At 36.7% G+C, this 72,089-nt stretch overlaps 4 protein-coding genes across 6 annotated transcripts in view; 1 reads left to right on the top strand and 3 right to left on the bottom strand.

Moving 5' to 3' along the window:
* Positions 1-28,190: 28,190 nt before the first annotated feature.
* On the bottom strand, positions 28,191-28,715 carry LOC306866586 (achaete-scute homolog 1b-like; the record flags this gene model as incomplete). The annotated part of the gene is made up of 1 exon (XM_079411844.1): positions 28,191-28,715. One exon carries the CDS (start codon positions 28,713-28,715, stop codon positions 28,191-28,193), a length of 525 nt encoding a protein of 174 aa, XP_079267970.1.
* A 6,296-nt stretch (positions 28,716-35,011) lies between these two features.
* On the top strand, positions 35,012-41,098 carry irf7 (interferon regulatory factor 7). Of its 2 annotated transcripts, none has more exons than XM_079411386.1 (9): positions 35,012-35,108; positions 35,587-35,746; positions 35,964-36,132; positions 36,211-36,302; positions 36,468-36,519; positions 37,606-37,740; positions 38,348-38,737; positions 40,097-40,212; positions 40,297-41,098. In XM_079411386.1, the coding sequence occupies exons 1-9, from the start codon at positions 35,092-35,094 to the stop codon at positions 40,438-40,440; spliced, it is 1,275 nt and encodes a 424-aa protein (XP_079267512.1). In that variant the 5' UTR covers positions 35,012-35,091; the 3' UTR covers positions 40,441-41,098. The 2 variants fall into 2 exon arrangements, with proteins under 2 accessions (XP_079267512.1, XP_079267513.1); XM_079411387.1 differs by having other exon boundaries at positions 35,048-35,108; positions 36,471-36,519.
* On the bottom strand, positions 40,950-58,493 carry phrf1 (PHD and ring finger domains 1). Of its 2 annotated transcripts, none has more exons than XR_013783934.1 (18): positions 58,400-58,493; positions 57,624-57,762; positions 57,009-57,131; positions 56,350-56,537; positions 55,497-55,580; positions 54,657-54,787; positions 54,058-54,149; positions 52,754-52,911; positions 50,536-50,668; positions 49,779-49,888; positions 49,381-49,574; positions 49,148-49,270; positions 48,876-49,021; positions 44,977-47,931; positions 44,283-44,353; positions 43,004-43,122; positions 42,781-42,909; positions 40,950-42,558 (listed from the first exon to the last, which is right to left on the bottom strand). XR_013783934.1 is itself a non-coding variant. In XM_079411385.1 (18 exons), exons 2-18 carry the CDS (start codon positions 57,715-57,717, stop codon positions 42,412-42,414), a joined length of 4,986 nt encoding a protein of 1,661 aa, XP_079267511.1. In that variant the 5' UTR covers positions 57,718-57,762; positions 58,400-58,493; the 3' UTR covers positions 40,950-42,411. The 2 variants fall into 2 exon arrangements, 1 of the variants encoding a protein (XP_079267511.1); XM_079411385.1 differs by having other exon boundaries at positions 43,004-43,111.
* Positions 58,494-65,634: 7,141 nt separating this feature from the next.
* rassf7a (Ras association domain family member 7a) overlaps positions 65,635-72,089 on the bottom strand; it is a 25,539-nt gene continuing 19,084 nt past the window's right edge. The window contains exons 4-6 of the mRNA XM_079411884.1: positions 71,005-71,179; positions 69,929-70,015; positions 65,635-65,911 (exon numbers count right to left, since the gene is read on the bottom strand). Of these exons, the coding sequence (XP_079268010.1) occupies positions 65,880-65,911; positions 69,929-70,015; positions 71,005-71,179 (294 nt within the window). The 3' untranslated portion in view covers positions 65,635-65,879. The remainder of the gene's footprint in view (positions 65,912-69,928; positions 70,016-71,004; positions 71,180-72,089) is intronic.

Raw genomic sequence — 72,089 nt, 5'->3', positions numbered from 1 at the left:
AAAATACAGAAAAAAATTGTAATATTGTTAAATATTATTACAATTTTAAAATAACTCTTTCTGTGAATATATTGTAAAATGTAATTTATTCCTGTGATCAAAGCTGAATTTTCAGCATCATCACTTCTTCAGAAATTATTCTAAAATTACTTGCTGCTAAAGAAACATTTCTGATTATTTATTTATTTATTATCAATGTTGAAAGCAGTTTGTGTTAATATGTTTGCTTAATATTTTTTTGGAAATACGCTTAATATTATGCTTAATATTAATTAATTTAACAATAATATAATAATAATAATAATAATTAGATTACAAAAAAATATTTTATTAATATTGTTAATAATTTTAGGATTCTTTGGTAAATATAAAAACATTTATTTGAAACAAAAATCTTTTGTAACGTAAAAAATGTCTTTACTGTCACTTTTGATCAATTCAATGCATTCTTGCTTAATAAAAGCATTAATTTATTCATTTATGTACTTTAAGTATTAAAGGTCTTACTGACCACAGATATTTAAATATGAATGTATACACAAACAAACAATCAAACAAATAAAACACACACATACACACTCATACACACAAATATACATATACATATGCATATACATACAGTATACATATACATGCATATATATATATATAGATAGACGGATGGATGGATAAAAACAAACAAATCCTCAACAACTTATGAGCAGCCCTCTACATATGAAAATAACTGTGACTCAAAGGCACTTTGCATATTTATGAATAATATTTGCAAATTTAACAGATATTTGTCTCCATTTAACAGAACTGCTGACTGATGCAAACAAAAGTCATTGTTCCCCTTTTTTCCTGAACTAACAGAATCACAATACACATGAAGCAGTTGAGATCTCTATGTAAATGGGCTTTACTGTGGATTTGGCACAAACAATAATTGATTTAGCTCTTTTGGGCTGCTATTATGTTGACATTAAAGAGCCAGTGTAGCTGTTTGTTTTGCTCCAGGCCAGGTTGTTACAGTAACACCGCAGGTGTCACTCAGCAGCTCTCTTGTCAGAAAGGATCTCCTGAGCGTTGAGCTTGCTGGTGTTTGACAGTCGGTTTGTGTCGTGCTTCACTCCTTGTCAGTTCTGAATGAGAAGGGCAAATGTGCAGTTGACATTACATGACCTGATTTTTCTGTTATAAGATTTAAGGAATGAAGCCTCAAATCGTGAAGCTTGTTGAGGAGAGAAGTTTTATAATTTTCCTAAATGATCAGACTCACGATTTTCTCCTATAGTGGAAGATAAAATGTTTCAAAAGATCCCGATTCTTAAAAGAATGTAATGTCTACAGTTTTAATGACCTTTATATTTACTGAGAGATGCTTTCCCTTTTACATGCACATTATATATTATATTTTATTATATTATATTAGCATAAATATTTGTTTTATAATAATATTGATGTATAAATTATATTTACATTTATTAATTTGTGGGTTATTATGTTTGCATTTTTTATTATGATAATTAATTTTATTTAATAATTAATTATTTAATTTGTTTTTGTTTATTTGTTAATTTTTTTTTTTTTTTTTTATCAAAATCAATTTTAGCATGGTTCATAATGTAAATATTTTTGTATTATTTTACAAAAATACAAAACTGTTTAAGGGTGAGGTTTTGGTTGTATATAAATATATAAACAAACTATTTAATTAATCCAAATATTTATTACATAAGAAATATTGAGAATTGCATATGCATTTTTATGACCAAATTTTATTGAGAAACTATATATCTAAATCATAAATAAATACATATTACGTTATACAATGCTATACTATATCATATTATATTGTTATATTATATTATATTTGTACATACATATTTGTATTATTAGTATTGATGTATATTTTATTTTTTTCTATTTGTAAACAGGATTTGTAAAGTAATTATTTTTTTAAATATTATTCACAATGCAAACCCTTTTAGTGATGGGCTTTGGATAAAAATATACAAATTAAAACAAAACTAATTCATTATTTTTTTTATTATATAATAATTAACTAATTATTAAAAATTTCATTGAGAGAGACTACATCCTTTGCCTTTTATGTTATATTATAAAATATTTTATATTTAGTTTTTAATTATATTATTACATTTATTTATTTATTAATATTGAATGTTTATAATTTTTCCTTTTATTCATTAAATTATTTATATTTAATTTGTAATTGATTTAAATGATTGTAAACAGGATTGTGAAGTAAACGCATTATTATTTAAAAATGCAAATCCCTTCTTTTAGCAGTAAGGATTCTTTAATGTATAAATATATACAAAAATAATTAATTTATTCATTATATTAATTATTATATAAATTATATGAATTATAAATAAATGAAATAATTTATTTTAGAAGTAAATATAATTTTAGTTTTAAATATAATTTTTAATTATAGATAGTTTATATAAAACAATAGAAGTCTATGGTACGTCCCCATATACAGTGTGTGTGTGTGTGTGTGTGTTACCTGTAGCTGGCTGTGTTTGAGAGATGCCACCACAGAGAGACAGAGTGAAGCCATCCTGAGCAGAGCAGGAGAAATACGGCTGAGCCGCCCACCGCTTCTCTCAGAGAGACTCAGCCATTGTCCCGCAATTTCCCTCACTTCATTACTGTCACAGCAAGCAGATGGTGCCTTTCACACACACACACACACACACACACACACACACACACACACACACACAGCATCTAGCATCAGTGCGATCTCTCTTTCACAAACACACACACACACACACACACACACACACACACACACACACACACACACGCACAATATGGCTTCCTAATGAATTCTGGGCCACGATCCACAATCAATGCAGTCAAGTCATTAGCATAATTTGCTTTGCTCGTGAGCGTCCAAGAATGTGATTTCAATTATGAAAACCTAAATAAACTAAACCCCGGGTAATTGAATACAGCAAGAAACAAACACGCCGTTTGATTTTATCTGCAGGTCTGGAATTAATTTCTCTATTTGTCATTTTACACATGTGTCTAGAGTTTGGATAACCGGGTTTATGTGAACATAAAGCTAGAAACTCCACACAAGAGAGAAAAGTCAGTCAATATTAGCATACAAAAGGATTTGCTGATTGCTGTTATATGCATTTGCATGATCCACATAGGAATATGCCAATATATTTGTTCAATGACCTTTGAGGTGATTGTACTGATAGCAAAAAAATCAATGATGGCAAGTCAATGCTTCTCACTGCCATACATTTAAAGGTAAAGTTCAGTTTTTTGTGTGTTTAAATATATATTTGTCCCTATCCCAGTTTAATGTGCTGAGACAACTATAAGAAAAACATTCATAGTTTGTTTTAGCAGCCTAACTGTCAACTAACATCCAATCGTGTGAGTTTGGGGCGCGGCTACCTGTTTTTCCAACCAATCACAGACTAGATAAAGTCTGTCAGTACACCACAAATGGCACAGTATATATAAAAAGTATGCGATAAAAGTATGCAGTATGCAATAAACAAAATATACAAGTGGAGTAAAATTGATTGAATATCTTTTGTGAAAAAGAAGTAGACTTAAAAGAGTAATTATTACAAAAATAATATACTTAAATATAAAAATGAATATAAGTACAAACTGAATGTAGCACAATTAAATATATTATAGATGCATTATAGATGTATTATAGTTTAAATTTGTATTAAATGCAATTAGTAGAACTTTTCACCCAATTAAATGGACTTAAGTACATCTTTATATGCAATTTCATAATTACTTTGTCTGAAAAAAAGTAAGTTCACATGTACTGCCAATGCTATCTCACGGCAATTCGTACGTATTTTACGAGGTGGCTAATTTGTAAGAATTCGTACGACCTCATTCGTACAATTTTGTATGATTTGTCTACACCCCAGTGACGGGTAGGTTTAGGGGCGGGGTTTGGTATAGGTAATTCGTACAAATTCATACGAATTGGCAACTCGTAAAAATTGTACAAGTGAGGTAGTACGAATTCGTATGAATTAGCCACCTCGTAAAATATGTACGAATTGCCGTGAGAGAGCTTTTTTTTTTTTTGAGACAAAGTAATTATAAAATTGCATATAAAGATGTACTTAAGTCCATTTAAGTGGGTGAAAAGTTCTACTAATTGCATTTAATACTGCTGAATTTGACAAGCATTTATGTAACTAAAATACACTTTTTGTTTTTTTGGTAATGATGAAGCTGCACTTTAGTACATTTAAAATATATTAACTTTAAATGCTGAATAACACAGTTAAAATTATAAGCAGTTAATTGACACAAGCTTTAGTATGTCAGTACGTAAAAATAAGTGTACTTCTTTAAAGCGACAAAACATTTTTAAAACAATGATTTAAAATTTACTTTAAAGTGAAAGTTAATTTTAAATTATACAAAGTGCACTTTATGAAAGTGAACTTAAGTGTTTTAAGAAACAATCATTAAAGCAGGCTACTTTCTTTAAGTGCACTTAACTGGCCTTTAATTTTATTAATATCATATTATCTGCAAGTACAGATAGGGATAGGATTTAGCAGAAATAGCATTTTTCCTCCATTAAAATTGATATGCTTGTTTATTTTAGATTATTAAAATAATAGATGATTATACAAATTAATTTCATAACTGTACTAACAAAGTTTATACACTTATTTTAAAGTGTATAGCCTTATCTGAATTAAATGGGAAAGTGCCCTAGAAACATTGCTCCAAAAAAGTTGCCCGGTGTATCATCAGCTTTAGACTACAGTGAGCAGCTCAGGCCTGTCTCTGATCTGATTGATCACATTAACTTCATTACAGCACAGTGACATTAATAAGAAGAACAAACTCCTGTAATTGAACTGCTGTGACAGCTTTGACTGAGTACAGTCTCCAGATCAGCGCTTCAGTTCTCACGCTGTGAACATATCGGAGATCTGACACTCAGGAATCTGATTGAGGAGCTTCTGGAAGAACAAAGGACAAGCCTAACATTCCTCAGACCTCAAACAGATTACTGAACCAAACTCACCAACACTTACACATGCAGGAAATACCAGACAGAGCACAGGAGACAGTCTCAATATGGGAATTCAAATATTCCTGAATTCCTAAACTGATTATTATATTTAATATATTTATATATATTTTTAAATAATTTTTATTATAAATGCAATATATATATATATATATATATATATATATATATATATACATACTTTTCTTATCAAATGCCAATTATATGACTTCATAAAAAAAAAAAAATCTGTTTTCTGTTTTCTTTAATCTCACCCTGTCTATTTTGTACTTATTTGAACAATGCTTGAAACATGGTATTATGAGCACTTCCTCTTTAAGATGAATCGCTTGATATATTCCCCAATTTTAAGTCGCTTTGGATAAAAGCATCTGCTAAATAGATAAATGTTAATGTAAATGTTCATTTTTAGTTTTTCCTTCATTCATTTTTCATTCTCTAGTTCAAAAATGCAATATGCCTATTTAAAGATATAGTTCCCCCAAAAATGTAAATTGTGTCATCATTTACTCACCCTCATGTCGTTCCAAACCTGTATGAATTTCTTTCTTCTGTGTAACATAAAAGAAGATATTTTAAAGAATGTTGGTAACCAAACAGTTTTGGGACCCACTGACATCCATAGTATTTTTTGTCAGTGGAGTCAATGGAACCTGAAACTGACGTCAGAATGAGAGCCCATCAGTTAATATAATGTGATGAGAAAAGCTGCATGTTTGTAAGAAACAAAATCATCATTAAGACATTTTTAACTTTAAACTGTTGCTTCTGGACAAAATAAGAGTCTTCTATCCATAATATAACATAATATGAAAAGTCATTGAGTCTGAATCAGGAGAAATCTGCACAGATCAAGCATTGTTCACAAGTCAAAGCAGCACTAAACAGATATGTGGGTGGATTTTGATGTGAGAGACAACAGGAGATGGACTTTTTCACCGGAGGAAGTAAAATTATAGATTATGGACATGGATTTTGGTTTAAAGTCTTTTTTAACACACTTTGAATTATCATTGTGTATGAAATGTTCTTTATAAATACCGTTGTCAAGGATGTTCTGGGAAAGGTTCCTGGAATTACAACCGATAATTCACTTTAATTTTGATTGTTAGACAGACAGCAACAACAGACGACAAGTTCCTATAATTCCAGCCACAATGAAAGGGGTGGAATTCGTCCCGAGGCAGAGGATTGGAAGGTGTGGATCTGTGAAAAGTAACGATTATCCAGGAAGAACAGAAAAATGTTAGTTAATGGTTTCTACGCACATCCTACAGGAAACTAAATGGGCAGTAATATCAGCAAAAACACTCATCTACTGCTTAACCAAATAATCATTATACCCATTCAAACAGGTGGTAACATGATGCTCTTTATATCACGATACTGAATGAAGTTGATGGCTAAGATTAGCAAAGATGTCTGAGATTTTGGACTACGGCCAGTAATAACTGAGCAATGGAGAGTGAAACTAGAGGGAAAATGGTTACCTTTTATTACCCATAAACGGGTTTGACACCTGTCTCAGTGTTGACAGAGAAAAACCCACCAATATCTCATTAAACCCTCCAGCCTCCAGGATTGTTTGGCTCATGGTTAAGTGCTCCTAAATACACAGATTCAAATATATATCATCTTGATTAATAACACACTAATCGTAAAATAGGTCTGTTGGGAGCGGAACGAGGCCGGTGGAGTGAATGATAATGAGCTACACCTGCGCCACTCACCGGTCTCGAGTCCCACGGAGGAGCTCCGGAAGGATAAAAGGAGGAGTGATGACAGTGGAAGACGAGAGAGGACCAGGCCTGAATTTTATTTTGTGTTTTGTGTGCGGCAGTCGTCCGTGAGGGGCTGCCGCTTTACTTTTGTACGTTTGTTTATTTTTTATCATTAAATCTTTAAATGTTTGCCGGTTCCCGCCTCCTTCCTCCCGACCTACAAACTTTGTTACATTGGTGCCGAAACCCGGGAGGAAGGAGGGACACGCTGTGAGAGAGCCCTCGCTGCTGAGGGGGATCGCGGTGCTGAGGAGATCGGGCAGCAGGGAGTAGCGGGGGCGGCCGCTGGCTGCCCGAAGCGGCGGTGGTGCTGGAGCAATGGAACAACAGGTGGGACGGAAGGCTCGCTGCCGTGCTCCTGGGTCGAGGATGGGGGCTGCCGTCCGAGAGGGAGCGGAGGAGTCGGCGCCATTCGCCATGTAGCCTTAGCCTGCTGCCATCCGCCATGTTGGGGAGGAGCAGGGAGTGGGGGACTCGCTGCCGGCTGCCCTCGACCGGAGGAGCCATCGCCGTCCGCCAGGAGGCGGAGCGTCGAGCCGTCCACCAAAGAGGTCCAGTACCATCGCATGGCACCGCGAGTGAGAGCCTCTCAGCTGGTTGAGGACCAACCAGCAGTGTGTCCGGGAACCGGACCGAATTTTTATTTTTTTCCTCTCTCCCCTCTCTCGTCTCTGTCAATGGGTTCCTGCTTCAGTGTTTACTAGCTCTTGAAATGCAGCCGCATCTGTATCCCAACGAAAGAGCTAAGATCGCCTTCATTATCTCACTGCTGAAACCATCTGGGCCCAAGCCGGTATGGTTACACAATCACTTGATAATTTCATTAATCACTTCAGAGAAGTTTTTGGAAAACCTGCAGGAGATACCTCAGTCAGTGACAAGTTGTACCATTTGTGCCAAGGCTCATTGTCTATTAATGAGTATGCTCTCCAGTTTCGCACCCTTGCAGCAGCAAATGAAAGATCGCTCTTAACTGCCTACCGGCAAGGGTTGGAGCCCCGACTGCGTTTGCAGCTCGCTGCTTATGACGACTCTTGCAGTTTGGAAAACCTCATCCAGCTCTCCATTAGGTGTTCCACTCGGATGTTGTCTTGTTTTGAGGAACAAAATCAACTCGCCCATTGCTTTCCACTTCTCCGCCACCCAGAAGCTAATAACCCTCCAGAACCAGTTATTGAGCCCATGCAAATGGATAATGATCGACTCTCTGATTATGAGCGACAGAATATTTAATCTCGGCTTATGCATGTATTGTGGAAGGGACATCTACGGGCATCATGCCCCGTTCGACCACCTTGACTCTTAGTGAGTGTTATACAGCCGAATATTGAAAACCTGAAACCCCTGTCAATCGTTGCTGTGCTTACTGCCTCAAAATTCTCTCCAGTCTATACCCTCCTCGATTCCGGGTCAGCCGGGAACTTTATTTCAGGGCACATCTGTCGCCAGCTCAACCTCAAGACCACTGCCACCAAAACCATTTACCAAGTCCAGTCAGTAACCAGCAAACCCCTCAGCCGTAAGAATGTCCGATAAAGCGTTGGCCCTGTTCGGCTTAAGATCGGTCTATTACATGAGGAGGAGCTCCATCTACTGGTTCTGGAGGGATCCACTGCAGATATCATTCTTGGACGACCCTGGTTTGCAAAACATGAACCACTCATTTCCTGGTGAACTGGTGAGGTCCTGAAGTGGGGTAACCAATGTTTTCCTGGCTGTTTCCCTCATGTTCCTCAACCTGTCTCCCTTCATGTCAAGTCATTAGCCCTGAATTCCACGTCCATTGAAAGTCCTTTGGAAAAACAATCAGCACCATCACCAGCCCTCTTGCCAACCTGCTGCGTAACAAGCCCAAGTCCCTTACCAGGATTCCAGTCACCTCTGAAGCCTTTGAAAAACTCAAAGCATTTACCAATGCTCCAGTCCTTGTGCACGCGGATCCCAGTAAACCATTCATCGTCTAAGTCGATGCTTCCACTTCAGGAGTTGGTGCTGTATTGTCTCCGCAGCAGGGGATGCCCGCCAAACTCCATCCATGTGCCTTTTCTCGTAAGCTCAGCCCGGCGGAGAGAAACTATGATATAGGAAACCAGGAACTCCTTGCCATCAAACTGGCCCTTGAAGAGTGGAGGCAGTGGTTGGAGGGTGCCAAACATTAGTTCACGGTTCTCACTAAGCACAAGAACTTGCAATACTTACGAGATGCCAAAAGACTCAACCCCCGCCAGGCTCGTTGGGCTCTATTCTTCACTCGCTTTAACTTTACCATTTCCTATCGTCCAGGTCCCAAGAATGTTAAGGCAGATGCCTTGTCTCGTCTCCATGACTCTGAAGAGGAGATCAACGAAGAGCCTGATTCTATCATCCCAGAGAAGCTCATCGTAAATCCCATCCAGTGGGATTCCAGTCCGTTCTCCTCCCCCAATGCTTCCACGGCCACTCCTTCGGGCTGTCCACCCGGCTTCCAATATGTACCCACGACTCAACGTACACCCATCATTCGTTCCGCTCATTCATCTCTGGGCACTGGCCACCCAGGGGCCAACAACACCCTCTTGCTGCTAAAAGACCGCTTCTGGTGGCCTAATATGGCTAGAGATGTAAGAAGGTTCGTCCAGGGTTGTGCCGAATGCGCCATGTCCAAGAGTCCATGCCATTTACCATCTGGCAAACGTCTCCCGCTGCCCGATCCTAATCGTCCCTGGTCACACCTAGGAGTGGACCTCATCACTGACCTACCTGCCTCAGATGGTAACACATGTATTCTTGTGGTCATAGATCGATTTTACAAGTCATAACGCCTTCTCCCCCTCAAGGGTTTTTCTACGGCTATGGAGACTGCAGAATTGATGTTTAACCACATCTTCCGGTACTATGGCATTCCTGAAGATATCGTTTCAGATTAAGGACCACAATTTGTATCAAGGGTATGGAAATCCTTTTTCAATCTCCTAGGTGTGACCATCAGCCTGTTATCAAGTACGCACAGAATTCTCTGCGCCAGCCCTCCACCGGAATAACTCTGTTCCAGTGTGTCCTCGGCTACCAGCCACCCCTGTTCCCCTGGTCAGGGGAACTGTCGGATGTACCATCAGTGGATTACTGGTTCCGAGAGAGCGAGAGGGTCTTGGACGCCACTCCCCACCACCTTCAGCGTGCAGTGCGTAGGTGCATGATGACAACCGACCTTTGTAGATCTGAAGCTCCCAGTATCAACCCGGACAGAAGGTCTGGCTGTCAGACCAGGGACATCAGGATGCGCCTACCCTGTAAAAAGCTCAGTCCCAGATTTGTTGGCCCCTTCACCATCTCCAAACAAGTCAACCCGGTTACCTACCAGCTTCAGCTCCCTCCACAGTATAAGATTCACTCCACATTCTATGTCTCCCTGCTTAAACCTTACCACTCACCTCTTTCTCCTTCCACAGAGCCTGGCCCGTCGGAGGAACCCCCTCTCCCACTGATTCTGGAAGATAAGGAGATCTTGGACTCCCGGCACCGTGGTGGTCAGCTGGAGTACCTCGTGGACTGGGAGGTGTACGGTCCAGAAGAGAGATCCTGGGTCCCCAGAGATGACATCCTAGATCCCACACTGCTCCAGGACTTCCATTCAAGTCACCTGTATCGTCCAGCACCCAGAGGAATGGGCAGACCACCACAACGTCAGGGTCCTTGGCCCTCTGGAGCGGGCCATGGAGAGGGGGGAAAATGTTACAGATCGGCCAGGCTCTATCACCAGCCAATCACAGCGCACTCCCTCACCCGAATTCTGATCACATGCACCTGCACATCGTTTGGCCACTAATCACCTCTGCCATATCAACACACCTCACAACACCTCATTGTCTGGTCTCGTTCATACGAAGCGGACTGCTTATGATACCACAGCGAAATACCTGCTACTTACCTCCTTGTATACTTACCTCCAGTGTTTTCTCCAGTGTTCCCCAGTTTGTCTGCTCCTGAGTCCAGTCAAGGAAACTACCTGTGTGAGGTGTGTTCTGCTCCTTGCTCCTGGAATTCCTGTAAAGACAAAGACCCCAAGTTATTTTCTCATCGCACCCAAACTGGTTTATCGAATCACTCGCTTACCTTGTTCAGATTCACAGACTCTGCTGTCATTCAATAAATACCTGTTATTTCACTAACATCTGTTTGACACCTGCTTCCGTAACAATCTTTTATTTTTTAATATTTAAAAAATATATTTCAGGTTATGAAATGATGTGTGGAGTAACTCACCAAAAATGTTATGAAAAATCGTATGCATGGTATTTATGAATTAATATTTCATGCAAATAAGTAACTGCTTGTTAAATAAAAATACTTTTTACCTATAAAACCCTTTTGCAGAATAATAATGCACATCATGTGATAATGATGTTCAATGTATTCAATGTGAAAGGAAATCTGTTTTTAATATCATGTAAAATTAGGTTAGTAAGTCTCTTAAAATATCAGGTTAGTTACTTCAGGTTATGAAATGCTGGGTGAAACGACTACCCAAAAATCTTATATGAATAAATAATTCATGACATTTGAAAAAAAATCAAGTGCTGAGTGCACATTTTCTTCAATGCTTGTGGTACTAATAGGCGTAATTCTGTCTTTGTAGACTCTCACTGTCATATTTAATGAACACTTTTCACAGATTAACAATTATGTGGCCTGACCGTAGTCTGAAAGAAGGCTTAGCCACACTTCAGACCCAAATGAGGCACAATCAATCCGAATGGCCAGCATTATTCTGAGAGCTACTGTGCCATAGTTCAATGCACTGATTGGCCGACTGGCTACTTCAACCAGCGGCAGCTCACGGGTGAAAGGATGTCCATTTGGAAATGTCTTTAAAACTCAAAACACCTGCTTTTTAAATGATGGCCGTCTCCTGTGTTGAAGCACTTTTTCAGTGAGGTGGTCTGGGCTGGATGGGGCGAGAGGTGGAGGGCGCTGAGTGGGTATGTTTGAAGACTTTGGCTCTCAGCCACAGTTGGAACAAAAAGCCGACTCTCTTTACATGCATAGCCAGACAGACTAGACTATTCTGGATTCCAGGAAAAATACAAACAAAAAAAGTCTAAAAACGGACCATTTTAGTATTTCCACCCAAACCATTTTAAGAGATTTTCACTCCTCTTTCCATACAGAATGTTTATTGGCCACAATGGAGGTCACAATATGCAAACGGACTGGATTTGATTGCATTTGTTTTCAATATTGCATATGAAGCAGAGAGCAAACTCAAGTCGTCTCTCTGCAAATATCAACAGAGTGAACAAATAAGAGAAGATTTGTATAGCTAAGTATTGAAGAGACAGGTGCAGAAGAGAAAGAGAAATGGAGAAAGAGAGAAACCATCAGGTGAGACGCTCTAGACCAGCCTTCATTCAGTGCTGAGTCTTGGCTGTGACAAATTATGACACCTTTGAGTTGAGTTTATTTGACAAAAAAAGTAGTAATTCACTGTTACAACCTTCATTGTCAAGGATAGCACAATAAAGTTACAGTAACTTTTTTCCATTGTGGTCCTTGCTTTAAAAAGAGAGAAGAAAATCATAGTTCACTCCCATAAAATAACAAATAGATCAACAATTCCTTGAAATACATTTTAAGATATCCTATCTAAAAACAATCTCTTCACCCTTATTCTGAAACCCTCACAATTTGTTAATACCTTAATATCTAACGGCAGCATATTCCATTCCTTTGCACCTGAATATTTAAATGATCTTTGACCATACAGTGTCCTGTATCTACATAAATTAATATCCATAGTTTTGAGTTGTACGTCAGACAGAAAGTAAAAAAATTACAGTCAGGTTTTAGTACACTGAGAAAAAAAAAAATGGAGTAGGATGTACTACAAAACTATTTGCTGCAAAAACGGCAAAACTATTGAAATTACTTGAACATTTTTTAACCAATAATTACAAACAGCAATTGATGTGACATTTCAGCCTGAAATAGTAATTTATTGTAAAGCATACTCCAGTAAACTTTATTAACGTTTTCAGTTTTTGTTTGTGTGTGTAGTTAGGTTTTAGATACTATACATTTAGCTACATGTAAATAGATTGTTTCTCAACTGACTACAACATTTATAAGAAAATTTTTTTTGCGTTGCTTTGTCTGCAGATGGAAAACTAAAAGTAACACTAAAGCTAAGGTAAAGCTAAAGCTAAAACTAAAGCTAAAGCTAACCCAAAGCTAAAGCTAAGGTAAAGCTAAAACTCAAGCTAAAGCTAACCCAAAGCTAAAGCTAAGGTAAAGCTAAACCTAACACTAAAGCTAAAATTAAAGCTAACCTAAAACTACAGCTATGGTAAAGCTAAAACTAACACTAATACTAACCACCTTAATAGTGTAAAGACCATCGACTATACCGCGCGACTCCACTGGATAGGGACACCGGCAAAGGATATAAGTATCGCTTTTTATTTTTCCTCTTTCCTACAACTTGTTTCACTTCTGTTTCAGTTTTTATGACCATTTCTTACTATGTGTAAGTAAGTTGTTGTTGTTGTTGTTGTTGTTTTAAAACGTGTGCTTGGCTCAGTGTTGATGTCTGTATAGGTTGTTTATTCAGTTTTAGTTTTATTTAATTTTAGTTATTTTAGTACTTCATACTATATGGAAATGAAATAATATATATTGAATTTATTTTTATATGTATGTGTATGTATATGTATATGTGTGTGGCTGTACATACAGATGTAGTTGTTTTTGGTGTTTGGCTTAGTGTTATGTTAGAAGCATTGTTATACTCATACCTTTTGTTGTTTTAATATTTTGAATTGTTTTTAGCTTATTTTTTGGTTTTCATTTAAATGTGTAGTATTGAAATGTTGTTGTATGCATTTGCCATTTTTATTTACTTTCTTTATTTTCTTAAATGTGTGTATTATAGTATTTACAGAGTTTTGACTTTTAGTTTTAGTTACTTTTTCTTATTTGTAAGTTGCTTTGGATAAAAGCATCTGCTAAATGACTAAAAGTAAAAAGTAAAGTAAAGCTAACCTAAAGCTAAAACTATAGCATAAGCTAAAACTAACACTAAAGCTAACTTAAAGCTAAATCTAAAGCTAAAACTAACATTAAAGCTAACCTAACGCTAAAGATAAGTTAAAGATAAAACTAACACTAAAGGTAACCTAAAGCTAAAGCTAAAGCTTACCTTAAGCTAAATCTAAGCTTTTTTAACACTAACACAACATAAATGCTAAGGATACACAATTAGCTTGTAATTGGTCTGAATATACCTACTTCTGCAGTAGCACTTAAATATATTAAATGATATTATATAGCATACTGTATATGCAAAAGCAGCTCATCAAATGAGTATGTCTGAATAAGCAGTATTTGTATAGCAGGAGAAAAACACCCAGATGAGCCACTGCATCTGCTGAGATCCTGAAGGCTTTAGTGGACTTGGGAACTAGGAACTGAGGAGCCATAAAAATACAAAATGGCAGAAAACTTGTATTTGTAAATTGCACTTGTTTAACAGAATCTAGGTACCTTTATTTTCTTAACTGTTGTTAGTCCAATGCTAAGAAAAGATAACACTGCCTCAGAGAAAATCATTTGTTTTTGTTGCGCATACCTGTATGTTCATAAACTGAGTCAAGTGTCCCGCTAATTACAACATTGCGTTTTTTGTTAATATCATAAATTCTATTATTACGGCACTTTTAGGCAGAAAAATTGTAAACTAAAACTACAGCTAAATCTAAAACTTAGACTACAGATAGATCTAAAACTTAAGCTAAAAGAAACTACAAAACTTAGGTTAAAGCTAAAACTAAAGGTAAACTGAAGTTAATTACAACTAAACCCAAAAGTTTAAACTAAAGCTAACTCTAAAACTAAAGTTAAAAAAGGTAAAGCTTAAGCTGAAGCTACAGTTAGATAAATCTGAAAGCTGAAACTAAGCTTAAACTAGCTAATTCTAAAACCAAAGCTAAAATAAAGGCTAAAATGTAAGCTAAAGCTGAAAATATACTTTAACTAAAAATAAATCTAAATCTAATCTTTAACTGAAGCTAATTCTAAAACCAAATCTACAATAAAAGCTAAAATAATGGCTAAAAATTAGACTGAAGCTAAAGTTAAAAATACACCTACAATTAAAGCTAAAACTATGCTTACACTAAAGCTAACTCTAAAACTAAAGCTAAAACAAGTGATTAAAACTTAGGTTAAACATAAAGCTAACATTAAAGATACAATTAAAAAAATTAAATAAAAATAATTAAAACTAAATCTAAGGATAAAGCAAAAAAAGATAGATAAAAACTTGAGTTGTTGCTAAAACTAAGGCTAAACTGAAGGTAAATCTAAAACTAAATTTAAAATAAAAGGTAAAGCCTAGGCTTAAGCTTAAACTACACTTAAATAAAAGATAAATCTGATACTACAGCTAAAGCTGAAGCTAAAACTAAAGGTAATTCTAAAACCAAAGCTAATAGAGTCAAACTAAAGATACATCTAAAACAGCTTAAACTAAAGGTAATTCTAAAGCCAAAGCTAAGGCTAATACGTAAGATAAAAATATAGTTTAAAGATCAATCTAAGCTTTATCTAAAGCTAATTCTAAAACTAAAGCTACAACAAAAAGCTAAAATAATGGCTAAAAATAAGGCTAAAGCTTAAGTTAAAAATACATCTACAATTAAAGCTAAAACTAAGCTTTAAATAAAGCTAACTCTAAAATCAAAGCTAAAACAAATGCTAAGATGTAGGCTAAATTTAAACTAAAATTAATCTAAAGACACATTTAAAATGAAATCTAAAACTAAGCATAAATTAAACCTAAGACTAAAACAAAAAGGTAGATTAAAACTTAAAGCTAAAACTAAAGCCACAACAAAAACATCTATGATGGGTCCACCATAAAATCGCAGACAGTTTTGTGAAAATGATTTAACCAGAACAATTGTGAAAGTCCTAAAAGGGCTACCTATATTCAGGTATGACATGTGCTATTTTCTACCTTTTTAAGGGAGGTACCATTAATTCCTTTCTCTTTCTTTTCAACAAAATCAGCTTAATGCCATTTTGCCTTGTCAATAAGAGCACTCCATCAATCTGCAACAATCACATATTTCAACAAAAGGCTTATTAAGGCATTTCACTTCCTTCCAAAAAAAGATTCCCCATCAATTCAACCTGGTTCTTATAGCGATCAGCGGCACACTCAATCTCTCTCTCTCTCATTCTCTGCCTTTTCATTCATTCACCCTCGGTGTGTTAACTATTGTGTGTGTTTCTGGCCAGTGTGTCACTCAGGGCAGTTAAAGTAAGCCCACTCTTTGGCCAGATCAAGATAATTAACTGGAGGGGTCACAAACTAATGAAATGAAAAGAGTCCCACAAAATGGTGCTCACTAATCCTATTTGCTGAGACATTATTCAAAAAGCCAAGAATGGAAAAGGGAAAAGAGCAATGTGGGGTATTATCAGTAAGAAGGAATGGTATTTTAAGAATATAACCTAATTTATCATGTGAAATATAAATTTATTTTATTTTAATATAAAATCATGTTAAAGAAGATGTGCTTTCCAGATCTAGAAACGCTCTTCATTAACTGCAAGCTGTTCTATTCGCTGCGGGAGTTCTGCTCGTTAATTCTCGTGAGTGTCTACATTTCACCGCAAGCGCACGTGAGCACAGCTCTACAGAAACTCGCTGATCTGATCACAGAGAGTGAGCAACAACACCCAGACTCTGTTTTAATCATTCTCGGGGACTTTAATAAAGCAAATCTCTCCCGCGAACTGCCAAAATACAGACAGCACATCACATGTCCCACCAGAGACAGTAATATACTGGATCACTGTTACACAACGATAAAGGAGGCATATCACTCGGTTCCACAAGCAGCTTTAGGACTCTCTGATCACTGTTTGGTTCATCTTATACCATCCTACAGGCAGAAACTTAAGTCTGCAAAGCCTGTATTAAGAACTGTTAAAAGATGGACTAATGAAACAGAGCGGGATCTACAAGCCTGTTTCGACCTCACTGATTGGTCTGTTTTTGAAGCTGCTGCCACGATCTGGACGAGCTCACAGAGACTGTAACATCTTATATCAGTTTCTGTGAGGACATGTGCATTCCTAACAGGACTCATCTAATCTACAACAATGACAAACCATGGTTCACTGCAAAACTCAGACAGCTCCGCCAGGCCAAAGAAGATGCTTACAGAAAAGGGGATAAAGTCTTGTACAAACAGGCCAAATACACACTGGAAAAATGAGATCAGATGTGTGCCAGGTCTTCATGAAAAACAAAAGAAGGAAAGCTCCAGGCCCAGACGGTGTGTCACCAGCCTGCCTAAAAACCTGTGCTGATCAGCTGGCCCCCATCTTCACAGAGATCTTCAACAGATCACTGGAGCTGTGTGAAGTCCCCTCATGCTTCAAATGCTCCACAATCATTCCCGTCCCAAAGAAACCCAAAATTACTGGACTTAATGACTACAGACCTGTGGCCCTAACGTCTGTAGCCATGAAATCATTTGAAAGACTGGTTTTGGCTTATCTGAAGGACATCACCGGACCCTTACTGGACCCCCTGCAGTTTGCCTACAGAGCAAACAGGTCTGTGGATGATGCAGTCAACATGGGACTGCACTTCATCCTGCAGCATCTGGACAGACCAGGGACTTATGTGAGGATCCTGTTTGTGGACTTCAGCTCCGCTTTTAACACCATCATCACGGAAACCCTTCAGAATAAACTAACCCAGCTCTCCGTCCCCACCTCCATCTGTCAGTGGATCAACAGCTTCCTGACAGACAGACAGCAGTTAATAAAGCTTGGTAAATTCACATCCAGCACTCGAACCATCAGCACTGGAGCTCCTCAGGGCTGCTTACTCTCCCCACTGCTCTTCTCCCTCTACACCAACGACTGCACATCTAAAGACCCCTCTGTCAAGCTCCTGGAGTTCGCAGACGACACCACACTGATCGGCCTCATCCAGGACGGTGACGAGTCTGCTTACAGACAGGAGGTTAAGGAGCTGGCTGTCTGGTGCAGTCTTAACAACCTGGAGCTTAACACGCTCAAAACTGTGGAGATGATCGTGGACTTCAAGAGAAACCCCCCTGCTCTCCCCCCACTCACCATCATTAACAGCACTGTGACTGCAGTGGAGTCATTCAGATTCCTGGGCAGCACCATCTCCCAGGACCTGAAGTGGGATATTCACATAGACTTCATTGTCAGGAAGGCCCAGCAGAGGTTGTACTTCCTTCGCCAGCTGAGGAAGTTCAACCTGCCACAGGAGCTGCTGAAACAGTTCTACTCTGCCATCATCGAATCCATCCTCTGCACCTCAATAACTGTCTGGTTCAGCTCAGCTACCAAATCTGACCTCAGAAGACTACGGAGGGTTGTCCGGACTGCTGAGCGAATCATTGGTACAACCCTCCCCCACTCTCCAAGAACTGTACTTATCCAGAGTGAGCAAAAGGGCTGGTAAAATCACTCTGGACCCCTCACACCCAGCACACTCCCTCTTTGAACTGTTACCGTCTGGTCGACGCTACAGAGCTCTGTGCACCAGAACGACCAGGCACAGGAACAGTTTCTTCCCTCAGGCAATCCATCTCATGAACACTCAACAATAAACGTGGAGCACACAACTAAAATACACTATCCATTCACCACACTCACTAATTTTATCTTTATTTTCTCATTTCTAATTTGCACATACTTGACCTGTACATACATAGTTGTCTATATTATATATTGTGTTTTTGCTGCTTTGTACATTGCCTTTTGGTTAATTGTTGTTATTCTTTTATTATCTGTGTCCTGCACTGTTGCTGTCTTTCTGTTGCACTGTAGAGCTTCTGTCACTACAACAAATTCCTTGTATGTGTAAACATACTTGGCCAATAAAGCTCATTCTGATTCTGATTCTGAAATTATCTCAAAAATTGGTTTGTAATTCATACAGATAAACTATACATATTAAAAGTATCATGTGTATATGCATCTGTGCATAAGCACAATGGAGAATACAAATTTATTTTAGTGGCTATACACATATACACACTTTACTGATACATTTATGTCATGCTCAATGTAAATGGTGAACAGTATTTTGTAAAGAAGCCACGCTAATAAGCAGGTTGACTTTTGAATTATTTTGGGCATGTTTGGACACGTGAGGAGATTTATTTGGAAATGTATTATGTGGCGCTTCAGCAGAGAGAGGCAAAATAAAGATGATTTATGGTGGAATAATAATCACGATGTGAAATACTTTGACATTTACAGTTTGACATTACACAACAAATCATATGTTGCAAAAACAGATTTTATTGCTGTATATAGAATGCAGTGCAGATCATTAACCTTAAGTCATGCATTGGTAGCATAAAAAGTCACAATTATGACAAGAGATATGAATTCAGTCGTAAGATAAAAAAAAAAGTTAAAAATGTGAGATTATAATTCTAAGATTTAAAAATTCAGTTAAAAGTAAAAACAATTCTGTTAAAAGTAAAAAAAAATCAGATACTAAATCATAATTATAAGACAAAAATTAAAAAGACATTAAATGTTGAAAGGGTCATACTTATGAGATGAAAACTCAACTAATTGTTACATAACGTCTAAATTATGAGTCAAAATTATAACATAAAATTAGAAATTCTTTAAGTTCTAGAAATTCTTTTTAGACATAATTTGAGATAAAATGTCAAAATAATGAGATATTAAGCCATAATTATGAGATTAAAAAGCTATAGTTATGACAAAGTCAACATTTTGAGATACTAAGTCACAATCATAAGATAAATAAACATTTTGTCATGACTTTTTGTCATGATTTAGAATTTTATCTCACAATTTCATCTTTTTGTGCCATAATTATTACTAAGGATCTCACAAATTTGAATTTGTGTCATAATTGGAACTTTTTATGTTATGTCACTTTTTATGACAAAAGCATGTTTTTTCTTCCTTATATTGGGCGAATGGGCTACCATAATATACAAGAGTGTATAGAAAAAGAAACATCTTTTCAAATTTTATTGTGAAACACATTTACAGAAATTTACTTTTGAGAACAATTTAAAACTTATAATTTTTTAATACATTTTAAATGAAAGTTTAAATGTATATGTCATGTGGTATAACCATCAAGTAAAATGTAATACAATATTGTCCTTACAGCTTGAATACATCAGCTTGATACATGTCTGTGTAATTGAACATTTAATATATATAATAAACATGTTATATATTATAATGTAATATAATGTAATATAATATAATATATAATTACTATCTATAATTTATAATTCAATTTATAATTGAACGATTGTATAATTTATTTATCTTTTAAATTAAAAATAATAATATTGATTAAAAATATATATTTTGTTATACAGTTGAAGTCAAAAGTTTACATAAAAGTTTACAAAAGTTTTAATGCATGGCTCTTTATGCATGGTTTTTCCTTCTGGAGCATCAGTGAGTGTTTGAACCTTCTGTAATAGTTGCATATGAGTCCCTCAGTTGTCCTCGGTGTGGAAAGATGGATCTCAAAATCATACAGTCATTGTTGGAAAGGGTTCAAATACACAAAAATGCTGGAAAACCAGAGAATTTGTGGGACCTGAAGGATTTTTCTGAAGAACAGCAGGTAGTTTAACTGTTCAGGACAAACAAGGGACTCATGAACAACTATCAATAAACAAAAACATCACAGCTGTAGATCATTCAGGTAACAACACAGTATTAAGAATCAAGGGTATGTAAACTTTTGAAAGGGGGCATTTTTATAAATTCAACTATTATTTTCTCTTGTGGACTATGTGTAAACATCTTTTATGTGAAATATCTTATTCAGGTCAGTACGAAATAAACAATAGCATGCATTTTGTATGATCCCTTTTATTTTGGTAAAATAATCAACATTTTGCAGATTCTGGAAGGTGTATGTAAACTTTTGACTTCAACTGTATATTATTTGAATGAATTATTAACTGATAAGTATCAATATGCTTTAGGAGAGTCAAACCACATGACATTTCACAATCCCAATGAACATTATCATGTCATACAGAGACATCAATAGAAACAATAATAATACTTTTTCAATAAAACATCATGCCAAATGAGTTTTCAATCATTTGTCTAAATTACCTTTTTTTATGGTATCAAGATAGCTGTACCACCCTGACATTTTTGACCTCAAGTTTTTAATTCAGAACTTAAACATGTATCATGGAAGAAGTGTATTCACAGTATGTATAATGTGCGTTTTAAATTGGGCCACCATGGTATCATTTCCTGAAAACTAGTAGTACTACTTTAGTGATAGCACTAGATTAGTGTACAGCAATTATACTTTTTGTGTGAAGGCCATCTTAAAACTCAGTTTGGAGTCTGTGGCATAAAAATTCCACTCGAAAACAACACACAGTGCAAAAACTGACAAACAGACCCCCTGGTTTGTCCTTTATCCAGCGAACAACAAACCCAACGAGGGTCCAGTTCCAGCAGTCATTAGACAGATATAAGCTCACTATCAGAAGTCTAACATCCCCCTGCTTTAATTAACCTTAATTAGCGGTTCTGTCTGTGTGGAATTACCCCGAAAATCAGGAATGCTGGACAGAAAAAACTGGATAGAAAGCTGAAAGGAGTGAGAGAGGGGGAAAAGGGGTGAATAAAGTGTGGGGGGATTAAAATAGTTTGAATTGAGTCCACGCTCGACACATTCATCCGTTATTCGGCTCAAATCTGGGTTTTGTTCAAGCCAGAGTAAAGTAACGTCAATCATCTCAACCGTTTTTTTTTGTGCGACTTAAGAAATTGTTATGAAATTGCTCTGGCACATAATAAGGGGCTCCCCTACCCGAACCTCCCATCTATATTAGCTTGAAAGGTCGAGAGAGAGCGGGCGAGAGAGTGAGATTCACCACTACCAAACTGCTGGACACACATCAAAGTGACAGGAGCGTCCAATCAGATTTGTCTAACAGGCATTACATGATGAATATGGTGTGGCTGTGGCACAAAGGCTTCTTTGTGTGGGCCTGGAGTGAAGGCCATTCACCGCTCCAAACAGCCAGCCAGGGTGGAAGTAAATGACCAAAAGGCTCTCATCAGAAAAAAAGAGAGAAGCCAAACTTGCGCGGTACAATAGCCCATACAAATGACAGCAAACCCCCTGTCCACAGCTCTGTGAGACACAGTTAGGTCGTCTGAAGTTTAGACGGCTTAGCGCTGTCAAAGTGTTAGGCTTGGCGTTTTCAAACTTTTTTCTGAGTGAAAAGCAAGTTTTATCTCCTCCCTGCTTAAAGACAGAAGTCTTGTGAGTTTTTGTTGGGATTTATAGGCATCCTGAGGCTTTTGCAGAAAGCAGAGGAGCTTTATCCGTGGATGGAATGGCGGTACGCTGCTGTGAGCCCCTGATGTTAACATGCAAGAAAAGAGAAGAAAACAAAAGCTTCTGACAGAAAAATGTGCTATTTGTGGAGCTATTGTAAGAAATACTAAGTGAAAATTGTGAAACTTAATCTAGTCAAGACTATAATTGAGTCATATTAATTTTATATTATTTATTTACTTATTTATTTTAAAAGAGGTGCCTTTCGAAAACTATTTTATTATTATTATTATTATTTTTGTTAATTTTCTATAATTTTCAACCCTGTTACTAAACTTTGGGACACATCTGAATAAAGTTTCAAATCCTGATTTGTGTGTCTAATTGAGTAGGACACATTAAATAAACATCCAAATTAAACAGACCAAATATATCATATGAAAAAATTATATATATTTATACATACACACATACAATACAGAAGCATTGGCAACAGGGTTGCAAATTTAGCCTAAAGTAAGATCTCACTTAGCAAGAGTTAGCTTGTTTGCGATCAAATACTAGTTTGCAGATATTGATGAGCTAATACTTATCCAAATTTAAGATTTTTTTTTACTTTAATACCAGGGTTGAAAGCAGAAAAAAAGAAAATGGAATGAAATGTTTTAGTTTCTTCCTGCCATGTAGTAGAAAGGGTTCAATGATGTCACTTCCTTCGTATCACATTTTTAAGAAGTATTAGATCATTGAAAGCATACAGTAACAGGGTTGTGTATAATGTGAGACACAGATAAATATTTTAATTAAATAGTTCTATACCACAACAAATTTGCCATTTTTTGCCAATTTGGAATCATGTTATCAATAAAATAATAACTGTAGTCTGATTACAAGTATTTAAAATGTAATTTAATCTAATTACAAGTACTTAAATTCGGAATCCGATTTCGTAATCCAGATTACATGTAAAAATATCGGCACCCTTGGTAAATTTTATCAAAGAAGGCTGTGAAAATTAATCTGCATTGTTAAAAAAAATCACAAAAATGTAACCTTTCATTGGATAATAACAATTTATAATGGGGGGGAGATATAATTATGAAATAAATGTTTTTCTCAAATACACGTTGGACACAATTAACGGCACCCTTTTATTCAATACTTTTTGAAACCTCCATTAGTCAGTTTAACAGCTCTAAATGTTCTCCTATAATGCCTGATGAGGTTAGAGAACACCTGACTAGAGATCAGAGACCATTCCTTCATCCAGAATCTCTCCAGACCCTTCAGATTCACAGCTCCATGACGGTGCTTCTTCTCTTCAGTTCACCTCACTCATTTTCTACAGGGTTCAGGTCAGAGGACTGGAATGGCCAGCAGAAGCTTGGTTTTGTGCTCAGTGACCCATTTTTGTTGTTTTTGAGGTTTGTGTTTGGATTATTGTCCGGTTGGAAGATCCAAACATGGCCCATTATAAGATTTCTAACAGAGTCAGTCACTTTTTGATTTTGTATCTGTTGGTATTTGATAGAATCCATGATGCCATGTGTCTAAACAAGATGTCCAGGACCTCCAGCAGAAATATAGGCCCACAACATCAAAAATACAGCAGTATATTTCATTGTACACATGGGGTACTTTTTATCCCTGTGTTCACCAAACCCATCTTGAGTGTTTGCTGCTAAAAAGCTCATTTTTTAGTTTCATCTGACCATAGAAGCCAGTCCCATTTGAAGTTCCAGTCGTGTCTGATTATTGAATATGCTGGAGTTTGTTTTTGGATGAGCTAGGAGAATTTATCTTGAAACCCTCCCAAACAGCATGTGGTGATGTAGGTGCTGTTTGACCTTTTTGTTTTAAAGGTTTTCTGACCCCGAGACTCAACTATTTTCTGCAATTCTCCAGCTGTGATCCTTGGAGAGTCTTTAGCCTCTCAAACTCTCTTTCTCACCGTGCATTAGGACGATTTAGACACAAGTCCTCTTCCAGGCAGATTCATAACATTTTCTGTTGATTGGAAATTCTTAATTATTGCCCTGATGGTGGAAATGGGAATTTTCACTGCTCTAGCTCTTTTCTTAAAGCCACTTCACTAATTTGTGAAGCTCAATTATCTTTTTGCTGCACATCAGAAATATATTCTTTGGTTTTTCTCATTGTGATGGATGATTAAGGGAATTTGGCCTTTGTTTTCCCTCCTATTTATATTTCTGTGAAACAGGAAACATGGCTGGATAATTTCATACTCATAATCACCCTGGAGTGCTCAAAATTGTGAATATGAATGGGAATATACTTCAGAGATATTTAACTCTAAGAATTTCTAGGGGTGCCAATAATTGTGTCCAACGTGTATTTGAGAAAAACATTTATTTCATAATGATATTTCCCACCATTTTAAATTCTTGTTATCCAATGAAAGGTTAGATTTTTGTGAATTTTTTAAATAAAAGATCAAAAGGATTAACAGTGCATATTCATTTTCACAGCCTTCTTTGATCATATTTACCAAGGGTGCCAATATTTTTGGCCATGACTGTATACACTAACCTTACACTTACCCTAAATTAAAGATTTTTATTTTTTTTTAAAGTCATCTGGCATTTAAAAAAAACAATACATGGATAACTGGAGAAGCTGAAGGTTGGACAGGGTAATGGGGTTGAAAGGTTCATCTTGATGAAAGCAGTCAATGCTACAAATTCCATAAAAAAATTCAGAAAATGGAAGGAAATTATATACTTTCTTCTCACTATGCTGTAAAAAAAGCTCAATACACTTCCAGAGTATTATAGTTTTAATAACTATCAGAAGATCAAATGGTGGAAATCATGCGGTAACAGGGTCGTGTACATCTTTAACATGGGACACAGATAAATAAAATAGTTAAATACTACAATGAACACAGAAATTTAATGTGTTTAAGTTTATCCAGTATATCTAACAGTTCTCATACAGAAACATGGGATTTGGTTATCATATTCATGGAAGAGCAAGAATAACCTTCCATTGCTATACACACCCTTGCAAGTTTTCATCTTTCTTTTCCTGCCATATTTTATTTTTTTCTCAAACATTCAAAAAATGTATATGAAGAAAAATATGTATTTTTTTTCTCCAGGCTTTGAAATCAAACATTGCTCAAAGGGCCATTAAAACAGACACAGGTGGAATTGCCTTCTGAGGAAAGCCACTACAAGCCAAGACAAAGTCCACTTTCATCACTTTACAAGCAACAGTGGCTGGATTCTTATCGCACTCAGTTTAGTTTATGGTCAGGCTCCGCCCACACAGGTGCTGCAAGGTATGGCTGAACGCATCACTCCGCCATGGGCCCCTTAATAGACCTGTAAATATATATTGAAAATATACACTACCACCAAGGTTTATGGTCAGTTTGTGTGTGTGTGTGTGTGTGTGTGTGTGTGTGTGTGTGTGTGTGTGTATGTGTTTTTCTTTTTAAAGAATCCTGAAAAAAAAAATGTATCACAGTTTCCAACAAAATATCAAGCACCACAACTGCTTTCAACATTGATGATAATCAGAAATGTTTCTTGAGCAGCAAATCAGCATATTAGAATGATTTCTGAAGGATCATGTGACACTGAAGACTGGAGTAATGATGCTGAAAATTCATCTTTGCATCACTGGAATAAATTACATTTTAACATATATTCACATAGCAAACATTTATTTTAAATTGTAATAATATTTCATAATATAATTGTTTTTACTGTGTTTTTAATCAAATAAATGCAACCTTGGTGAGCATAATTACCTTTTTAACGGTAGTGATAGATACAGTAGATAAATAAAAACAAATAGATATTTTAATACTATTATTTAACTTTTAAAATTAATACATTGCATTATATTATATTGCATGCTTATTTGTGGGCTTATTTTTTGCTGAAAGTTGTGCATGCATTCAAATCATTGGTTAATTAGATATTTATGTAATTAAAAAATTATGTAAATTATGTTTGTGAGAAATGTATTTTTCTAGGTTATTCCTGCTTAATTTGGATGAAAAGATTTTCTTTTAAAAACCCAATCATGTTTTCTAATTTTCTGGGGGTGCACTTGCACTAAATATCATGACATAAATCACACTTCAAGTGTTCTTTCTCTTAGAAATTAACGTCGGTCCGGCATTAAACACAGTAACGAGTCATTTCAGACCCCGTGAAGGTCAGCGAAGATGAACTATATTTAAAAATTAACAATAGCCCACCAGTAGGTGATTTATGCTGAGTATATGTTTCTTTTGGTGCCCTAAAAGATATAGAAGAATCCATAAAGAGATGAATAATTACTGTCATAAATCACTCCCTTATTTTTTTTTAACTCCAACCGAGAGGGTTCGTCAGCTAGCCAATGGGGTGGAGCAGATGTGTCCCACCAAATACAGGCAAGTGGCTCACACCTGCAAAACTCTTTATGGGGGCCAAGGGGGCATCGGTGCCCCCCTCACGTTGGATGGGGGGCATCATGTGCCTGTTTTTGGAGGAGCTTAATAGATCTTTATCTTGCCTTTTACAACCACTAAAACTAATCCAAGTTTTTATGCATGAGCTGCATCCATTAAAACTCTTGATGGGCCGCCTACTCAGGGATCATTAAATGGAGTCTCTGAGTTTTTATTGGGCCCATTTGAAGTGTAAAAGCCAGCAGGTGAAATTCAAGTCATTATTTCAATTATTAACAATAAGCAGTGTCATTACACATATAGAAATGCATAAAGGCACCTGTTGGGAGGCACAATGGCAAAATGGCATCTTTGGTTTGGTTCGACAGGGCTGAAAAACTCAGTTGGGGTTATACACTGATAATAAAAATAGACCAATCGCCCTCGGATGAGAATTCTGACCCAACTTTGTTATCGCAAAATGGCCCCTAAAGGGTTGAAATAACCCATCTCTGTAGAGTGTCTTTGTAAAGAGACAAAAAGGGCGTTTTTGTCATTCTTCCACAACCACAGGGATGTTTAATCACCTCACTCTTACAAATAAAGAGGGGTATTTTTGCAGCAAAGCCATAGAAGAACCATTTTTGGTTCCAAAAAGAACCTTCCAGTGAACAGTTTTCTTAAGAACATTTTTTCACTTTGAGAAGGTTCTATGGATGTTGAAGGTTCTTCTTGGAACCGTCGATGCTATTAAAGAATCTTTATTTTGGAAAATCAACCAGAAACACTGATGTACGTATAAATAGAGCAGATTTATTTATAAAAACATTTGCACAAAATATATTTGTTAAAATCATTTATGTACACTACTAAAAATGGACAAGTGCATTGAAGAAGTCCACCGTGTATGGTTTCACAGGAAGAACTACATCTAGACAATAAAATTTTGATAAATACAGATCGACAGATCAACTCTTCTCCAGTGTTAAAAACAACTTTGATCTAAACGGAACGGTTATTATTATCATTAATCACAACAATCTAACAGCGTTCATTGTCACAAAGAGGCTGTTGTGCTCAATTTACAAAAATATATCTTCATCTTTAACAATACAAAAAGTTATTGTACAAATTTCAGTGTAGGTCCTTAAGCAGACCTGGTAGTTGGTTGTAGGTAATAATAATCAATATTCCCATTAACTTGACATTCTTAGGGAAGTTGGTCTCATCTAAACGGCATCAGTTGCGTCAACATATCATGCCCACAATTGCACTTATGAAATGTGTTCATCCAGCAGTATTGACTTGTTTCGCAATTGTAGAAGCTCATCCACTGGGGCTTGAACCTACAACCTTTTCCAGCTTGACCACAAAGCCACAGCGTCCCAGACTGCCGCCTGTCGAGTCAACAAAGCAGCATCTGTGAAGTTTACAAGAGTCCAGGTTTGTTTGGAACACAGTTGTTGGTTTCTAGATCATCTTGGACCGGTAACAAACCACCAAACCAGCAACCACGGTCCATAATCTGGGTTTTCCAGCAATCACATGAAGGAACGTTTGGGTGAAGATCGTAAAATCTCATCAGTAGCGATCAAACCACGTTGTGAAGTCCAGCAGCTCTTGGTCTTCAGAGCTCAGGTGCTCGTAACTCCCTTCATCGGACGAATAGGAGGAGTGTGGCGACTCAGGATCGGCCGAGTACGCGTTGGAGAGCGTCGGTGACGGAACGCCGCACTGGAACGCGGCAGAAATCGCGTCGTGCTCGTCCAAAAGCTGCTGCAACGCGCGGATGTACTCCACCGCGGAGCGGAGCGTCTCCACTTTGCTCATCTTCTTATTGGCCGCGCCGTTGGGGACGTGCTGGCGCAGCGTCTGGAATCCCATATTGACCTGTTTGACGCGGTTCCTCTCGCGTTCGTTGCGTCGTGCCACCGCGACGGGCTGCTGCTGCGGGATGCTGTATCCCAGCCCGTTAAACGCGAGCCTCCGCTTGCAGCGCAACAGCTCAGGAGAGCGCGAGCGCTGTCTCTTCAGCACCTTCGACTTGGTTTGCGCGCAATCTTGCAGGATGACGGACGCGTTGCATGCACTTTGCGCAGCATCCATGTTTTTTTGGAAAATCTAAATCCAGCGTCACTGTCAAAAAACTAGCGACGCACGACTCTCGTGCCCTTCGCGTAGTGTTGTGGTCCCTCGTATCTGCTACAAACTTTGGCAGCTCTCGGCTTTTTCAACACGCGTCGGACACCCCACCCCCTTTGAAGACGCACGCTTCTTGCGCGGGACTCCGCCCGCCGGGTGACGCTCCGCGAGCCGGGCGCGTGGCTCCGCGAGCTCAATAAACAATCGGACGCTTTCACTGCGCCAGCACGCGCGGTGCGCTCATTTACATCCCAATATCCGCAGCCTCAAAGCCCATTGGTGGATTTAAACTGAATGAGAAACCACAAAATGTGCGGAATACAAGGCGAATGGCTTTATAGATGCTTTTGAACATAACAATGATTCGGTTTCGACTTGTCCTCTTTTGCGCAGCTAAATCCAACACAGATTTGCTAACACAAATACAGAAATGTGATATAGGACATGTACTGGAATGCAAGCAAAAAGCATGGACTGATTACTGATATAATACAGTGGGATCCAAAAGTCGGTAACACTTTATTTTAAAGTTATCCTTGTCACACGTTGCATGCACTTACTATTAAAAAACAATACATTATATGCATAATCACATGCAAGTAACCCTAAACCTAATCCTAACCATAAGTAAGCTCTATACGTATTTAATTAATATTACTCAGTACTTACATGTATAATTACACTGTAACTAAGACACCTTCAAATAAAGTGCAACCCAAAAGTCTAATGGGCATGCTGTTGTTAACTTTGATTTATTACAAATATGGAAGAAAATGCATGAAATTGGCATCAGTACTCAAACTGGACTAAACCTGATGATTGTAGTTGCACGATTTGAGAGGACCAAGAAAGCCTGACCGAGCTCACTAATTTGCTTACATTTGACTAGTGAGCTATAGCAGAAGATTAAGGAATCTTAAATATCTCGGTCAAACTGTATTTTAATGTCCAATTCTCGCTATTATCAACACATTAACATTGACTATTTTCTCAATAAACTCCTAATTTACTGCTTATTAATAGTTAGCTGTTAAGTTTAGGTATTGGGTAAGATTAGGGATGTATAATATGTTCATGCAGAACATGTGCTTTATACTAATATACAGCCAAAATGTTCATAATTCTAATAATCAACAAGTTAATAGTGAGAATTGGTCCCTATACTAAAGTGTTGCCAATATTTCTTATTCATTTTACATAACTTTTCTTTAATTTTTGCTTTTCAAAATACCTTTCTTATAGAATAATAAAAAACTAAAACAAAACAGTGTGCTTTTAGACCTTTGTTTTTTGCTTATTAATATATATATATATATATTTATATTTCTTTGTGACTTACAAATGGCCATTTTGAAATATATGCTGAAATTAATTCTAGTTTATTATAAGTGCTCTAATAACCACTGAACGCTTTAGAAAGACAATTAGTGTCACTATGAATAAAAAGCCATTTCTGAATATTGTCTCTATTAGCTCAGGTTTGGCTATTTTGCATATTTTATATTTTTAAAAACACAAAAGCACTGTTTGAAAGTGAACAGAATACATATTCAGTCAAAACAAATCAAGGCAGTCTGTGCTGCAGATCTGGCTGTTTGCGGTTTTATTTGCTCATCTAACACTCCTTAGGCTGGTATTTATTGCTACATAATACCTGGAGTAGTAGAAATATAATAACTGGTGTATTGGAGGAATCCTCCCTCTAGTGGTAAAGACTGACATTACTTTAAACTAACAATGGACAACACAATGTTTACAGAGCTTAATTTAATGTTTATTTATAAATATAGTATGCAAACAGGTAAGGGCGAAAAAAAAAAGGTGCATGCTCCATACAGAATTTATTTTAAAGATATTTAATAATTTAATAATTCATATTAATTTTTTTATTACCTTATATGTCTAAAACTGAAATATATATATATATATATATATATATATATATATATATATCTTGTTGCAACATTTTACAAAAATCAAGATTGAATGTATTTGGTCAAAATCCCATGTTATAAAAGATGAAGTGCTATGCAGGCTATTTAAGACAATATTGGCTGATTAGACGGCAATGCTGACCTAAAATGAAAAATGTTTGCCCTCTTTCCTCACCGTTCCCACATCTCAGACCTCAAATACATAAAATATTACTATTTTAGACATAGTTATTGGATTATGAATCATTCCATACTGTTTGGTGTGTGGTGGAATCGTCCGATCACCAAAATTTCTAATGATCTCGAGGCCCTTACACCTAACCATCTTCTTCTTATGAAAGGCAAGCCTGCTTTACCGCCTGGTCTCTTTGAAAAATCAGACCTGTATGTGAAAAGATGATGGAGACAGGTTCAGTATTTAGCTGACCTTTTCTGGAAAAGGTGGATCAGGGGGTATCTACCTCTATTACAACAACGTCAAAAATGGACAAAGGAACAACAAAGTTTAATTCCTGGAGATATTGTTCTTGTACTGGATCCCACTGCCCCTCGTGGTTCATGGCCACTTGGTAGAGTATTGGACACGTTTCCAGATGATAAAGGCCTACTACATACAGTATAGATTAAAAGTAGCGTTTTAGAACGACCTGTTGCAAAGATTTGCCTTTTATTGGAGACAAATGACTAATGTGAATGAGGTGTAACAATATTACAAAATTTGAGTAAACGTATGTATATGTTGCTTTAACTTTTATGGCTCATTTATAAATAATTGTCTAATTGTTATGTCTTACTGCAATAATCAATTAAGGGGCTAGTGTGTAGGAGCCATTTTAAAGCAATGTGTGTTTTGTCCATGGGGGGGCATTGTGACACCTTTTGTATAATGGACCTGGATAATTAGAAGGTATGTTTGGCAGCAGGAAAGCAAACAGTTTTTGAGCGTACAGCTACAAGTTATCCTGCTCACTAGCTTATTGTGTCAATGGCTATATTGTGTTGGACTGAGCTTAATACATAACCGTGCAAGGAATAATATGGACTAATATGGACTATACACTCTTCTGTGTCGGCCACACCTCACGGATACGCTGTTTTCGTTCAAATCAAAGCATGAACAAACGTAGAAAGCATATTCGTGTGGTGTTGCTGACACAGAAGAGTGTACGCTGCTTGCGTCCAGCGGATATTCTCCAAAATGGCACTACGGTGATGCTACGGTGACAAATTGTCAAATAAAGTAGTTATTTTTGTTTCCTTTGTGCACAGAAAGCATTCTCGTAGCTTCATAACGTTACGGTTGAACCACTGTCTGGGGCAGTCGTGGCCTAATGGATAGAGAGTCAGATTTGTAACCTGAAGGTTGTGGGTTCGAGTCTCAGGTCTGGCAGGGATTGTAGGTGGGGGAGTGAATAACCAACACTCTCTCCACCCTCAATACCACGACTGAGGTGAGACCCTTGAGCAAGGCACCGGACCCCCAACTGCTCCCCGGGCGCCGCAGCATTGGCTGCCCACTGCTCTGGGTGTATGTTCACTACTGAGTGTACACTTGGATGGGTTAAATGCAGAGCACAAATTCCGGTTATGGATCACCATACTTGGCCACACACCACTTCCCTTTCCCTGATGGCAGATGGAGTATTTTGGCGATGTCTTTCATACTTTTCTGGGCCTTGACAGTGGTATTTATTTGGCAGTCAATGGGACAGTCACAAGCCTCTCGGTTTTCATCCAAAATATCTTAAATTGTGTTCCGAAGACGAACGAAGCTTTTACAGGTTTGGAACGACATGAGGGTAAGTGATTAATGACAAAATTTTCATTTTGGGCTGGAGGAACCCTTTAAAATGTAATTTACAAGTACTTCATTTTTGGAATCTGAATATGTAATCCAGATTACATGTAATCAGTCACTACCCAGCTCTGCTTGTAGGGTATAGTATAGTAAGCAGTCAGTGTCGATGGAAAACTAGAATAAAAATGAGGTTGGTTTAACAAACATTTCCACGGTTGACTGCCATAGTGAAAAAAAACATCTTAACATTTTGACCGGCACGGCTCATATGATGACAAAAACATTTTTCATTTTCAATTTACTGACACAATAACTAGGTTTTGAAGCATGAATTCAATGTTTTGGGTGAGTTACTACGTTTTGCAGATTGATGAAGTTGTTATTTTGTAGAGTGGTTTCATCTCCAGTAGAGGGCAGTAATGGATAAGCAACCATTAATCATTACTAAACCTTCAATAATTCAACAAAAACATAACTAAAGCCCACATTAGTTTTATGCAGCGCTGGTATGATACCACACATTTTATCTGTTAAAATGTACATTCACAGGAATAGTTTTGGGATAGTGGTGCATGAGTTTGGTTGTAGTTTTGTCCAGCTGTGATTTCAGTAATGGTGTACTGAATAGGCCTAGGTTTTTATTTCCATGCAGCCACAGGTTTCTAAAACTTTCTTTCTGTTTTTCATGAAATCGTGAAAAAAGGGAAATGAAAACACACGGTATTGCTCGATTGTAGGCGAGGGCCTGTGTCAGCTGAATTGGGTCAAGAGACTTTGGTATTGGGGAACAAACTCGCACCGGAGGAAAGCTCGTCTGAGGAGTTTGCAGAGAGAAGTGCTCCTGTTACCCTCAGATTCATTTCCTTTTTCCACTGCTAAATAACAGACACATGCACCTCGAACTTCAGGGGAAAGTGCAGTGAACGTGTACTATTTATAACAGCACTGTCACGGTTCTATCAGGTTCCTCTCTCACAGCTGCCGTGAGAAATAAAGGACAGATTGAGTGAAGAAACTCAAACACCTGTTCAAAAACTTTTATATCACTGAAACTGTGGTTTCATAACCACAATCCCACTCATACGGTTGAATTTTGTCACTAATAGTTCCAATTTAATCAGTGTTGTTCGATAAAATAAAACGGAAATTTGTATTTAGATGTATACTGAATGAGTGAGTATATTTATTGCTAAGCGTTTACGATCACTAACATTTAACGCCTGTCTCCTAGGACTGTGGAATAGCATAAAATATCCTTAAAGGGATCGTTTGCCCCAAAATAAAATGTATTCACCATCATGACATGCATCCAAATGTGTATGACCTTCAGTAGAGCACAAAAAAAAACAATGTTTTTTTCTTAATACAGTTAAAGCCAATGGGGTCCAAATGGGGTGTTTTGCTGTGAAATTGGCCCCAAGTGAACATAACGATTTAATTGAAATTAGGCCTACTGTTATTATTATTTTTAACAGTACAGTCTTAATTGACTAGGTTTAAAACATTGCCTACTCGGAAGAAAAAAAACTAACCAGAGTAAAGCTAATATGAGTCTATGCTTAAAGCATATTTGTCTGCAGGCCTCGAGGTAAATCACCGTGGCCTGATTTACAACTCATGATTACACAGAAGGGTGGATGTAGAAACAGAAGTCATTCCATTGTAATCTGAGTGTTAAGGTGTGGTCATTTTAGCAAAATTTCAACAAAATTTACAGTGCAAAAACAATTTCATAGTCTTACTTTAAACAGTGTGATGTATCAATCCCATTCCACACAGAAGTCACCTTAAAAACAAGCAGATTTCTGTTGTTTACCTGCGTGGGGAATTTCTCGCTCCTATGAAGACTCGGAATGACTGGATTTTGCCAAACAACTAAATTGTAGTGATTATACAGCATGCTGTAGGCTGTGTAGTTCAAGGACTTTCCTCATTACCTTTATAGTACCATGCACACAACAGCTGACGTAGGCCCTAAACTTTTTGATAAGATATTACGATCACAATAAACGTCTCTTAAATCAAGGTAACATTCAGGACCAGTAACAAGAATGTCATTTTCAATGTTAAATGGCTATATGTAAACCCGTTCTTAACTTTCCATGATCAACTTTCTTCTTATTTTGTACATTCACATCTGCAAAACTCTGCAACAACACAAAAATGCAGGCTATTAATGCTGTAGAGCATGGCTTTTTAAACTGGGTAAATTTTAACTGTTTTATATTTGCATATATTTTACAACGTAATCTATTCCTGTCATGTAAAGCTGAATTTTCAGCATCATTACTCCAGTCTTCAGTGTCACATGATCCTTCAGAAATTATTCTGATATGCTGATTTGCTCAAGAGATGTCTTTTAAGGACAATCATTTGAAAGGTCTTGCATCATGTTAAACCGGATGCGATTATGCAAGAAGACGAATTAACGGGACTTCAGTTTTATTTTCGAATACGACTTGCTTGCTTTGGGAATTCATTGAAAATGATAAACTCCTCCCACCTGTGCGACGCGTCTGTGACGCTTCAGTGCGTACTATAAAACACAAGAGAAACACCAAACAGCTGGAAACTACCAAGCAGTGGAACAGCTTCAGAACCTGAAATCATGGCAGCGATGCAGGGGTAAGATGAAATTATTATTATCATCGTTATTATAAAATATAGGCTGTGTCTCAAAACCAAGACGCGAAGCGCATGAAGAGGAGCTGGAAGCTGACGCGCCGCGTTAAAACCCCGTTACGCGCAGGTTCGCTGTAAAAAACAAAGAAAGAAAGAATAAACCTCCGTTTGCTGCATGAGTACATAGTTCAACAATGGAAAAAAAAGTCTGTGTTTTTGACTGATCTCGCTTAAGACAACTATGCATAGCTGACTAGGTTTTGAGATGCAGATGTGGTGGTTGGTGCATGTGATGTAATTTAATCTTACATCAATATTAAAATGTTTTTTTTATGATTATTCATTTAAAAAATCTTACTGTACTGTAAAAACATGATTTAAAATTGATATAAGAAAAAAGTTTTTAGTGCATATGATTGACATTAATCTCTTTGATCTATGGATCTATCTGAAACCCATTGTTCGTTTGTTTTTTCTCAAGAAGTGCAATCGGCAAACCTCAGTTTGGCCCATGGCTCATAGAGCAGGTGGAAAGTGGGACATATGAGGGATTGTGCATGATAGGCAATGACATATTTCGGATCCCCTGGAAACACAACTCGCGAAGAGACCTTGGGGACGACGATGTTAAAATATTTAAGGTAACTTCCTCCTTGCGTCACACACCTTGTTGTATAGCTGGAGGAGATCTTCAAAGAGGGTGGGGTTCCCAAAGGAGGGTCTAACCATTGAGTGGAAGCCCCGCCCCTTTTGACATTAATGTTGCATGCCATTCACACCTGATGCATCAATGCATTTTAATTATACTAACATGAAATATACATGGACTTTGTTGCAATTTTGGTGTTTTAATTACAGGCATGGGCAGTGGTCAGTGGGAAGATCAACGAGCACCCTAACGACAAAGCGAAATGGAAGACAAATTTCCGTTGTGCACTTCATAGTCTAAAAAACTTTGAGATGTTAGAGGATCACTCCAAAGATCAGGACGACCAACACAAAGTCTATCGCATCATCCGTCCTCAAAGTGAGTTAAACTGCTCAATCTGCACTTGGCATGGGAAAATGAGTTGATTATAAAGTCCTGGCTAATCTTGTTCTTCAGATCACCAAGAGATCCAGAGTGTAGAGCCAGATCAACTTCCATTCATTTCTAATCTCTACAGTGCAGCTAATTACATGTCTCAAGAAATGGAGGTAAGGCCCAGATTTATAATTGGCTGTTGACGTAATCATGTGTATATAATAAAAATAATTGTTTTTTTTTTAAATATAATAAAAAAAATATTAAGTTACAATATTAAAATATAATGTATATATATATTTTTAATATATAACAAATATATATTATGTCTAATGCAGCAGGAATTGCTCAACCAGGTGGAGACAATGGATCTAAATCATCAACATGCAGGTAGAATTCACTATGATGGCTATGTTTAGGGTTAGCGATTCAAACAAACCATGATTTTGCAACCAACATCTTAAGGTGTGGTCGCATTTACTGTTGCCCTGTGAATCTTCGTAGGTTAAATCCAGTCATTTCACTAAGAATCCGCACTATCCGTCAATTGGGAAAAGAAAAAAAAGTTGGTTGATTCCAATAATAACATTCTTTTGCGACGATATTGTTATAGTTTTGGTGTCACCTTTACTATTCTTTAACATTTAAAACGATTTTTAAGACTATATCTTTATTATTATCATTGTAGTATTAATACTTTAAAAAAATTGTGGGGGAAATCCAGTCATTTTGGAATCCGTACAATCGAATCAATTAGGAATCCGCACAATTGAGAATTTTGTGCGAAGGCGGAAAGTTTCCTACTTATTTTTACTATTCTTTTAAATTTAGAACAGTTCTTAAAACTGTATTATAATATAAATATTTGAATCATTCAATCCCCCACAATCAAGAATTTTGCACAAAGGTGAAAAAGTTCCTAAGCTTCATCAGCTGAAAACAAAATCGGTATGAAAATCATTCCGATAATATCGGTATGGTTATGGTTGTGGTTTCACCTCTACTTTTCTTTCAAATTTAGAATAATTTTTAAAATGACATCTTTATCATTATAGTGCTAATATAAAAACAAAATTGCAGGGGAAACCCAGTCGTTTCAATAGGAATCTGCGCAATCGCTTGTGTTGAAGTTCACACAAATTCGTTGACCAACAAAAAGCTGCTTGCTTTGAAAGGGATTTCTTTGTGAATGGTGCTTCATGCATTGACAACAAACCTTTTTTTTTATGTGACCACACCTTTCAAATCCACACAGGAACCAAAGTACTCATATGGCAGTACTCTTAAAAACCAACTAGAAAACTTTAGCTATATCATGGCAACTAGCCATAACTCTCTGCACATGCACACGCCACTCAAATTACACAACATTATATTAAAAAGTTTTGTTCAACAGCAGGAAGAGAGATATATGGATTGGCTCTTGTTTCGGCATGTTCGCAATTTACCAATATACAACATCATTTCTATTCACAGAATCTCATCCATGGGAAACCTGTTCCCAACAAATCAATCCGAACACCTCAAGCAACTACTATGAGAGTCCATACTCAGGTGTTCAATCCTCTCAGAATAACATACCTCCCCCAGACCAGCAACTCTACACTACAGGTAACAAAGTTGTTGTTTTTTCGGTCATAACTTACACAAATTCGGTCATAACCGATACTTTGAAAGGCTACACATTCGACTGTACACATACGCTAGCATAGGCATACAAAAACGAAGAAAACTTTTGACATAATAATCAGAAGGCCGTAAGCAGATTGGACGAAAACATACAAATCAGATCTTATAATTTCATAAACCCAACACAAAGTCGCTAAAATATAAAATGGTTACGAATAGCCATGCAAATGTTTTGGTAGGATTTGAAACATTGACGTTGTCTGTATCAAGAACATTGCATATGTGGCATTTCTAAAGACTGCATCATTCTCACATCAAGAACGATAACTATAACAATATCTATGTTCGACACCTGATAACATTGTTTATATTAAGCATGCACTGCAGTTTTGTTGTATACCTCTTTAAATGCTCAAGCCTTTTAGTTGGATGGATTCTGATTGGCTGTCAGTGTTTTTATTGTTCATCAGCTGGAAAAGCTGTGAAAAGTGATTCCAACAATATTGTTCCTCTGTGCCGTTCTCGTTATAGTGTGGACTGTGCCTCGCTTTTAAATTTTTAAAACTATGTCCTATAATGTTACTTCTAGTGCAGCAATGGAACGCTCCAGCTCTCTGTGGCCTGGAGATCTCGATCAACTACAGAAGAACAGAAGTTTTGAAAACTCGCCTGTTTTCGCCACTCGTTCAGTTTCACTACCAGTGCGACCCATCTGAGCTGAGAGGAGAGCCAATCCGCTTTCCATCCACAGAGGGTCTGATCGATCAAACACAGATCCACTTCACTAAACGCATACTGGACAGCATTCAGAGAGGCCTGCAGCTGGAGGTAAACCGATATGGCATCTACGGCTTCCGTCAGGACAAGTGTAAAGTCTTTGTCAGCACCAGCAACCCGTCTGAGATCCAGAACCCAGAGCCTAGAAAACTGAATCAGAACACCAGAGAGCTTCTACTCAGCTTTGATAAGTACACAAGAGGTATGAATGACGAGAAAGGATTTTTTTTGTTTTGACATACAGGAAGTAACATCATGGGGCCCTTTTCTACACCATGGAAAAAGGACAATATAAAAAAAAAAAGAAATAGAAAAAACATTATACTTTCTTAAATTTTTCACAAATTGCAGCATCTTTCAACCCTGTTACCATAGTAAATTAATTTATGGAAAATACATTAATCACTAACTAAAAAAGCATTTGGTCCCAAACTAGCTAACAGCTTCTGAGTGACAGATTTATTTATGGGAAAGCACAGTATGCAACCCTGTTACTCAATTTGGCATTATTTAGAAATTAATTTTATATTATAAAATATATAATATATACTACAATCATTTAAAATAACTGTTAAACACTTCTTTTCACTGACCATGTCAGAAAAAATAAATAAAAAAACGAAATAAAAATGTGCATTTGCAAACCTGTTACCATGATTGTTCCCATTTACAAAAACAGAATATTTGCTAAAATTGTGACATTTATGAAGCGACATCATTGGGCTCTTTCTACAGAATGGCAAGATGACAAGTAAAAAAAAACTAACAAAAAATTTTTTTTTCTTCTTTCTTTTCCAACTTTTTCACAGGTTGCAGAATTGACTACTTAGGCTTCAACCCTGTTATCCTATATATTTTTGAAAAAAAAAAAAAAAATTCTTTAACTTATGTAAAACATGTTTATCACTAAATACAAAACCAGAATTTGGTCCCAAACTAGCTAAAACCTAATGAGTGACAAATTAATATATTTGAAAAACTTGTATGCAACCGTTACTCAGATTGCCATTCAAATTAAACTTAATCCTTGCATAAAATAAATGTATAATATAATATATAAATGTAAAATAACTCCTTTTACTGACAAATTGAAAACAAAAAAAACTTGCATTTGCAACCGTTTCCATGATTGTTCCACTTTAGCATGGCTGGAAAACAAGTTAAAAATACACACACACACACACACTCACTCACATATCCCATTCCAATTTTTCATCCTTTTCACAAATTGCAGGACTGACTGCTTAGCCTTCAACCCTGTTACCATAGTTGTTGTGTGAGGGTGGGAATTCATTTCTTTAATTTACAGAACATGTGACAGAATTGTTTGCCAAATGCTTAACAAGCTTCAAATTCATGCTTTTAAAACCTCATGTACACTTTACTCATTGAATTCCATTGTAAGTGCAAGTGATTTTCCTTTGTTTTTACTAACTTTTCTGTTGTATCGGAAAGCATGTTATAAATGCTGTCCTGACATCCAGTTAAAAATAGCCCGGAACAACCCCAGCTGTAATGTGATGCGTGCTTCTATTCTGATTCGGATATCAATTTTTTTCAGATCTGATGGATTTTAGAGAGAACAGACGGGGTTCTCCGGATTACACCATCTACCTGTGCTTCGGAGAGAAGCTTCCGGATGGAAAACCACTGGAGAGGAAACTGATCACTGTCAAAGTAAATATTGCAAACAAAAACAGAGACACATTTTGAGTTGTGTTTGCGCTTCAGTGTTATAACGTATCTTTTCCATCTCCACAGGTTGTACCTCTGATTTGCCGTGAACTTCATGAGCGAGCTCAAATGGACGGAGCGTCCTCTCTTCGCAATGAAAACATTAGCTTGCAGATCTCCCACAACAGCCTTTTTGACCTTATAAATTCTTTGGGGTTGCCAGTGGCCTAAAGCAGCTGTTTTCACCATGAAATCAGCCAGCTAACATTCATTTCCACACACACACACACACACACACACATATACAGAGAGAGATAATTTAATTTTGTTACTGTTACACACAACGCAAACTGACAGAACTTTCCGAGGTGATTTCCACAGGGCATTCAAAGGTCTTGTAACTGCTCTGAACTCATTGCTGGTCGCTCTACCGTTTAATAGCAATCTCAATGAAACTGTACTGTTCAAATTCTCTGAAACTTTGTCTTTTATTTTCTAATGAGAGCTAGAGTCTCATTATAATATCCTGTCTTCTAGTGAAGAATCTTTCGCCCAAAGGGCTGCACTTGTATCACTTCTTGTCTGTCCCTTTATGAATGTGATATCTGGAAAGTTTGGTATCATTAAATGCACTGTTATTTAAAAACTACTGTTTGCTTGTTACTGGTGTTATATTAAATTATGCTGATGCCAATACCTAAAGATGGACTATGTATACAAATGTTGTGCATATAAAACTTAAACATATAAAATATTTTATTAACATACAATGTCATACTTTTAAATACAGACACACTTGTGTATTTAAATTTCAAGATGGTGAATAAAATAAAATTATACAGCACATTTCATTAATAAACATTTTCAAAATTCCTGCCAACTAAACATTATTTCCAGAATGTATTATTTATTGTACATTAATCATTCAATATTCACCCATTTTTGGACCTTAACACAAACATACCCCCTTAGGAAACATGCCAAAGGATTATTTTTTTTTTATTAAATAAAGTGTTTAATAAAATTATTTACAAAGATAGCAATATGGATGCCTCAACTCACATCATGAACTGTGACTGCTTGGATTCATATGATAAATTTCACTCAGGTTAAGAGATCAGAATAATCTCTCTCAAGTCAGGAAATGAATGAACTCTCAGATCAACTCTATGCGATTTGCCACAGGAAAACAGGCCAGACGTTCTGCACGCCTCACCGTGAGATACATGATCAATTCAGAAGTCTTGCAAACATTTCTCAAGCAATTAAAAGGACATAATTAGTGAAAAGGGTTCAGGAAAAAAAAAACATTGAAACCATTGAAACTTTAGAAGTGCATAAAGAAACGGTTCATTATTTTATAGGCTGAATGTCATTTGTGAGCATGTCATCCACAATGGAACAATGGAAACAATGGAAACCAGGAAAAACTACTGGCAAACATTCAGCTGTCAGCTTTTAAAATGAAAAGTCACATTTCAACTGAACCGAAAGGGTGTTACAGCCGTTCACGTGTGTCACGAGAGAACCTTATTATTTCTCTATTAACAACAAAAGCATTCCAATGAAGGTGTGGTCTACTGCAAGTTTTCCTGTTTTACCAACATTACTACACAAAAAGGTTTTAAAGAACCAAATTGATTCCAGAGTCTCATAAAGACTGGATATCAGAATGATATTTTAATTCAAATAAATACTCTGAGTGATCACAGAACGTCCCAGAATATCTTCTGCAACTGGTTCCTCAACATAATGCTTATATTCTCATTAACCACAAAACAATTACTATGCTCTCCAGTGTCAATTATTCATGGTGGAACAACAGGTTCAAGAGTACTGTGTGTGTATATGACGTATACATACACACAAACGTGTGTCTGACAATGCAAGTGCCTGACAACAAACTTCCTGTTGGATCATCAGTTTAAAATAGCATAGTATTCAACACCCTCTTGAAGAGGGTGCTGTTTTGAACACTGGCAAACGTAAAGATTTTCAACCCATTCTGTATATTGACAATTCCAGATGATCTTTACATTCAAAAGAAAACATACAAACATTCAAAAAGCTTAATTTGATAACTGATGACATGATGTTGAGCCCTTAATAGTTTCCTATGTAATTATAGAAATGCACAGATTTAAAAAAAACATCCAAATCTACTGTTGATCACATATACATATATATATATATATATCGTCCTCACATGTCTTTTGGGACGTCTGCGTGTTGGATTTGCCCAGTTTCCTCTTTCTTGTGTTTTCTTGCATGTTTATACTTATCCACATAGGCTTTGACCAGGTTGGCTACTTTCACCGGGTTAATCTCCCCGCTCTTGCTATGACACACCTTGTGAATGAGACAAAGATGATATGAATGGGGTCATTTTCGCATAACAACATGATAATGATTTCATAATTCACTTAAGAAATGGGCCATTGGAGTGGATGGAAACAACATAGTATTTGCATATGTGCTCGTCACAGGTGTTTGTAGGTTGTAACATGCCCTACATGGAAGTGGATATGGAAAAACAACCATAAAAGAAAACATCCAACGTCATGCAATTACCTTCTCAACGGCTTTGCGCAAAATCTCTTTGTACTCGTCCTTCGTGATGTCTCTTTTCTGGTAGAAGGGTTTTATGGCCAGTTTGACCTCCTCTATTGCTCGCTCTTGCATATGAAGTTTCTTCATGTACTACAGAAAGACAAACAATGTTTACAAATTCATGACATCAAGACAATGCAATGAAAAATGAGATAGTGATATGATGTAACCGTGCTCTAGTCACCTTCTCTTTCTGATTGGGGTCGTGTAAAACCTCTTTGCGGGATTTTGGTTTGATGGATTCATCTTCGGGAGGCAGGCTGGAGACCGATGCCATGAGTTTTGGTTCAGCCTGAGATGAAGCTTTATCCATTAATATGAAATAATATGGTAGTACTGAAGTACCCATAACAGCAGTCCAACTGCCTCAGATAATGAAAATTCCCATAAAAATATTTGTGAGGTGTCTCAAACTTCCTGTGCTCTGGGATTTCCCTTTGCTGAAGGGAATGTGAAGTAATTTATCAAGCACAGATTTGTTGCACCTGAATATTTTTTTTTTTTTTTATTATATTATGTAGTTGATGATTGCAAAATAACACAGAAACAATCAGTGTCAGCTGCTGAAAATAAACATGACATCATAACCCTCATAAAGCATGATAAACTTGTTTGTGTCAGGGAAACTCTTTTGTGTGGATGCAATTTCAGGAGGATGCAATTTCTAAGAGTAATGTTAACTTTCATTTATTTTGAAGTGAAGCCTTATATGGCTGCATTCAGTTTCGATCACATGGTTACAATAGAAATTGCATCAGCATTATTTTCACCTCCTTGAGAGAGCAAGCTGCAAATTATGAATGCAAATAGTGACACAATGACACCCTCTGGTTGCTCAACGCAACTACATATGACGGGCAATAATTATTATATGTACTGGTATCCAAAATCATTTCTATTAAGAGTGGAGAAACTTCAAATGACAGGTATTCATTTTTGTGTTATTAAAATTCAAAAGCTTGTTCATGAGGCTAAATTTATGTAACCCAAAGAGTTTTTTACAGTTAGAAAGTGTTATGAAAATTCTTCAATTATTTACTATAATGGGGTATTCAATGAATGTCAGAACCCAGAAAACAGGTCTCATCACATTCGCTTGGCAGATAAATTGTTAACAGAAGTATGAACTGATGGTGATATGGAATTTTAAGCTAATCAACTAACTTATTGTTGGGCGTATTAATAAATTTTAATATCCTACTGCAAGTAAAAAGTTTTTTTTTTATATTGCATTATGTGATGGACATTGGTTATGATCATCTTCCGTATCTCCTTTTTTTAAAAACACACAATCAAAGTCAATGTGGTTTACATTAGACATCAACAGTCTTCAAAATATCTGTTGTCTTCTGAAGAATAAAGTCATGCAAGAGTGAACCTCAAATTAAGAGAAATCAAAGTTAAGAAAATTGACTATGTTAAATGGAGGTGTGGGGGGAATCTCTCTCTATAAGACACTGTACCTGATTTTGCGGGGTTGTAGCAGACCTTCGCGACCCTTCTTGCTTGAGTTTTAATTTGAAGAGTGCAAGTTCTAAAAGAGGCATGGGAAAACATTCAGAATATTTTAACTAGTTTTCAAAAACATTTTAGTTTTATGTTACCTGAATGCTTCACACTAAATCTGCCGTGACTGAAGTCATTTAGTCATCATCTCAATAGTTGCAGAGTTCGTTAGAGACCAGGGGTGTCCAATCCTTCTCCTGAAGGGCCACTGACTTGCAGAGTTCAGGTCCAACCCCAATTAAACACACCTGAACCAGCATTAAACATCAAATGCTGGGTCTTATTTCAAAGGCTGAATTTGTCCGGAGGCTAAACTTCCCAGACAAGTGTGTTGGGTTAAGCTGGAGCTTAACTAAGGGTGTCCTAACCTGTTCCTGGAGGGCCACTGTCCTACAACCCTAATTAAACACACCTGAACCAGCTGATCAAGGTCCTCAGATTCATAAGAGGCTTTCAGGCAAGTGTGTTGGATCTGGTTGGAGCTGAACTGTGCAGGACATTGGTCCTCCGGGAGCAGGATTGGACACCCCTGGTCTGTAATGAACTGCTGTAATGCAACTATTGAAATCATCTAAAATTCAGACTTGGTGTGAATAGGGAGCAAAACTAAATTGGTCAAGTCAAGAAGTTGCAGTGAAAAAGTTTACTCACTGCTTAATTTCTCAGACTGGGGTTCTACTGGTTCCTGCAAATTCCAGGTAACTCGTTTTCCCTGCGATTTAGACTTTGCACCAGGCATAACTGTTTCGGTAGTTTGCTTATTCTCTGCTGAAGCATCTGGGACAGCAGACTTGGGGTCGACAGCTTCTGTTGAGTTGGCCAAAGAGCTCTCACTCATTTCCTTCTTAATGAAGTCTAAATTATCAATCAAGTAATCAACACTGATATCCTCATCAGAGGAAACCACAGGTTCTTGTTTTATTGGTGGGTCTGGCGGCTGAAGCGGTGACAACTCCTTGTCCTCTTCAAAAGGTGGCGATTGATAAGACTCAGTGGGTTCCTTTTTACAGTTCACTGCATCTATGTCAGGCGTATCCAAATTGATGACAAGAGGGTTGTCACTGCAGCTTGGTGAATCATCTTCTTCAGGCCATATGTTTTCAATTTTTATCATTTTTGGCTCAACAACCATTTCTTGCCCTTTCATCTCACCCTGTAAGCTAGCATGGATCTTCTCTAAATCAGCACTGCCTGATTTAATTTCATTAACATTTGGTGATTCCATGCTGAAGATGTCAAAAAATGCCACCTCTTCTTTCTCCATCTCTTTAACACCATCTAATTCTCCACACAAGTTGAGACAGACTTCCTCCTCCTTTTTGATGTCTTTCAACTCCTTGACAAAACCAGTGGGCCAAGGTTCCTCCCGTTTCATTTCATTAGGCTTAAGCAGCTCAAGTGAAACATCATCCTTGCTTTCTTGAAGTGTTCTGGTTGGGTCATCATTTCTTGATGACCCAAGTCCATGAGCCGTGGTCTCAACTTTAACTGATGGTAATGCAACGGTTGTCTCACACTCATGTGGTCTTGTATCGCTCTCTGTCTTCACAGGTGTTGTAATCTTGTTAGCACTAAGAGCAAGCTCATGTAATTCAGTGGACATGGGCTCTGTAGACTTATGGGAGCTCCTTTCTGTACGCCGAGAGATCTCGGATCGATCATACCGCTGTTTACGCTCCCTAGATATTGATCTTGACTTCTGCCTCTTTAGCCTATTCTCACCCTGATCCTTTGATGTTTTCCTCCTTTCTCTGGATCTTGATCTAGAAAACGAACGAGATTGGGAGCGCCGCCTTTCTTTTGACCTCTTCCTATGTCTTTCTCTCCCTCGGTTGTCATTCCTCTCACGACTCGCTCTTCTCCTGCTCGTCTTCCTTTCTCTACTGCTGGAACTCGAGGAACACCTCCGGTCTCTTGATCGCGGACGTCGCCTCTCTTTCGATCTTGAGCGGGAATGCTGCCTCTCTTTCGATTTCGAACGGGATCTCCGCCGATCCCTTGACCGTGATCTCCTCTTTTCTTTTAACTTTGAGTGTTTCTTTTTATGGGAGTCTTTAGATGAAAGGCTTTGCGAGTTTGATGGTGACCGCTTCCTATCCTTGGACTGGGCCTTGTGAGGTCTTTCCTCCTTGTCCTTAGCGGTGTTAGAAGAATTAAAAGCACCACTGACTGAAGGCTGCTCTTTGCACACCCCATTTCCTTTAGAAGCTTGTTGTAGATTGGCTAGAGACTCTTCTAGTGACTTTGATTGGAGCCTGATGGGTGGAGGTCCAGGCTCCGGTTCAGAATTCCCCTCCACCTTAAAATTTTTTTCACTGCATGACGAGCTTGATGTGGAGTGCTCTTCAGTTTTATGATAAGGGCTTCCAGGAGTTCCACCACTTCCGGTATCCACGCCTGCTTCGCATCTAGTAGATTCCAAAGCAGGACCTCCTGAGGGAGATGGACTGTGCATGGTATCTGAATAATGTGGAGATTCTTTGTATGGTCTGTCCCACAAAGATTCTGGCTCTGTTTTAACTTCTGCACACATTTCCAAGCCTCTCTCTGTATCCGAGTGCACATCCAGAGGCTCGGATTTGATTGGATGGCACGCATCCTCATTGGCTCCAACTGGCACCCAAGGTGCAGTATGTTGGACGCCAACATCAGGACCCTCATTTTCTGGTTCATTATCAGAGGAATCAGACCCCGTGGGGTCAAAGGGATCATAGACCTCACTCTTCTCCTCTTTGGCTTTTGCTTTTAAAGACAACAGCATCTGTTTACTTTTATTTTTTCTCTTTGATTCCTCATCACCTCCAGGCAGAGTCCCTCCTGATGCAGGAAGTCGCCGAGCTTGCCAGGGGTTTCCGCTAGCGTTTATACGGAAACTGACGGAAGAAGAGGAGGGGCGTGAGTTTGAAGAGGCACTAAAAGATGATGTAGTAGAGGTGAAAGAGCTAGAAAATGAAGATGAAGCACCAGTTCTGTCTGCTCTTTGCCTCTGAGCATCCACCGTCCTGTTTTGCTGACTCGCACCTGTACCTTGTTGGTCAACGGTACGTTCCCTACCTGTATTGCCTGCTAAGCTGTTCGCTGAAGACCCAGGCAAAGTACTGCTACTGCTGCCACTGCTACTATTTGCACTGGATGTACTGTCCCTTTTAATTTTTGGTATTCTTGGCAATACAGAAACATCCACCCATACAGGTTTAGGAGGTGGCTTTTTGACAGGTGGTTGTCGGACAGGACCATCCTTGTCTTGATGGGGAGAGTCAGAAAGGCCATTTGGCACCCTTGAAAGGGGTTGACTTCTAATTCCATTGGTGCTCAAGTGGCTATTCCCAGGTCTAGGTGGGTTTAGGGTGGCAGGCAGATGCAATTGGGAATGTCCCAATGGAGACGGGTGAGAGTGAGGAAGATCAGGGGAGTGTATGGGTGGAGATGTGGGATTCTGTGGTGTGGAACAGGACCCAGGAGAACTGTGTGCTGGTGGGGGCCTCCTCAATGGGCTGGAGGAAAGACCAGACCCTCCAGAGGGTTGAATGAGACTTGTTTCTGAATTTGGGGTGTCTCCTATTTCCCCTGAGCTCGAACCTCTAGGGGTAGTGCTTGGCAAGGACACTGAAAGGAACAAAGAAACATTTTCTTTTTGAAAGGATGACAAACATGCAACTATTACTAGTCAAGTTACTATTGCTAAAATCATCAAAACCGATGCATTTAGGAAGAACACAATGGTTTGGCTTATGTGCGTGGCTGCAAATAAAAATATAAAATACTAATGCTGCATCCATTATAGATCAAACGTGAATGATGGAGAACATTGTGCATGACTGTTATATACTCTACTATGTTTATAGAGTTGTTAGTCTTAGATTTGTGTTTGTTCAATACTCTTTCCAGGTTTATTTGATGTTTTGGGATACATAGATTGACACTCATTACAAGCAAATAAATAGGGGAATACTTAAATCAAAGTTTGAGATTCATTGTGCAAAATAAGTTATCAACAGTCAAAATGTCAACTAACCACCACCTAACAGCGTCATATATAAAACTGATATTCAGAGGTCAACCAATATGATTTTATGATGGCCAATGCCAATATTTTAGAAAGTCGATAAAGATATCATGCTATTTAAAGATAACTAACATGTAAAAAAAAAAATTAACTAACGTACATTTTTTTACTTTACACAATATTTACAAAACAAATGGAAATAATTTGAAAATTAAAAATAATTTGAACTTGATAAAAAATAGTAAAAATAACTTTAGATAATTTCTTGATTCTGTAATACAATTATATATAATATAATTTTTTTTGTGAACATTCAAAATCCAAAAGTCCTTCTTTCAATACAGCCAATTGCAAAAATAAACTCAGTCATCATTTCTGTCAAGGCTTACCGCACAAATGCCACAATATCATCATAAACGTGTGAAATATTCATGTCATATCTCATTTTAGTACCTGTATAGCGCACAATCCTAACTGAGGAAAAAAACTCTCCTGCTTACTAGTAGCAAAGAGTTGATATAAAAATCTCCAAAGCATGACTTACCGGGTTTGGTTGCTTTGAGGGAACCGTCTCTGTTGATGACCACATCCGAACTGTCCATGAGGAGCATGCTTTGACCACTGAGGATGCTGCCCAGCAGATCTGATACAGGGGCTTCCTCTGCCACCTGTGGGACACTCACACCTCGCCTGGAAACCAGCACACAACTAGGATCACCCATCCACAACTCAAACTTATTTTCATTATGATTTTCATCACCTTTAAGTAGAAATTATCTGTTTCCTCCATCGTGACCATAAAGAGCGTGTAGATACCTGGAGAGTCCGGCAGATATGGGTCTAGCCACAGGCTGATGGGATTGCAAGGCAGAACGGGAGAGGCCACGGCGTTTAGCATCCAGAACAGAGGCTGGTGTTGGAACTTGAATCTCATCCTCCCTAAAATGATAAATCCAAAAATCTAACTTAACCACTCACTTCTTAAAAATAGTTTACACATATAAATTGTTAATGAGAAGACCATCATTGTACACTTAATAAAACTTCACCTATCATCAAAGGGGTCCAGGTCAAAGGGATCTCCATACACTGAGAGGGAGGCTGCTCCGATTTCTGCACGCATACTTCCTAAACTGTACTCTGAAGGCCGATAAACTGAAGGAATCATGGAGCCAGACTTGGGCTTCTTAATGCCTAAACTCCATGCAATACGACCTCTGGAACTGGTTTCCCTCTTTAGAACCTGAAAGGGCAAAAAGATAGAAAACCCTTTTATGACACAGACATATAACTACAAACTTTCATGTCCTCTTGCATGGAGAAGGTAAGGTAATACTTTCAATCAGCCAAACATTAATATAAGAGCTTTGAACAATGATGTAGGAAACCACAGGCTACAGAAACATCAATTCAAATTGTAGTGGGTATACATCTACTGAGAGCTCACCTGTTTTCTTTTTGATTTTGACTTCCTCACTTTGCGTTTCCGTCTCTTGACTCCCATGTTTGTTTTTCCCCCTGAGGTTGCTGAGGATTTGCTTTTGGTTTTCCTTTTAACTGCATGAACAAGTAAGAGAATCCCATTCCAATCAGACAGAAACAAACCAAACTGAACAGCCAGGTTAATGAAATTTAATACTGATTACACCTGGTTTTATGATCCATTTCAGGTTACCCAATCAGACAAAACTGTTAGTAAGCAGTAACACTAGTTTATACTTTTATTCAGCAAGGGCACATTAAGCTGATCATAAGTGACGGTAAAAACATTTTATAATGTTACAAAAAAAATTATATTTCAAATAAATGCTGTTCTTTTGAACTTTCTATTCATCAAAGAATATCAAGTGGGGAAAAAACAGTTTCCACAAACATATGAGGCAGCACAACTTTCAACATTGATAATAATCAGAAATTTTTATTGAGCAGCAAATCAGTATATTAGTATGATTTCTGAAGGATCATGTGACACTAAAGACTGGAGTATTGATGCTGAAAATTCAGCTTTGATCACAGCAATACATTTTGAAATTAATTATATATATATACATACATATATACATATACATACACACACACACACAATAGTTCTTCAAAAGTGTAGTAATATTATACAATATATTTTGATCCAATTAAAAACCATTTAAAACCCCCATATGTTCAGAACATGTGTGATAAGATCAGCCAGAACAAATCTGTCTCACCTGTCTTCCTCCTCCGGCGGGATTTGGAGCGAGGGGTCAGGTCTCGCACATAAACGGCCGTGTTGAGTCCGGCCACTACTGCATTGATGGTCTCATCCAACCACGTGGACTGCATCATATATCTGGGAGCGAGCTAAAACACAATACCACACAAAATCAAACACACATTAGCTCATATCTAAAGCAGTACTGCACAAAACATTCCCAAAGTTCAATCACTAAGCCCAAGTATGAGCAAAAGTAAAGGTCCCTGCACACTGAAGGTCCTTGCACATTGAGTCCGAACTTTCATATTCGTCATCCTTTCCTATCAAAATGCTTGCTACAGATGCGAAAACACCGAAAATCGAACCTGATCCAAATTTTGTTATGACTGATGAAAGTTTCGGAGGCAGTGTGCAATGACCTTAAAGGGGTCATATGATGTTACTAAAAAGAACATTATTTGGTGTAATGCAATGCGTTTATGCGGTTTAAGGTTCAAAAAACACATTTTCCACATACTGTACATTATTGTTGCTCCTCTATGCTCTGCCTTTCTGAAACGCGTCAATTTTTACAAAGCTCATCGTTCTGAGAAGCGAGGTGTGCTCTGATTGGCCAGCTATCCAGTGTGTTGTGATTGACTGAACACCTCAAGCGTGAGACGGAAATGTTACCCCCTCTTAGCATATTGTGATGCCGTGTCCCAGCGCGACGACACAAAAACAATGAAACCCATTATAAACGAGGCATTTGTTGCATCCAGTGAGGACATGATTACTGATTATAATGACTTGTACTGTCTAAACATTACCATGTCTGCATTTGTGATCGGAGAAACAACAAACAACAAGTGCTACTCTACACTGCTCAAAACTCGCGTCAGACTGTCCTTGCAAAGTTGGAATTGCCCCACTTTATAGAAACAGCCTTTGTGCAAGCCAGCGTTGTAGGCTACTCTCCCAGGTTTAGGAAATAGTCCTCCGTAAAAAGGCGCTGCACACGCTCTAATATTTGGGTTGAACTGTTCTGGAACAGTGTTGTAAATACAACTTAACAACTGATTTCCAGTTGGGTCCTTTTTTGGAAGCCCAACCAAAGTACTTTCGCTTTCACAATGAAAAACAGCATCTCCAGTAGGGATGGGCGGATCGATCCTAAAGTATCGATACTTTAGATACTGGTGTTGTATCGAAAGGATCGATCCTCACATAAAAATATTGATTCTAAAGTTCATTTTTTTTAAACCACTAATTTTATTTATCAAGAAACTCGGTGCATAAAATAAGCTTCTAAATGGAAAAATAGACTATATTAGCGAACAATAGTGTTGGATAGAGCTATTTCTCCTGCTCATTGGAGCGCATGCAAATGCTGAAAGACAGAACCAACCAATCACAGACAGTGTTCGCTGCTGACGCATGGCTCAGTCAAAGTGTTCGTTCAAATAGAGCTGTTTCTCCCAAAAGAATCAGAAGCATATAGATCCTAAGAAACCATTGCCACATTATTACATTACATTAAATATCATTATTACTATATATAAAATTAATTCTGAAAAATGCATCACGATTCATACACAAATATTAAGCAGCAATAATAATCAGAAATGTTTCCTGAGCAGCAAATGATATTAGATTTATTTCTGAAGGATTATGTGACACTGAAGACTGGAATAATGATGCTGAAAATTCAGCTTTGATAACAGATGCATTTTAAATTACATTTTTAAAATAGGCCTACATTAAAATAGAAAATAGAGAAAGGACAACTTTAAATTGCATCATATGACCCCTTTAAGTCCGAAATTTTCGTATGCGTTTTTCCTGTTTAGTTTTTTTTCGTATTCGTCATCCTTTCCTATCAAAATGCTTGCTACGGATGCAAAATGCAGGAAATCGAACCTGACCCAAATTTTTTTTATGACGGACGAAATTTTCGGAGGCAGTGTGTATATATGACTGACACAACACGAGGTTGTATTTATTTTTTTTAACGTGCGTAAATTTCAGACGAGATTTCGTACTCAGTGTGCAAAAAGACCTTAACAGTTACAAGATTTATGATCATACTTGTTCTAGCATTTAGTTATCCCATTTACTTGTATTTGAAGAAAAACATTGGTTAGACCGGATTCATTATCTCAGTGACACACCAATATCAGCCCAGCAGCACATCAGTCAAGACACCGTTACACACTTGTGATTAGACAGCAAAGCGAAAGCATCATGCAAACCTGCGCTGCAGTGCGTGCCTGTGTGATGCGCCGTCTGTTGACATTGGCTCGAACTCGTTCGCTGTGCTGGGTGCGTGCGATGGTGCGGGTGGGCCTGGACCGGGGGCGGCTGGTGGTGGGGAGAGAGCTGCTCTCATCCTCACTGATTTGTTCAGAACCTAAAACAAGATATTATTAGGAAAAACGGTTATTAGAACAACACATAATAGGGCTGTCAAAACTAAATTCGAATTTTGGGTCACACTTTATATTAAGTGGCCTTAACTACAATGTACTTACATCAAAAAAATAAGTACAATGTACTTATTGTGGTCATATTGTATTGTAAAACACACAGGGACAGGTTTGGTGATATGGGTAGGTTTAAGAGTGGGTTAAGGGATAGGTCAACAGTGTAATTATAAATGTAATTACAGAAATTAATTACAGATGTAACTACATATAGGTATTTTTAAAAATATAAGTACAATTTAAAAACATGTACACAATAAGTGCATTGTATCAAATTTAAATGCAAGTACATAGTAGTTAAGGCCACCTAATATAAAGTGGGACAGAATTTTGTACTTAAATAGGCCATTATCAATATTCAAATTATGTTTAAAATTTAAAAGGCATAATTTCAGTTAGCGGGGAAAAAGTTTTTGGCTTCTCTCCTGAGGCCACAAGAGGGCACATCGAGCAAAATATTACTAATGCACGTTTATTCAAAGCAATAAAATAACAGCTCTTTGAAAAACGTGCATAATGTTTAAAATAATGTTTATAAACCAAATATAATTAATCAAGTTGCATGCATTCATGCATGTATGTATAGTTTAATACAAAGAACCGAAAATCAATCACAAAGATTACTTTTTTTCATTTAAAAACATGAGATGAAATGATGAAACGCCATAAAGTCAAGACATTTATTTATTATTTTTTTAAATTGAACTTGAGAATGCGATAAATATGCGTTCTGGGCTAACGGCTTGGTTTCAGTTTTACTGTAGATCTTCTCCGTATTGATGTTCTCTTTTTCCGCAATATTTTGAATGAGCAGCGACGCATCTAGTGGGTTCAGATGGATAGGCTAACAAAAGCATTAAAATGCAATGACACCTACAACGTCATCATATCTCGTGTGCCACTGATAAAGCTGCCTGACACGCACCTAAAATTCGAATGCAGCGTTTTTGCATTCGAATGTGGATTTTTAGTTTGAATTTGACAAATATTCGAAATTCTAATTTTTATTTGACAGCCCGTTATTACATTAACAGTCGTTAATGTAATTAATGGTTTGAGAAATTAAAAATGACCTGATGTGCGGTTGTTGGCGATGCACTCTGGGCAGAACCATTCCTCTACAGGTACAGCGTCCAATGGCGGTGTGAGGCATTCCATGTGGTACCTGCCATTACAAAAAACACAATGATATATAATCAGGGGTGCACATAACGGTAAGCAGGTGTGCATGCGTGACCAAAATAAAAAATGCGCTGTGTAAATAAGTTCAGACTGCTCATTTGCGCACCGACATGGTTAACAGCTGTTAATGCACACTTAACATTTTAGATCGACAAACTATAATATTGTGTAATACTGTATACAGATTTCGTTTTGAACTGAAAGTGTAAATCTAGGCTATATGTTGACGTTTTCAAAGCACAATACAAAACTGTGACATTTTATTCACTGACGCTCTTCAATCAGCAGCGCTAAACCCAGCAGTGCAGCAACCTGCCAAAATAAAAACTCGCCACAAATAAGCACAACTGATACCTGTTATTTTTCCTAGCACTGGTCAAGATGGAACAATTATAGTAATTTGCGATCACTGGATATAGTGACTAATTAATCATTTTATGTAGATTACTAAAGAGGAAGACTGACTCCATTTGTATATATATATATATACCCAGCGTCACATCCATCGCACAGCAGGAGACGATCTTCACGGTCTCGACCCCCGCAAACCTCACAGCTGGTCTGATCCAAGTCCACATCCACCTGCTCATCCCCAGGTTTTACAGGCTTCTTCACGGCAATCTAAGCAAACACAAAGCTGATATTAAGGTGTGTTCAATGTGTCCTTCAAGGAATATATATATAGTGAAAATACTGAATGGCATAACTAGTATCTATATATATTCTATAGAGATCAGCGAGCGGAGAGCAAGTCTGTAGCGAAAGGTCTGCTAATAATTACTCAACTTAGATATTTAGTTGTTGATACAATGTATAAGTAACAGAAATGTTTTTCAGATATAAATGTATTCACATTCAGATGTAATTATTTGGGTTCATTGTTCACAATATATTTGTTTTGTTTAGACTACTGTTGTGTTTCCGACTTGAATGTGTGACATTACAGGATATCATGTGCATCAGGTGAGTTTTTGCTTTTTACATTTTTTAAAAAATAATAATTTATTAAAGGTGATGTAAAAAAATTGTGATGTTTTATTATAATTAAAAAATACATTATCCTAATTGCAACACTTTTTATAGTAGATTTAAAATAGTAATTTCATACATTTCAACAAATTTGTCTTTTACAATTATCTTTTAAAAGGCTCAAATTCTTAAGAGTATATAGTTCACACCACAGCTATAACAATAACACACAGGATCAATATCATTGGAAAAACATAGTAACAGCCAATAGTTATTATATAGTTATAGTTATTGTTCTTGGTGTGAACAAACCCTTTTATGTGCATCAATCCCGATGTAAGGATTGCTTTATGCGACTCACTGTTTTTTGAACTTTCCCGCCGTAGCACTTTCTCAGGAGAATGTTATTGAAGACGATCCGGTCCACAGGACAAGAGTTGGCATTCTGAGAAGAAGAAAAAAACATGACATTAATGTTTATGAACCAGTGCTACAGTTAACTAAAACCAAAACTATAATTTAAAAAAATTACTTGAAATAAACTTTAACTGAAATAAAAAAAATAAAAAAAACTTATTTTTATTTCTTTGTTTTTATTTCAGCCAGTTGCTAAAGAAACATCTCATTTTCATTCAGTTTAACTTCATGTACTAAAATAACTAGTGCTGTCAAACAATTAATCGCATCCGAAATAAGTTTTTGTTCACATAATATGTGTGCTGTGTATATTTATTATGTATATATAAACACACACATACAGTCTATTTTTTTTATATATTTACATGTATATTATTATATAATTTAAATTATATATAAATATATTTAATATACAAATAGAATTTTTTTCTTAAATATATACATGCATGTGTGTGTATTTAAATATGCATAAATAAACAGTACATACTCATATATTATGTAAACAAAAACCTTTGTTTTGGATGCGATTAGTCGTGATTAATCGTTTGACAACACTAAAAATAACAAACTGAAATTAAAATAAAAATGGAAAAAAAAGACAAATTACTACAATAAAAATCCAAATGGAAACTATACAACTATAATAGTATCATTGTTTCGATACTAAAATAGCACTTATGCATCAGCTACCTGTTGCTGCATATTATGAATAATATCGAATATCTGTATCAATGACCAAATATGGACAAGAACTTCATGCATGAGTGATGTAAATGGATGAAGCCCATCAGTCTTACATTTGACCACTCGAGGATGCAGTCGAGACAGAAGTAGTGTTCGCAGGACTCCGGCGTGGCCACGGGCTGCTCATGGAATGAGTTCAGGCAGATGGGGCATTTCTCCGAGTCCTCGTCTGAGCTCAGACCCGCTGCATCCACAGCAGCACTCCCTACAGCTCCTTCCAGCACCTTCCCAGAGTCCTCATCTGAAGATACACACACAACAACAGTGTTTTCCCTCCCATGCTTGTTTGAGGATGATGTGATCAGTGTTACAATACTCATATATTAGGGCAAATGCAAACACACCACTCCTAACGATTAATGTGCCACATGATCAGTTGTCTGTCGGAAAACACTTATATTATATTCATGTGGTTAGATATGCATTTTAGAATTTATTTCCATAATACATTTAAAGTTGAAAACAACTAAAAAAAATAATGATGTGAACATAGATCATTTATTTTAAACTGTAATATTGCATAAAAACACATGAACTGTCAGTTAGGATTTTATCGTGAGCTTAACATTTAGCGGTGATAAAAGGCCCTAAGAAGATAATTCATATTAAGATATTATTATTCTGGCAGACGTTTAAATCATTAAGTAGATCAAATTTAAATAAGTTCATATAATCAACTAAACGCGACAACAATAAAGATGTCACTTTTCACCTTCACTTTCATCCTCATCTTCTTCCTCCTCCTCTCCATCAAGGAATTCCTCTTGATCGTCATCATCTTCCTCGCTGCCTGTTTCTCCTTCCTCTGATTCCCCCTCATCTGTTGAGTTGTCCTCTGAATTTCAGTGACATGCAGGAAGAGAAGTCATTAAAAATACAATAGAAAACAGAATAAAAAATATGCAATCCTGACTGTATCATATCTGATACACAGGCCTCTTATCAGCATAAACCCGGTTTCAAAATGTTTAAAAAAAAGTTTAGCAAGTAAAAATTGCACAAACATCCATCTTCAGCTTGTGATTTAGGCTATATATCTTTTTGCAGTGAAACCTTTACTGATACAAAATGTAAGAATAACTCTGATATTATTAGTGATGTATCATATTATACGAGCCATAAAAGCTTTATGTATCAAATATGATACAAAAACACACATATGCAAACTTTTTATTTTTTTTGTGTGTCTTAAACTGTTTGATTTCATAAAAATAAGATTTCTTTCTGACTATTATTTAATGTATCAGGCTTTCCAGGATGGATAGAGATCATTCTGGGCACACAACACTTTCTGTGTTGCTCCATTTATTGATGCGAGATTACAAACCGTCATCAGAGATGATGGACATGGCAGGTCTTTTTCCTTTTCCGTGGGAGACGTTCCTGTTGATCAGCTCATCCTGGCTGTCCTCCTCATCCATGGCTCTGCTCTGATCTGATCTAGATATATCTCAGCACTGAACAACCTGTAGGGCACAAATGCAATGTCAGCATCCACTCCAAATGTGACCAACACTTAAATACAATGTCTAACAGCATAAATACATCAAAATAACCTAATAATCAAAGCTTTAGATATGATCATAGATATGATATAGCAAAATATAGCCAATTTTAATATACACCATCACAAACTAATGCCTTAGAAAAATTTTTACGTTAAAATGTCCATATAAATGTCTTAATTTTGTACAGTTTGATATAAATGGCTCAATGCACATAACTCTCAATGCTTTATTTATACGAAACAATGTTACTGACTTGATGCTAACGGCTAACACCAAGCCAGCTAATAAAAACACTGACATGCTTTGTTTAAACTACACACTCCAGGAACGCTATAATGCTGCAAAAATTAAAAATAATCATTACAAAAAGGCAAAACTCGCTTTATTTTGTGAAACTGGGCCTTGAGCACTTGTACTAAAGCTAGGGCTAAAGCTAACACGCTAGCTGGGTTTCTTGCCCTTAGTCTAAATTTAACTCATCAGCTATTTTTGTTAAATATCATATCCAGGCCGTACAAAGCAGCTTTTAAAGGCGGTAATTGTCTCATTTATTGAAATCATCGGGGAGGTTATAGTTTTGCGTATTTGTACCTACCCTGCAAGGTTGTGTAAGACATTATTTGTGTTTTGAAGTCCGCACGGCGTTTGTCTTTGACGCTGCCGGCCGGAGAAATGACGAATCCTACTATGGCATGGGCTCATGAATATTAATTAGGTGACGAGAGCTCCGCCCAATAGGCTTTCTGCGATTGGCCAAAAGTGGGCGGTAGTCAACTGACAGATTTCAGAATGAATCCTACTTGGGTAAAGGTTTGGGCTTATAAATATTAATGAGCAAGGTTACCGAGCAAATTTAGCATGACTAGATTAATATTCATGAACTAAACGTTCAGTGATGGTATTCTGTTTTTTTGCTTAATTCACTAGCATTCACCATGATTTCATAAAACATTGTTTATATAGTTACACTATATTGTTTTTCGCCTGCTAGTCAACATGCATTTTCTAAATTGACTTGTAAATTCTGATAGCGTTGTTGTCCCTATTAAATGATTCATTCATTTTAGTCACAGTAATAATTTATTTATTTAGATAAGCAGTGTGAGCATGAAAAATTATCCATTTGAGTTTAATTCACAACATTGACTGGTCGAGGCCCTAATGGGACGTGATGAGATGAAAATCATGAAAATCAAATCAAAATCAAAATTATATTTAAATGCTTTTGCGTTCCCTCATAAAACATTTGACGTTTTCTCGCAAATCTCAAATCTTCGCTATCAAAACTTTAGCATTTTCTCTTAAAACATTTGCATTCCCCGGAGAAACTTTGCGTTCATTTATAAAGTTTTTGTGTTCTCTTGCAGAAGTGTTGCTTTCAAAGAAGGAACTTTGCAGTCTTGCACAAAACTTTTGTGTTTCCCCAAAAACCATTGCATTCACTTGCAAAAAATGTATTGTGTTTCCACATGAAACTTTGTGCTAACTTGCAAAAGTTTTGCGTTCTCTCAAAAATATTGCGTTGCACTGAGAAACACCGCATTTGAACGCAAAACGTTTGCATCCTGTCTCAAAAGTATACATGCTTCCTCAAGAAACTTAGCATTCTCTCGTAGACGTATTGTATTCACCCGCTCGCTCGCACCTCACTCGCAAAACTTTAGCTTTCTCTCACAAAACGATTGAATTCCCCTGCGAAACGTTTGCGTGCTTCTTTGAAATTTTGCTTTCGCTCACAAAACGTTTACATTCTCGTAAAAAAAACATGCAAAACGTTCACGTTCTCTCGCAAAACAACTGTTCCCTCAAGCAACTTTGCATTTGCTTGCAAAAAATTTGCATTCCTCGAGAATCGCTACATTCGCTCAAGCTTTTGTTTTACGAAAATAATGAGGTATGAGAGAAAAAAAAACATTTTAATGCAAAATTTCTTGAGGGAACGCAATACATTTGCAAAAAAAAAAAAACGCAAAAAACATTTCAGAGCGAATGTATTTTTTTTCTCCCACATGTGAGTGAATGCAAAGCTACTTTGGGGAATGCAATACTGTTGTGAGAGAATGCAAAAGTCTTGCTAGGGAACGCAGAAGCACATATGTTTTCTTCCAGTCCATTGATATATAATAGAGAACGCAATGTGCAATCCAGTCATTATATATAGATCAGTGTTCCAGCCTCGTTTTTTCACCATCTTCATGTCCCTTTAGGTGCTCCATAGGTCACCATTCCCTAATCAGCTTTTTACCACTTTATTTATTTATTTGTAAAGCATACTTATTATATATTTATCATACATATGTATATTTATTACATCCAAATCAAACGTTTATTTTAAAACACCAACTCCATGCCCTCCCTATACTGGAATACTACAAAAATAACTCTAAATATCTTTATCTTTAATTAAAAATCATCAACTTTATGTGATAGCTTACATAAAAAAATGTATATAAAAAGCCATTCTAATTTTCAAAAAGACTTTTCGCGCCATCTCTCTCTCTCGTTCTAATTTTCAAAAAGACTTTTCGCGCCATCTCTCTCTGCATCCTTCGTACGTGCACATCCACACTAGCCTCATGGCTTTACTATACAGAGCCCAACCACCTTCAGGACGCGGGGGGAGATATTTTTTCTAAAACACGCACAGTTGTATCAACAGAGCAATTTTACACCAGATTCCACTTTCAAAAATCAAAACGCAAAGTATGAAGTGTAAATTTTTAGAAACACATCAGAAAAGCGGAAAATAAGTGCGCCGAGAATGGTTCATTCCTAAAGTACGACGTGCAAAACCGAACGCGCCGCACCCCGCTATAACTCCGAGAAAATCCACCAAACCAGCTGATGCTCTCAGTCAAGCCCCTCCGACGCTGTAATTCGATAGTTCCATTTAATAGGCGGGCTTTCGGCGATGTGCTCGGCCAGCTATTGGCTGACTGCCACGTCGATCATGCGCTGATTTGCATAAGCAGGTCAGGTTGCAGTTGCAGGGGAGTGGGACAGAGCAAGTGAGCTGAACTTCTGCACTGTCCTCAATTTAATACTTTATTTCAGAAATTATTTTCTTTGACGAAAACACCTCGTCTGTTTTTATCAACACCACTAAGGACTGCCAGATTTGCTCTTCTCCCAGTATTAACGTTTTATTGGGAAGTTGAGGTGAGTAAGTGTGGCTTTTTGCTTCAATTGTCTGTCAAAATAATAATAATCGATTTATTTGAACGCGATAAGCTGACATGCTTTCATAATTTTATCCTGCTTTGTTTTCCTTGTATTTGAGACGATTTATGGACGCGTTATAATTTCATTAATATTTCACCAACAGGGATAAATGACCAAATTGAGACCTATATTAACAAAACATGATTTATAAAAGCCTTATTTGTATTTAAAAACACATTCAAGCGTTTCACCAAGGCCACATGGTCGAACAATAGATGATATAATTTTATACCTCATATAATTATCATGCATTAATAAATAATGATGAAGAAGACATTAGCCCATAGACATCATTGTGTCAAGCTGCAGAAACTGATCTGAACTCTCTTATGTTTCCAGTGATATCCAGGGTCTCCAGTGCCATCGGATCTTGTGATTTCTGAAAGCAGGTAAGCCACTGACTAACGCACATTGCGCCTGTTTTCCACTCCACTGTGCGTGTGACAGCGGCTAACCAGCTTTTGGATGAGTGCCTGACTTCAGCGTCCCACCGGAGAGTCCTGAGCGGTTCGAGGCGGATACGGCCCCTGGAGGGACGCTTTTGGGCCCCCGTCCCTCCACAAGTCCTTTGGTTCCTGTAGCTCAGCTGGTAAAGCAGAGGTTGTGGGTTCGAATCCCATGCAGCACTTGTGCTGAGAAATGAAGTGTGTCACAGACATGTGCTCCTGATTAAACTCTCACCTCTAGATGATTCGCTCATTCGTAGTTTTATACGTAATAATTTTTGCACTGAACTTTTGAACCTGTACAGTTATGCAAATCCAGTCGGGAGCATCAATGTGCAAACAGCTCTGAATCATATTCACACACATAGTAATAATTCAACTTTGATCATCGGTTTTGGTTTCAGAGATATACAGTAAATGTGTTTTAGCGGATGTTTTCCTTTTTCAGTATGATGGTGGTTTCTTGGTATGACACGTTATTGTATTATATTGCATTCAAATATATATCAAATAAAATCAATTGTAATGTTTCTGTATACCTTATATTTATAATGTTTATAAAAATATAGAAAATAAATCTAAAAATGTTTGAGTATAAAATATGCTTTTAGCAACGAAATATTAAAGGTAGTTGTACAATTTTGCTAAAGAAATGGGTGATGCGGTGCAACACTTAATTATTAACTATAAATAATGTTAAATATGGTAAAAAATATTTTCTATTTAAAATATGAATTAATAAATGTTTTCATTAAATTATATGATTAAAAATAAATCCTAATGTTGCAGTATACATTATATTATATTATATTACATTATATACAAATGTTTGAGTACACAAACTTGATTTTAGAAACAAAATATTAAAGGTTGTAAAATATTAAAAAGACAGAAATGGATAGCATGTAATGTTTTCATTATTATTATATTATTAAAAATAAAATTGTATTACATTATATTATATCAAATAGAATATAAAAATAAGAAAATCTTAATGTTACATATTATATTATATTAAAAATAAATCCTAATGTTGCAGTATTATACTGTATTACATTATAACAATAAAAAAAAATTAGAAGTTATATAGTTTTATATTAGATATTAAATGTAAATAAAATATCGATCAAATAAATCCTGATGTTTCATAATACAAACATACATTTAGCAACAAATTATGGAAGATTAAGGTGTGATCGTGCAAAATAAATGATCATTTCTTTAATCCAGGTTTTGTTTTGAAAAGGCAAACAAACAGCATATAACGTAATAAATCACACTGAATTCAGATGATTTAAGTGGTTTATAGTTACATTTTGGGTTCCATAAAATGTATAAATTGCCTATTGATCAATTCTCAATGGGCATTTTTAATGTATTGAAGATATTAGGAAATATTCAGTGTAACACACAATCATTATCGGGTGTGTTGAGCTGCTGTTAATGGCTCTGGCCCACATAAAGCAATTCATCACGGATTACAGACTTGATTTGATTAAATCTCTTCTGAACCGACCTTTAGTTGTTCAGTGAAATGAACTAAAACATGGCATTCTGTTTATCTGTATGGATGTGTAGCTGTAGAGACATGAGGATTTGAGTCTAATCTCACTCGTGTCAGACAGGCTCTCAATCTGATCCTCATAATCCACTTTCATATAGTTAATCATGATTTCTCAACAGCCGAGCCAGTAGAGAGCAGCTCAGACAAACGTCTGTCTAATTCACTGGGCGTCTTTACTGTATCAAAGAGCTCAGTCATGTTTAAAGAAGACTTATGACAGGAGTTATTTGAATGCCTTTGAGGTGAAGTGAGAAAGATCAGAAGGTAAAACGTGCTTTTTTAGGGTGGTTTAGGGTTTAGTTTCCTTTAAACGTTTAAGATCAAGAACCGTATGTGATCAAATGTATATTTGTTTAATAATTACTTGGAAGTTAGGCCAGTTTGAGTTATTTTGAATTATCATCTTGATAAAATAATGTGATCTAATAAATAAAATATATATGACAATTATAATATGCACATTTTTGGAGATAAAAAACCTGAAAATATCTATTTACAATTTTAAAATAAATGCAATATATTAAAATTATAGATATTAAATAACTTTTACATAATATAGAAGTATATGTATATTAACTAGTGCTGTTACATAATATATGTGTACTTTTTTATATGTATTATGTATATATAAATACACGTACATACATTTATATATTTCAGAAAAATATGCTGTTTATATATTAAATATAATATAAATGATATGAATGTAAATATTTTCAAAATATATACTGTATGTGTGTGTATTTATATATACATAATAAATATACACAGCACATATATAACAATGACCACTAATATTAACTAAAATGCATGTTAATATTAATTAGTACTTATAAGTATAAAAATCATATTTTAAATAATATATAAAAACGTATTTGTGGAGGATAGGTCAGCTTGAGGATGAAAATCGGATATTTCACGGCAATTCGTACATATTTTACGATGTGGCTAATTCGTACGAATTCGTATGACCTCACTCGTACAAATTCATACGATTTTTGCTAAGTCGTACGTATTTTACGAGTTGCCAATTCGTATGAATTTGTACGATTGACCTACACCTAACCCCGCCCCTAAACCTACCCATCACCGGGGTTTAGACAAATCGTACTAAATCGAATTAGCCACCTCGTAAAATATGTACGAATTGCCGTGAGATAGCGTTTGATATTTACACATTTATTTATTTATTTATTACTCAAATTTTCATTTTAATCTTAATAAAAAAGTGTAAATAAGAGATTCATTGTGCAGTGGAGCTTCGTTGATTATAATGGTGTTTAATGATTATTAAGGGAGTTAAATGTGATATTGATTTAATACAACAGTTCATTAAACAAGAAGTTAATATTAAGTGACTTATATCGTCTGACTACAACACTATTGCCTTATTTTGCTCTAAAATAGTTTCAAAGTCCCAGCCAAGCCGCTGCACATCTCCATTCAAATACAGCGGTGTTTCGTTTACGAATGAACTGCGTTTTTAAACGAATCTAGTGAGTCAATGATTCAATAACCCATTCATAAAGAATGAATCAGCTGTTCGAACGAATCAATTAAATGAATGATTCAGTGATCAAATCAGTGACATACCGCCACATACTCGCAGCTTTAGTTTAATTTTTAAAGTGTCTTTTTCTGTTATTTCAATCATTTCATATTTCTACATTCAAAATTGTATATTTTGAACCTCAACATAAATTTATGAATTTAATTGCACTTATGAGCCTCATTAAACATCTGAAAAGTAATAGTACAAATGTGTAGTACAAATTAATTTATTAAATACTGATTTCATTGGATTGGTATCTTATTCTACTTGTTTTTATTCTGTTGTTTTAATTAGAAATCATAAAAAGCTTATATATTTTAATTTTTTAAATTTGACATAAAAGATGACATACTTTTAATAAAGTTAGAAAAATGCCATTACAAAGGTAAAAACTAAATTCCCTGTAAATCACTTTATAAGGAGTCAAATATCACCTCGTAATGAGAAGGTTCATTATTTAACAGAAGTTTTGATTATTGATTTGAAGGTGCTGTTAAATTTTTGACCGTGCTCCTAAAAAGAAAAGTAAGCGTAGAGCCCTGTATAAACGTGCTTAGAAAACATTACTGGTGTGCATCTTGAGACAAACTAAAGGCACTGATATATTTTAAGATCAGTCAGTGCAAGTTTCTTTCAGTTGAAACAGCTCAGACTTACATTTAGGCTTAAGCCTTGTCTCTGAAGCCAGGGGTTAGTGCTCAGACTTTTGCTCACCAGTGTATACATGAACTCTGTTTAGGCCATCATTGAGATACTATTATAATTTGGAATGAGTTTTTTTTTTTTGTAAATGGTTTAGTAATTAATTTTTTGCCGTTTTATTAGTTGATATTTTTATCGTTTTAGGCATGTTAGTTTTAGTTAACTCTATTACCCCTGGTTTGCGGCAGGGTGTGTGAAACGAATAGTCATTTTTATTATTATTAACCCAGTGCTAGAAAACATTCCCTGTGTTTGCTCTCACTCAACATCCAAACTTTGTGAATCGGTAGAAAACAGCAAAAGAGGAACAAGACTGAACTGACAAACCATCAAACGGGAATCATCTGAGACACAATGCACAGCTTTTATTGTACTTAAATACATAGACAAAAGTAAACGTTCTCGGGATAAAATCTGATAATATTTTACAGTAAATACATGTTTTGAAATGTACCAAAATGTAGTAAATATATAATTCATATATACAGTGAATATATAACATAAACGGTTATATAGACGACAGTTAAGTCGCAGAGTTGAATATAAGCAGAAAGTCATTATAAATCCTTAGCCCTGCGCTTCAGCTTTATTACCGCCAAGACGATTCTCTGGATGTCAGGACTGCAAGACACATAGAAAAGCACATTGAGTGATGCTGTTGGGAAGTTCAATCGTGATAAGTACAAAAATACGTCATCTGTGTGCTTTCAGACACATTCCCATCAATCCCATGCACACAGCAGCCGAGAGAAAACAGAAAGAAACCTTCTACCTGCACTGTAAAAAATGATCGTGATTTTAACGGTAAAAAACTGTGAAAATGCTACGGTAAAAACCTGTTACATGGTTAACGGAAAGTTCCTGTAAAATTTACAGGGAAAAACCGTAAACTGACGTTCCCAGAATTCCCTGCATTCCATTTCAAATTCTGTTTGAATTTGATGTTTTTTCTTTGAAATAACTATGTTTCTTCTTAGTTTTTTCTTATCGGTTATGTTTATTAGGGTTGTATGCTACATCTAATGTTGTTAAATGAATGTTTATAGCATATTTCAGTTTAAGGAGTCTCACCATGATGGTGTTTAGTGCTTGTGTGAATGACACTGTGCACCTTCTGTATATTCTATTGTTTAAAAGTTGCTTGTGATGGGCTTTGGCTCATCATGTGACTTTCTCATCATCACCTGCATTTGGTGGTTATCAGTGTATTTCAAAGGAACAAAACAGATTTCAGTACTTTAATAGGTTGGTATATTAAGATTATATCAGTTAAAGAAATTATGGTATTTAACTGTAAATTTAAGTTAAAACCGTAAAACCTAAAACGTTGCTACCGTATTTTTTACGGTAGAATTCTGGTAACCACAGCTGCCAGTTTTTTTCCGTAAATTTTACGGATTTTTTTTTACAGTGTGCAGAGAAACGTCCAAATGCCAAACTCTACTGCGTATGAACCGCTGACGTACTGCCTCAGTCGTGTAATGAATACGCAATACAGCACAAGGCATTGATAATGTGTGGGAATCATGAATTTGATGCAATTTGTTCTTTGGAAATATAGCAAATACAGAAAAAGACATTCCCCTTTGCAGGTTCACTCAGATTGTGTCCCGGAAGTAACAGATACAGACCGGAAAAACAATCGATCACTGGATAAACAGCTACTAAAATATGAGATTTTGTCATTTATATGTTATATATACAAAGAAAATGTAATCATGGGGGAATTTCCCCTCTTAATAATGTAGTTAGCAACTGGTCCAACTTTCAAGAAGTCCCAGTTTTGTAATTGTTTGAAAGTACAGTCAAACCAAGAATTATTCAGACACCAGATAGAAGATTTACGAGTGGGTTTAGGACACTTTAGTTCATTTGTGTAAGTGAGGATAGCAAAATAAAGTAAACTGAGACATATTATACCTAAAAACTCTTCATACGTTGGACTACCAGTACAACTTGGCATTTCTTGGTAATTGGTTGACCTAAACTGGTTTTATCTAATTGTGTGCTTAAATTTACCAGCTGTAAATCCATATCAAAGTTATCTGACATTATCAAGATGAATTTGTTCTTTTCTAAACTATAGCGGATAAACTGTGATAATGTGAGAAATGTTGAAGGCGTCTGAATACATTTGGGTTTGACTGCACTGCATATGAGTACAGAAATAGTTCATATTTTTGCATACTGGTGGTTCACAATCAGACATCACAGATGTGGCGCTTTAAAAACGACTGTTTTACGTAGTGTTCACAATCTCTGTACAAACATTCAGACTGTTTGGATCATTCAACACGTCATAACAAATATAGTTGTTTAAGGAGACAACACAGCAAAGCCATCCCGTCATTAGATGTGTTGAAAGGATAGCTCACCCAAAAATAAGATTCGCCATCATTTACTCACTCTCATGATGTCCAAACCCATGGCTTCCTTTATTCCGTAAAACACGAAAGGAGATATTTAGCAGAATGTTCATGCTGCTGCTTTTCCATTCGAATGCATGTTAAACAGCAGCTGGAATTACCACACATTCTAATTCAAATTTGGATATTTTCTAAATTAAGAATAGCGTTGCAAATTATTTTTTTATTCAAACATTATTAATGTTTTTTTTTTAAACAATATTCTTAAAATTCACTGTAAAATTTGGATGGCTTCCAACTTGTCTAAAATCCCTAAAGGTAAAGCGTTTAATTAATTTATTGGGTTATTTGAATATTAAGCACTGAAACATAAGACTAGCTACATATAATGCATATTACTATTATTAGAGATGCGCATTGATAATGTAAACAATGACCGGTCAGGATTATGTGTGACGAGACTTTGCTGAAGTTGAAAATCAATCATTCTACAAAAACTAGACAAATTTTGACAGCTATTTAAAATACACAATGCATTAAAAATGATTATGATTATAATGGAAATATGAAGGCAGTGCAACAACAACAACTAAAACAGCCTTTGAGGTTTTTTCCACTTTATCTTAAGACATTTAGTAACTTCTTTCATAAGAAAGTTTTCATAAAACCAGCCCTATAAAGATAAAAAAAGGAAAACAAACATAAAAAAATGGCCAAAACAACTTTTCATAAAGATGGCTTTTCAACTTGTTCAACAAACACCACCTACAATACAATTTAAAATTGCCAGTCATTTTCTTCTTAAAAAGATTATTATGAAACTTTATCTTAGATTTGGATAAAAACCAGCCCTAGAGGCTTTCAAGCTTCAAAACAATCCATGAAAGTATCACAAGTGTCCAATGTGAGTTTTTGCACTATATTTCAAGTTTTCTGAAGTCACATGATGCATTTGCGTGAGAAAGAGTCCCAAACTGAAGTTGTTATTAACTGATAATCCATCAAATCTCATTTGCACTTGCGTATATTCAAACTTGTCACATACGTGTTGCCCAGTTTGATATCAATGATGCTAAATGTGTCAAAGCTATGCTGAGTCCAGCAGATCACAAAAGTCTGGAAAAACCTTCCTGGTTGGAAAAGAGCAGCGTGAACATTCTTCAAAATGTCTTATTTTACATTTCAAGTATGAAAGAGTCACACAGGTTTGGAACACCAAGAAAATGATAAGAGATGGTCCTCACTGCAGAACACAAGATCCAGGGGGCGTGGTTGGATCTAGATCCAACTCCTCCCACCTTACATTTACCTAAACCTACCCGTCTCCACCCCCTAATCCCTAAACCCACCCATCCCCACCCCTAAACATACCCATCTCCACCCCTAAACCTACCCGTCTCCACCCCCTAATCCCTAAACCCACCCATCCCCACCCCTAAACCCACCCATCCCCACCCCTAAACATACCCATCCCCACCCCTAAACATAACCATCTCCACCCATAAACCTACCAATCTCAACTCCCTAGATGTAGATCCAACCCTGCCCCCTGGATCTTTGTTCTGCAGTGAGGGGCTACTGAATGATAACCCAAATCCAAATTTTTTGGGGGAACTATCCCTTTAATAATACACACACACACACACACACACAGCTGCACTATAAATCAGCAAAACAGCTGGAAGGACTCACAACGTAAGAACACCAAACTGGGACAGAAGAGCATAAAGAAGAAAAAGCATGTGGAACTCAAGGGAACATGGCAGAAACACTTTAGTTTGCATCAAATTTTAAGTCAAACTACATCTTTGTAAGCAAAAATATCTCGACTCCAACAAAAGTTTTTAGCAGCTTGTCAAGATGTAATTTGAAACCAACCCACTACCTTTTAAACTAAAGTGTTGAAGAGCACAGGTTGTGGTAACACTTCTTTTTGAAAGGCACTACATACTGACTTCATAGCATTGTAATATGCAACATCTATATTTACAAACAAAATTATCATACACTGTATATTAATAGCACTAATATACAGCGACTGAAAATATAGTTTTGGATTGAACTATATTGTTATTTATGTTGCGTAAATTAGTTGACGCAATGCCTTTCAGCTAAAGTGCTACAATAATCAGGCATGTTGTTCAGAAGAGGGCGGTTAAGGAGGGCCACCATGCAGGCACCTTCACCCAGAAAGGGCTGCCGCCACCGGCGTGTGGCAGCTGGGGTTGCAGGCAGGGAAGCAGCAGCGGCAGCATCTGTCACACATACACACCCTCAGGGTTCAGGCTGGACACCAGGGGGTGCTGCAGGTTGCGCGGGTGACCCAGGAACTGCTTGGCAGTGGGACGTGGGAGTGAATCTGGGGGAAATATGAAGCAAAATATGCATCAACAACAACATAAGTCCTTATAAACGCACATATCTGTACTAGCCATATAATAAGCATATAGTATTTTTTCAGTATGAAATAAAATGCAGTATACAACCAGAAATCACTACAAGGAATATTGTATCCCACAATGCCATGCACTTTCCATTTCCAGTGTAAGAAATGAGCTGAGATTTTAAGCATTTCCTTTACATAAGCTATATTCACACTAAATTGAAATTTAAGCATAAATAAAGACTGGATGCTGTGTTGGGAATAAATATGTATAAACAAACATAATGTGGTCATGTGATAAAATGCGACAATTTAGCCTTGTATACTGCATACTGGCAGTATATACTGTACACTAAATGAGATTTAAAAATAGCATGTGAAACAGTATGCATTATGCAAGTATAAACATTTGAAACAGTAGTATGCCATAATGTCACTTCACCTCTTCACGTTAAATGTTTCCTCTGAGTTGAGCAAACATCATCTGGTCATCAGGTGATTGTTTATTTTTAGTGCATTTTTGCTTTAAAAATCTTAAAACATGCACAATGTACTGTAGCATACTACTAAAAATAGTAAGAGTAGTATGGTAGCATGCTGTTTTAAAGTCACCCATTGAAAACCCACATGATCATTTGTTTGCAGTTCATTTGTTACATCAAAAATGGAGGGTACTATGGTACTACACAAAATAAAACTAGAATTAGTTGGCAGTATACAGTATATACTCTGTAGCATGTAGTAAACAGTATGCTAGTATTCCATTATTAGTTTATTTTCCTCTACTCAGTTAGGTGCATATGTACCTGCAGTAGATTTAGTGTGTGTGTGTGTGCGTGTGTGTGTGTGTGTGCGTGTGCGCGCGTGTGTGTGTGTGTGTGTGTGTGTGTGTGTGCGCGTGTGTGTGTGTGTGTGTGTGTGTGTGTGTGTGTGTGCGCGCGTGTGTGTGTGTGTGGAGGCCATACCGCTGTCTTTGTGTTTGTCCTGCTGTTGTTGAGTCAGGTCCAGTTGTTCTGGGTGTTCACTGCGGTCTGTGTGGGGTTGAGTTTGAGTAGGCAGGGCTCCAGCCTGCTGGATAAACTGTTGTAAATTACACTGTCTCAGCTCCTTATTCAACTCCTCCACTTCCTCCTGTTTAGCCTACACACAGAGAGAACAAAACAATCACAAACAGCCTGTTTACTAGCATAAAAAAACAGTTTATGAATAAGAATGATAAAACACTATAATTGTTTTGCATTGTAGTGTGTGGCCAACAACGTGCTATTGTATACGTTTTAGAATATATTTGTATTTTAGCAGCAATGCTTTAATTAGTACCTTTAAACACTCCCTGTAAACCTTTAATTATGTGTGTTTTCTGAATACAACTTAACCAACAATTTTGTATCTTTTTGTTTTCTTTTTTGGTGTAATTCCATCAGTAGTCACAAGCTGGCGCCATGTTTTAACAGCAACAACAGCCAAGGCAGTAAGTCTGCCCTGCGGCTCTGATTACAGTAATCTTAGGATTTGTTCTCTATGAGTACCTTTGACACCTTTCTGGCTGTAGGTTTCATTTGTTTAACAAGACAAGCCAAATTCAAATACAGACAAGTCAATGGTAACCACAAAGTATGTGACTCAAGTAATCACCTGAGTTGCTTTTTGAAAACTATGATAATTCACCATGTTCTGTTGAAGGATGAAGATCAACCTAATTTGCATGCATGACTTGTCTAAAGGGAGTAGATTATGATTATATAAAACCCGGTTAGTCATGGATGATTTCCTTGCTTTCTGGAAGAACACATAAAGGAAGACTTTTGAGTGGCACTGTGGTATAAAATAGTTTAGATCATCTTCACAGACTTGCAAGTCTTTGATTTAAGTCACTGGAATACTGAAATATTGAAATGCTGTTATAAAACTAAGGCAGGTGCATAATTATGTACAGTTTGAAATGCATGCGTGCCCAGTAGGAAAAGAAACTCGTTCAATAGGTATACGCCTTTATTTTGTCCTTTCAAGGCATAAAATGCACAGGAAATAAAAGAAATGTATGTGTGTC

This window comes from Barbus barbus, assembly GCF_936440315.1.
Source record: "Barbus barbus genome assembly, chromosome: 48".
In the NCBI taxonomy this organism is placed as follows: domain Eukaryota; kingdom Metazoa; phylum Chordata; class Actinopteri; order Cypriniformes; family Cyprinidae; genus Barbus; species Barbus barbus.
Note: the sequence above shows the minus strand (reverse complement) of the source record. Positions and strands in the feature narration are given on the sequence as shown.

Coding starts and splice junctions, on each gene's coding strand:
- phrf1 (XM_079411385.1), bottom strand. CDS start 57,717: ATGGATGAGGAGGACAGCCAGGATGAGCTGATCAACAGGAACGTCTCC. Junction 54,788..55,496: donor GCGGGAAAGTTCAAAAAACA/GTGAGTCGCATA, acceptor GTGTTTGCTTAG/ATTGCCGTGAAGAAGCCTGT. Junction 43,112..44,282: donor CTACAACCCCGCAAAATCAG/GTACAGTGTCTT, acceptor GCTTCATCTCAG/GCTGAACCAAAACTCATGGC.
- irf7 (XM_079411386.1), top strand. Junction 35,747..35,963: donor ACGATGTTAAAATATTTAAG/GTAACTTCCTCC, acceptor TTTTAATTACAG/GCATGGGCAGTGGTCAGTGG. Junction 36,133..36,210: donor TCGCATCATCCGTCCTCAAA/GTGAGTTAAACT, acceptor CTTGTTCTTCAG/ATCACCAAGAGATCCAGAGT.